Here is a 72089-nt window from a genome sequence, read left to right as displayed (position 1 = left end):
CTCATGCAGGCAGCTAGACCAGGACAGTGGCTAGAGTGTCAGACAAGGACAGCAAAGACCCGGGCTCAAATCCCCACTCAGCCACAAAGCTCACTGGGTGACTTTGAGTCACTCATAATCTCTCTGCCTAACCTACCTTGCAGGGTTGTTGTGATGATAAAATGAGATGGGTGGGACCATTTATGCTGCCTTGAGTTCTTTGGAGGAAAGGAGGGATGATGTAATACATAGGATGATAAATAAGAAGTAGATTTTAAGGTCATATTATGCAGGTTGGTGTAACCTGCACACATGAAAGAAGCATAGATTCGTATTAGCCAATATACTGATGGATATTTTTTCTTTAGAATTGGTAGCCCTCGCGAGCTTTATTCTGGCCTGTTAGGAAAAAAGGAATAATTGTAATGAGGACTTTTCTGCTGGCCAGAGCCATGCAATTTCTCAGCTTCTGTGACATGGGGTGCTTATCACTCTCTCTTGTAGTCTGATTCCAGTTGTATATCTCCCACCTGAACTCAATCAATTCCAAAGCATTTTCCTTCCAACTCTTAAGACAGTCCACATAAGTTCAATGAGATTTGTGGTTGACGGAGGAAGAATGTTTGGTAAACAAGTTCACAAACTGACACTCCCAAAGCAAGGAGTTCTAACATTGTTATAGCTCAAGAGTAACATGCATGATTTGAGCTTTTATGAAATGTTTATTGCAAGCTTGTCTCACTTCCAACCTTTGGAAACCTAAATCAAATACCATTTTTGAGCTGCTGTCTGGTGCATAAAGAAAACCTTCCTTATTTTGACCCAGTATTAAATTTGCAGAGATGAAAGCTTTCATCGTAATTGCCAGCATCACCTCAACCTATTGGCTGCCTACAACAAGAGACAACAAAATAACAAGAAATGTAATGGTGTTCTAACAGTTCAAAGTTTCCCCCAAAAGGGTTATTCTGACATAAAGTTACATCACTTTAATTAACTGCATTAAGTGGACTTTAAGAACATAAGGTCTGACCAAGGCCACATTCACACCATCCATTTATTCTACTATTCCACTTTTAACAGTCATGGCTTTCCCCAAAGAATCCTGGAGTGAGAAGTGTAGGTTGTGAAAGACCTGCTGAGAGTAGTTAGGAGATCCCTATTGTCCTGGCTCCCAACCAGAGAAGCAGACTCAGGACACAAAGGCTAGGTTTTCTAATGACCTTTATTCCAGAAGTCAGTATAGGAATGCAGCACCAGGTACTCTTGGCATGATTCAGGATACATAACAGGACCAGACTAGACATATCTCAGAAGCAGGCATATCTCAGGATACAAACTAGGCAGGTGAAAGCAACAGCACATTACATATCTCAGGATACAAACTTGGTATATGGAGGCAATGGCAGACTGTTGTCACTATGCCCTAATCTTGTTCAGCTATCCTAAATATAAGAGAGGTGGGTGGGCACATATTTGTCCTAGCATTCTTTGGTACTTTCTTGCTTTTGCTTCAAGGTATGGACTTTTCCTTGAAGCAGAGAGCATTTTCTGAAGCTGCCTCTTTCCTAATCTCCTTGACCTTGGCAAAAGTGTCAACTCAGGCTCTGACAGACTGCTTTTGCTTTCCCCTCTCTGGAAAACAGGTTGTTAATTAGGTGTTATCTTTTTGACAGCTAGATCTGGGCAAGATGCCAATGAGGGAACATTGTCACATGTCAGAAATGGGGGGGGAGGCAATGGGCTACATTAACCTCACTAAACTCAGAGCTGCCAGAGGCATCTGGAAACATTTCATCCATGTTTTCCCCAGTCCGTTCTGTGACATTTGTAACCCACTATTCCAAAGGTTCTCCTTGGGGTCCATGATACCTATTTTCCTCACAGAGCGACAGTTTCCAAAGTGGTTTAACAATCAATCCCTCTGCCCAGGGAACTCTGGGAATTGCAGGTCTGTGAGGGGAACAGTGGTCTCCTAACAACTCTCAGCACCCTTCACAAACTAGACTTCCTAGGATTTTTTGGGGGAAGCCATGACTGTTGAAAGTGGAATAATAGTAGAATACTAGTGTGAATGTGGTCCAAGTGTTCCTCTAGACTAGAGACAGAGGACAGTGGTGTCTTCCAATGAGTGCCAGCCAGTATGGTCAATGGTCAGGGATGATGGGAGGTATAGTCCAACAGCAGCTGGAGGACCAGAGGTTCCCCATCTCTGCTTTCATTTAGCATTATATTTCCAGCAGTGGTCTGTGACATGCCTCATGAATGCTCACAAGCAAGGTTTAAAGGCAAAAGCCCTTCCCAGTTGTTTGTTCCCCATATCTGGTATTCAGATATATTTTGACTCGGGAAGTTCTATTTAGGTATCATGCCTCACAGGCATTGATAGACCTGTTGTCTGTGGATGTGACAAACCCCCACTTAGCCATGAAGCTCACTGGGTGACCTTGGGCCAGTCACTGCCTCTCAGCCTCATGAAAACCCTATTCATAGGGTTGTCATAAGTCGGAATCGACTTGAAGGCAGTACATTTCCACATTGCCACATCTATGCTTTGTCCTTCAGAGTTTAACTGTCTTGTCCCATGCTGGAATTGGTGCCAATGCAAAGCAGGAATTGATATTGTATCAAATTCCATAGTTGTTTTTTTTTTTTTAAATGTATATATTTTATTTATTTCAGGATTGTAATGTTACCTTTCAGAGCTCTCTCAAGGTGGCTCATAACTGATATCATAAAACCAATATAAAAGTATAAAACATGTAAGACTTTAAAACTAAAAGAGGAGCTTTAAACGCACCCCAATCCAGTCGAACTGTCCAAATAAAAGCTTCAAGCATGACTTCCAGCACAGTCCCGTAAATGTCTGCTCAAAAGTCAAGTTGTACCTGATAAATGGGTATAGTACTGAAAATGTAAAAACAGACAACAGCAACAATTAAATATCCAGACCAGTATCTTTAAAGGCAGATTGAAATAAAATATATTTACAATATGTATTTTAAATTATTATGCTGCACTTTATTGCTCTAAGAGGCTTTCAAAGCAGGCCACAAAAGATCTGCAGAACAAAATCACACTCACAATTCCCAAAGCAACCTTTTTACTCTTGTAGATGAGCAGTTTTACCCATGTGTTGTCAGCTTTTGCTTCAATCATTTATATTAAGAACATAAGAAGAGCCTGCTGGATCAGGCCAGTGGCCCATCTAGTCCAGCATCCTGTTCTCACAGTGGCCAACCAGGTGCCTGGGGGAAGCCCGCAAGCAGGACCCGAGTGCAAGAACACTCTCCCCTCCTGAGGCTTCCGGCAACTGGTTTTCAGAAGCATGCTGCCTCTGACTAGGGTGGCAGAGCACAGCCATCACGGCTAGTAGCCATTGATAGCCCTGTCCTCCATGAATTTGTCTAATCTTCTTTTAAAGCCATCCAAGCTGGTGGCCATTACTGCATCTTGTGGGAGCAAATTCCATAGTTTAACTATGCGCTGAGTAAAGAAGGACTTCCTTTTGTCTGTCCTGAATATTCAATTATTTCAATTGAGAACAACGTACATAGCAATTAAATAAAAACACCTTGATACCAGAGGGGGGGAAAAAAGCAAAAACACCAACATTCAGGATTCTTGCAATCCCATCACACATAGCAAGGCTTATTTATGCTCCCTTGTTGAAAAAAACATATTCTGTGCAAGAGAGGAAAAACGTAGTAGCCAAGCTTCTGAAGAAAATAATATATTCATTTGCCTTGAAGGGGAATCTTGCTTTTTCTTTTACACTTCCCTTCCTCTTGAGGTGTATAGGACATCCCTTGCAGACAGTCCAGCTAGGCATATATATTGTTTCAAGCCTTTAAGGTATGAGGGGCACTGGAACAGGAGGGAAAGAGGAGCCTCTCTGTTTTGTGTTAATTTAAATTCATTGCATGTTTACCAAGGTGAAAGGATTAGTGCCCTGGAGATCATATGCGTTCATAAGCTTTAAACTAGAGCTGAAGAAGTTTCACATCTTGATTCTTTTCCAACAGCTCTCTCTTCCCCTCTCAGCAAGGCACAGAGAAGCAAACTGAGACATATTGATTGCCAGCAGCATCTTCCAACAAAAATTGCACTGTCTGATATGGTTAAACTAGAAGGGAAGAGATAACTTCTGCCAGTTTTTGCCCATCTCTTCCAACCATGCGGTGGGGCAGTAGAGCATTCCTATTTGATAATCAACATGAGGTTTCTAATATTAAGTAGTGCCTAGGCCTAAGACCATATGCAGTGATAATTCACAAGGCTCCTTAACTTTATGCATTTTGCATAAAACCTTCTGGGGAAATATTGATTCCCTGATGCGTTGTACTGAAAGAAAAACGGAAATACAAAAAACAAACAAACCAGTAACAGAAGGCTGTTACGGTTAGCACTATCTTATTTGAATATAAAAGCAATGGAAAGTCATGAAAAAATTCTCACAGAACTAAAATTTAGAGCTGGTGGGACAGCTTTTCTTTTTATTGATTCCCTGCTGCTTCATACTGAAAAACAGAAATGTCAAAACAAAATAAAAAATAGGAGTTGGGTGGGTTAACATCATCTTGATTCAAATATAAAACCAGCTGAAAGCCATTACATTAAAACACTTGCAGACCTGAAATGTTCATCTGGTTAAAAGGGCTTTTCTATTTGGGTGGCATCATTTTTTTAAAAAAGGTAAGAATGTAAAGAGCCAGTGTTGGGGGAGAATATTAGACAAAATCGAACCTTGTACCAGATCCCGACTGAATTCACTAATTCATGATGCCTTCAGAGCAGCACTGATCTCTTTTGGTGGGCTGTAGCTGTAATCAGCACAGATTTTGTGGCCGCGACTGCAATCCGCAAGATTTTTAAAAAATAATCCTCTCCCTATTTTATATATTTTTTTCATAATTAAGATGTGTCAACCACAAGATTTCCATTTGCTCATTATATATTATGAAAAAATAGTTATCACAATATAATGCAAAAAAAGGCTATATATGCCTTCAATATTGTCAAATCATCCTGCAATGTCATGTTTTTCAAACAAGATATCTCAGAACATTCTGAATCTCTTGTATGGGAAACATGATGATGATGAGACTGACCCACACTACCCACCTCGCCCCGCCCCTGCCCCTCTTTCATTGATGCTGTCCTGAGCTAACCACTGCCAAAAACCACATGGAACACTGTGATCATTCATTCATGTCAGCGACCTAAAAATTATTCCATTTTTCCCCTCTGCCAAAACACCACGTGGAACACTGTGATCATTCATGTAAGAGACCTAAAAATTACGCAATGTTTTTCTCCATCACCAAAAAACTATGTGGAATGCTGTCATTTACATAAGTATCTATGAAAACAATTACGCAATTTTTGCAACCTGAAAAAAACCATCTGTGGATCGAATCACCCAAAACACACACAGCAGATCGAATCGGCAAGCTCCAGAGAAGGCGGAAACAAAAAAAGGACGGACCGGTAAAGAAACGATGGACTATCAAAATGTATGCGGATCAGCACCTTTCAGCGAACCCCATCCCTAAGAAGTGTCAGGTAACTGGTGTGATGGAAACGATAGAGTTGCCATTCAGATAGTCCTTGATAAAGTTATGATGTTCAGAAGTGTCACTGGCATGTTCTGTGGCATGTCATTCTTGTTTCAGAAGCAAAACAGTGGGTGTTTTCAAACACAGCTGCATGCTTAACCTGTACACTCACATTTCAAAGTTGCTAAACTGACAGGTTACACTGCATACATAGTAGCTCAGGAGGGCATGTTTTCCAGCAAAAAAGAGTCTCAGGTAACCCTTCCTCTTCTGTCACTTTTCTCCTGTAACCTCATCCCTGGATGTTTTTCTCCTGCAGTATTCGAGACATGTTGCTGGATAAACAAGGACTTTGAAACCAGGCAGGAAGAAAAGCAGGAGTAAATTTTCCATGGAAGTTCCTGAGATCAAGGAGTAGTTTTTTTGTCTATGTTTGGATGCAGTTGGACACCATTTTGAATCAAGATGGTAGACTTCCAAAATTGCACTTTCATCACTGATTTTAAAACTGCACTGATTTTTTGTTTGTTTCTTAGAATTTTCAAGCAATGCCAGGTACAAGGCTGATAGTTGAGATTTTCTAAGCAGTATAAAATGCCTTTAATAAATGAATCAATCAAGAAACAATCAAATAAACAGATTATCAATATAATTATATGCTTAATCTTTAACTTCTTAATCCCATGTATGGGCCATGACAGAGGTAGCTAGTTTCCTTTGTCCCTAAGCTCTTATTGCAAATATTTTCTTTTTCTGTAATCAGAAATGATTGATGGTGGAGGAAAATATGGAAACAGTGACCACAACTATGTAAAAGAGGATGTCTGGCAGTACACCTTCCATCTCAAATGGGAAGATATTTAAAATAGGAGCCAATTTCTTGGAACAGCTTCTATTTTTCATTTCCAGTGCCTCCTGATAAAGACCCAAGCCATTTAATTTCAGCTAGAATTTCATGGCATCATTACTGGCCTGTTAGGAGAGAGATGCATGCAGGGACAAGATTATTAACTGTAAACAAAAATATATGAGAGCACCAGCAAGCACAGAAATCCACTGAGCTGTTTTCTCTGTAGAAAAAGCTAGCTACTGCTTTTACTTATTTTGCTCAGCAAAGATGCTAAATGGGAATTTCACACTGACAATTATTTGCATCAGAATGCTACAAAACTGCCTTAGATTGATTTGTATTTTCCCTTCCCCAGAGCAGTTCCACTGAAATGCATGGGGCAATGAGCCAGCCAGCTTGTTGTTTGCAAAACTGTGTTGTTAGTGTAATTACCTATACTTTTAAGGGAATATTGAATCTCCAGATGTTGAATACCGGTTATTTTATTTGTTTGTTTGTTTATATGAGTTTTTTCACCTTAAGGTCCCAGGTCAGGTTACAGCTACAGAACATACAATAATAAAAACAGAAAAATATTAACAATGACAAAATACATAACACTTTTCCAAATGGAACAGAACAAGTAAGTATTGGGGGTTGTTGAATATTCAAGTTCCCCATAGTTAAGCCTCTGCATTTTTCTTCAGTTAAAAAGAGAAGAAGCTTTTCCCTGTAAATTATTAAGCTGGAGCTTTGTGTCTTGTCCTTCTTAAGCAGCCTGAAACAAAAGGCACATGGTTTTCCCCATTCATCTTAATGGAGTGTTAATGGCTTCAAAGGCTAACCACGACCATTTAAATGGGGGTTCTATTAATCAACCAGCTAAAATACACACACTCAGCTTGAGGTCCTGGAATTTAATTGCATGGGGCAGTTGGGTCCAATTTGGGGTTGTGAGTGTTGGATTATTAAAAAAAAAAAGCAGTTGGAAAAGAAAGGAAGGAAAAACCTCATCAGCTAGGAAGCAGAACAACTTGAGCTGAATAAGGGGCTAGGAGTAGAAAAAACCTATATATTAAAGGAGGCTTCCAAATTGTGTTCTTTCACAGTTGCAAATAAGTCAATTTGCATGAAATGTCTAACACAATGGTGTTGTTTTTATTACCACTGTAGTAACTTGCAAAATTGATATTTCTTTCAGAACTGGTCTCGTGCTCATTGAATGCAAAGCTCTTTGAATCTATTCCTGTCCCTTTCAGAATTAACAGGAAGATTTTAACAGTTGTTCTCTCCAAGGGCTCGTTCTGACATCACCTGAATGGCACAGGAGCCAATGCAGTGCGGCTCCTTCGTAAGTCACATCAGAAGTCATTTGGGAAGTATGAAGAGGAGGCTACACAGAGGATGCATAAAGAACAAGAACAAACAATACAAAACAACATGATACAATACAACAAGAACAAACAATACAAAAGGTTTATGGAGGGGGAAAAACATGCAGCAGACTGTGGCTTCCAATACAGAATGGAAACTGAAGGCACAGTGACTGAGAGCTGACTCAGGTATTCATTTATTTATTATTTGATTTCTATTCCTTTCCTCCCAGCAGGAGCCCAGGGCAGTACTTCCTAGTGCTGCAAGCCAGGAAGGCCAAAGCATGTACTTTGCATGCAGAAGGTCCCAGGTTCAATCCCTGGCATCTCCAGGTATGGCTGGGAATGCCCCCTACCTGAAATCCTGGAGATCCACTGCCAGTCAGTGTAGACAGTACTGAGCTAGGTGGACCAATGGTCTGACTCTGTATAAGGCAGCTTCCTATGTTTCCAGGAAGAGGCACTTCTTATTTCCCAAGCAGTAATTCTCATGAAATTGGGGCAAAGTTTGCATCCAAAATGTGTTGTAAGAATGTAAGAAAAGCCTGCTGGCTCAGGCCAGTGGCTCATTTTATTCAGGATCCAGTTCTCAGAGTGGCCAACCAGATGCCCATGGGAAGGTCACAAGCAGGACCTGAGTGCAAGAGCACTCACCCTCCTGTGTTTTCCAGCAACTGGTATTTGGATGCATATGGCAGAGCATAGCTGTTATGGCAGGAAGCCTTTGATAGTCTTATCCTCCATGAATTTGTCTAGCTCTCTTTTAAAGCCATCCAAGTTGGTGGCCAGCACTGCCTCCTCTGGGAGGGAGTTCCATAGCTTAACTATACGCTGTGTGAAGAAGTACTTTCTTTTATCTGTCCTGAATCTTCCAGCATTCAACTTCATTAGATATCCATGACTTCTAGTGAAATGAGAAAAAACTTTTCTCTCCACTTTCTCTATGCCATGCATAATTTTATACATGTCTATCATGTCACCTCTGACTTGCCTTTTCTCTAAACTGAAAAGCCACAAATGCAGCAACCTTTTCTCATAGGGGAGTCGCTCCATCACCCTTGATCATCTTGGTTGCCTTTTTAAAAAATATTGATTTTTATATACTCTACACATAACATCTATCCCCACCTCACTCCCCATACATTGCTCCAAATATCTGCTTGTCCATAACCTTTTTTTTGCATTCTATAGTTCATTACTGTTCTCAGTCATTTCATAATTCCTACAGAAATTAATCATGATCTCTATAGTCTCATAAAACCCCAAATACTGCAACCTTTCCTCATAGGGGAGTTGCTCCATCCCCTTGATCATTTTTGTTGCCCCTTTCCCAACTTTACAATATCCTTTTTGAGGTGAGGTGACCAGAACTGTACACAGTATTCCCAATGCATTCGCACCATAGATTTGTATAACAGCTTTATGGTATCAGCAGCTTTATTTTCAGTATCTTCCCTAATGATTCCTAGCATGGAATTTGCCTTTTCCATAGCTGCTTTTCACACTGGGTTGACATCTTCATTGAGCTATCCACTACAACCCCAAGGTTTCATTCCTGGTCAGTTAGCACCAGTTCAGACCACATGAGCGTACAGTATATGTGAAATTAAGATTTTTTGCTGCAACATGTATCATTTTACACTGGCTCACATTCAATTGCATATGGCATTTTACCACCCATTCATTCAGTTTGGAGAGGTCCTTTCAGAGCTCTTCACAATCTCTTTTTGATTTAATACCGATCCTTGAGTGATTCCACTTTCTACATTGCTTGATTGGGAGAACTGCTCATTTATTCCTACACTCTGCTTTATTTTATTTAACAAAATTTATATACCACTTGAATGTAAAGACCGCTAAGCAGTTTACAAAAAAACATAATAAACAGTTAAAAACAAGTAATAAAAACATATTTGAAACAATTAGAACAGCTAGTAACTAAAAAAATTAAAACAGATCAACATCTATGTGTCTGGAAAGGTTTGCCCAAACAGAAAAGTTTTAAACAGGCACCGAAAGGAATACAGTGAAGGTGCCTGCCTGATGTCAAAAGGCATGGAGTTCTAAACAGAAAGTGTTGCCACACTGAAACAATTTCTTACAAGTACCAAACAAGTATTATGTAACAGTGCCTGTTCTGTAGAACAAAGTCCTTTGAGTGGGCACTGTGATGTCCCTGTATATAGATATTACTGTAAATATAAGTGCGGGTTTATTAGAGTAAATGAGGTGAGAGGGGGAGTACATGGGCTAGAATGCTGGAGAATGCTGTATGATGATTGGCTGAGCGTTTGAGTGGCTGAAGGTATAAATGAGAGGATGACAGTGGAGTTTGGGAGTTCTGTTGGGGGTCGGTTGTTGTATGTTGGAGTTGGTTGTGGGTTGGATTGTATTAGGCTGGTATTGAGGCAGATTATATATGACTAGAAACATAAAGAGTAATGCAATATATGAAACCATACGCTTGTTAAATATACCTTAAGTAATCTTGTTATTTCCTGGTGTTTATAAATAAATATTTTTCTTGGTTTACCAAAAGCCTGATCCTTGGCTGGGGCTTTCACAGACCAGAGAGGTGGGCAGGGTATTTACCAAGGTGGAGAAACAGTATCAAATGGTGGCAGCTGTGAAGAGATAGTGTTACATCAAGTATCCAGAGCAACCCAGGGCTGTATGCTTTATAGACACAAAGATAGGGGGGGGGTTGTGGCCTGCAAATGCACCCAGACACAAAGTAACAATAAGCCAGAAGGAGGCTAAGGCAAAGTCCCAAGGCAATATTGTGAAATAGGGAGTGGCTGGTGGTGCTGCCTAGCAGTGGGATCTTGCGAGATCTGTGCTAGAGCCGGTGAGAGAACACCTGACAGGTGGTGGCAGCAGCAGGGATCCTGACAGGCACATATGGGTAAGGCGGTCTTGCAAGTAAACCGGTCCCAAGTTCTTAAAAGCTTTATATACCACTAGTAATACCTTGAAGTTAGCCTGGTAACAGATTGCCAACCAGTGCAGATCTCTGAGCAGAGGTGTTATATGCTGACATGGTCTCACCCCTGTCACCAATCTAGCTGTAGCATCCTGCACTAATTGCAGTTTCCCAAACACAAGGGAAATCCCACATAGAGTGCATTGTAGTAATCCAGGCTTGAAGTCACCAATGCTTCTGCTGCTTAACAGAACCTCTTCTCTTATTCCATGTCTGCTAAGCTTACTCAGAGTCTTTGGTGTGGTACCTTGTCGAAAGGTTTTTGAAAGTTGAAGGGCATGACGTCAACCAGATCATCTCTATCTATGTGCTTGTTGACAGTCTCAGAGAACTCCAGTAGGTTGATGAGACAAGACTGGTCCTTGCAGAAGACATGGTGGCTCTGCTTCAGCATGGTTTGTCCTTCTATATGCATGGTTATTTTATCTTTAACAATACTTTCTACCAATTTTCATAGGATAGTCATTAAGATAACCAGCCTGTAATTTCTGGAATCCCCCCAGATCCCTTTTTAAAGATTGGTGTTATATTGGCCACTTTCCAGTCCTTGGGGATGGAGGCGGATCTGATGGACAAGTTACACATTTTTGTTAGAAGATCAGCTATTTCACTGAGATGTGTGTGTACATTCCCCATACACATTTCTACTGTCTACAGTGATAATTCCAGGTTGAATCTCAGATATCTTTTTAACAATTCTGTTGCCAGGGGGGAAAAGCCAAAATAAAGAAGCCTGAAGTCCTGATTTCTCCTGCTCTGGTCTCCCTCTGTTCCCTTCAGTCACCCTTCCCTTCTGCCTGCTGTAAGAATAAAAAAAAAAGAGAGTCCTGCTTGCTCCAGCAGTGGGAGATGCAGGCCTAGCATTCATATCCTGTGCTCCCTGGCTGCTGCTAGGGTCCCAGCTCCTGGGCAGGGCCTGCTGGCAGACTAGGACTTCCATGCTGGGCAACTGCAAGCTCCCATTTTATATTTTGCACAATGCCCTGGACTACCCAATATAGTATCACTCTAAGGATTTGTGGAAAGTTTAAATAGTGTCTCTACCAATGACACCAGGTAAGCCCATTACTGCAAGTGCACCAGATTGGGAAGCACCCCAGAAAGGGCACTTTGCCAAGGACCTCTCAAACCAGGAACCAGCCCTGGGGGAGGACATGGTTGAAGTGGTCCATCTCAGGAGGGTCACAAGAGGATGGAAAAGTTGCAGATCTATTGAAAAGACAATGAGGATATTAACTATAGCGAGGTAACTCTTGTTTCCTAGTTTTCCTTATCAATCAGAGTTTAGAGAGGAAATCATCCCTTTTCACCATACACTTCCTCTTCTTGCCCTAGAACTTTGGACCAAATTATGTAATTGGTACAACTGGGAATTTAAAATATGGTGCAACTCCAGGCTATTAGGGGAGGTGGGGACAGCTGCAAACTTCTCCTAGGGCCAGCCCAAGACATTTTGCTGCCTGAGGCAAATGATAAAATGACACCTCTTCTCATTCCACATACAGAAGCCAACTGGATGGGCAGTTGAATCTTAATTCAACATTGATGATGGGGTAGGATGCATTGATGCCTCTGAGGCAGCAGGCTAGTTTTTTGGGGGTGGGAGAGGACATGTCAAGTAGCAAACCTAGCACTGTCTTCCAACAGAGAGAATGGCCAGGGGACTTAGGAAGAACAGCAAAGGGGCATCTGCTTCCTGAGGTGGTCGCCTCACTTTGCCTAATGGCAGAGCTGGTCCTGACTCCTGCATTAACATAGAAAAATGGCACATCAAAAACGTCTATGTGTTCTTAATTAGAATAATTAGAATATGAATGTCCAAATGTACAAACACATATGTTGTTGTTTTGCATGAGATGTGGGCTTCTTCAGGAATGAGAGCTTTCAACAAGTTTACAACTGGAAATTCACATAACTGGGAAGAGTCCTTATAGTCCAGTGCAGCAGAACAATGTGTTGTGTTTCTTAGCTCTTTTTCTATTTAGATGCAAAAAGCTACATTGCTACAATATCTGTTGAAGCAGACTCTAGTCCATGAGTGTCATAATAAATCTAGCCTTTAAGATGCTGCAAGACACTTTGCTACTGCTAAACAGAGTGCCCGAAACATTGGGTCTTCTTGGTTGTCTTATGTTTCTACATATGTATATTTTATGTGCAATATATATATTTGGTGCAACACTTTAGCAGTAAAAATGCATATTCTGTTAAGAATTGCTGGTGGTTTTTACATTAACCAGCAAAGGCTTTTTGACTTCATGCATCTGTAGTTATTTGTCAAGATCTGTATATAACGTAAAAGGCAAAAACCCCAAGTCCTTCATGAAGGAAAGAGATTAAAAGACTGACTATATATCTTCCATGTGGTTTTTAAAAGGGCCCCAAATGGGACATTTTGCAAATTCACATTTTAAATTATTCTCCCATATTTTTCAAGCACTTTGGAACTTGCCTCCTTCAGTTAACTATACTTCTGCTTGCCAATATTCTTCTCCTTTTAGTGTGTGATTCCACAGTCTCCTTATGTGCAAACATTGATTTTTCTATAAATCCCAACCTTAGGTTGCATCTTATCAAATAAATCCTTTAATCTTCCCATTTTCTAATAAATGTTTCTCCATTTTCACTGTTGATTTACATAACCCTGTGTCAGATTCCCAGAGACAGTCCCAGGACCCAGGGTGCCTCTCGTTCAGCCAGCTTGCAGATTTAAATTCTCCTACATCCTTCTTTCCAAATTCAAAACTTTCAAAATGGCTTGGCTGGCTGGAAGGTGTTACCTTCCCCAATTCTGATAGGTATTACATTCCAAGACTGGAGGATCCATGCATCAGGACAGCATATCCTGTCATTAGATCCCCATTAAAGCAAAGTCAACCGATCATGTTGAACTAGTAGCCAACTATCTGTTTAACAAACTAGCATTTTCTCATGCTTTCTCAAGAGTATTTCATCAGAAAAAAACTGAAGGGAAATACCACAGTAAATCCCATTCGAATAAAGATGACATGATAGATCCATTCCAAGGAGCAGAGGATATTGGTCCATGTGATTATTGGGAGGTGGCCTAGAACATCCAAACCAGTTTTCACATTCACACCATTTTATATTTTCTTACACATGTGGACTCCTGCTGGGAGGAAGGGCGGGATATTAATCAAATATTGAATGAATGAATGAATGTCATTTGATAGATCAATTCCAAAACTGGTATATGACAACTTGCATGACTTTGTCAATATTCCATGAAGTTGGGTTTTATTTCGTGTCACTGTCTTGTGTAACAGTCTCTATGAGGTTTAAAAACAATTTATTTAAAAATAAATTCCGAAGTCTGTCTGTCGTGCCAGCTTGCCAGCCTCATCCTGGCCTGTAGTTAAAATGGCTGAACACCAAAGCCTTGTGGGGATTTTTTCCCCTTGACATCTTTTTTGTTAACCTGCTAGCAAGCAGTTAAACATTTGGTTCCCCCTTCATCACTGTGACTTGGTGATTTTACAACACAGCTGTATCAGCTTACTGTTAGCTTTGCACCTTCTTATCAGCAGAAGGGGCCTGGTTCCATCAAGGCCGTAAAACTCCTTGAATTGTTATGGGAAACCAAGAGAAGGTGCCAGGTGCTGTGGGAACATAGTTTTTTCCAGAGCTTGGAAAAGTTACTTTTTTGAACTACAACTCCCATCAGCTCCAGCCAGCATGGCCACTGGATTGGGCTGATGGGAGTTGTAGTTCAAAAAAGTAACTTTTCCAAGCTCTGGTTTTTTCATCCCTTTGATGAAAATGTTAATTGGTTAATTGTCTCTGGCTGGGCGGAAGATTTCTTCCGTAAGAAGGAGCTCAGAACTTTGGGTTTTTGTGTCCCACTTCGGAGCACCACCTTGCCTCTTTGGTGATGTTCTGTTGTGGCTCTATTTCCATCCTGACTCGCAATTCCCTGAGGGGAGAAGGCTATCCAGCTAGAGATCCTATGGTCTATAAGTATAGCTTAGGCCAGAAAGCTTTGTTGTTTTGATTTGTGCCAAAAACTTAATTTACTGTTTTTCTTACCAAACCTTGCCCTGTTTAGGGGTGTATGGTAACAGGATTCAATTTGCTGCTAAAACTTACTTTTGTACACCTTTGTTCTTTGTAATATTTTTATGCCTTTCTGATTTTTCTTTTTAATAAACTTTAATTACTTTAACCAACATGTGTTCATTCCAGAGAGAGGGGTCAGTTCCTAAATTCAGTCCTTGCCATTCGACTACAACTACCGTGTAACAAAGGAACATTTTCCCTGAGACTTTAGAAGGGGCAAGGAGTATATTTAGACTCTTGCCCTGAGAAGCTCTGGTATTTAACTGGGCTCTGGAGTTCCCTTCGCCCCAGAGTAGCTAACTAGTCTGAAGGGTGGTGGCAGTTACTACCTTGCAGGGTTGGTGTGAGCGTGCACAACATTGGCAAACCAGGATTTGCTGGGATCAATTGCCCAAAGCTGGGGATTGACTCCCGGGACAGTGAGAGCAGACGGGGAAGGGTTCCCCGCTTTCACTACACTGTCGTTCCAAGCAAGAAGAAAAACCTGAGTTGAAAAATCTAGATAGAACCATTAGTAGCATGATTTTAAACAAGATCCCAATATAGAAATGATGCCATATAAACCATGGATGCATAACTGGATAATTATATTTCTATTAAGATCAAGTCTAAAAAAAATTTCCCCCCCCAAAACCACACAGACAGTGCTATTTTTATATTTTGCCCCAGTACTCAAATATTAAATACAAGCATTCTGCATCAGCTTGTTTTATGAATTTTGGCTTTTCCCTTAAAACAAAAACAAAAAACCCTCACTGCCTATGTATACAGTAGGGCCCCGCTTTACAGCGCTTTGCTTTACAGCGTTCCGCTAATACAGCAGTTGTCAATTGCAGAAAGGCCCCGCTCCTACGGCACTTGTTCCGCTTTTACGATGGTTTTTTGCTCGTCGCGCACCATTTTTGTGTCATTTTTGTGCAACGCACACCATTATCTTCAATGCGTTCCGCTTTACAGCAGTTTTTGCTTTACATTGGGGGTCCAGAACGTAACCCGCTGTATGAATGGGGCCCTACTGTAGTTCGAAGTGAAAAGTCATCAGTTATACAGGCATGCACCCTTTGTAACTAACACAGTATGTGCATGTCTTGTTTTACTTGAGTATCACTAGCAAGTATAAAAGGCATAGTAGAATACAGCTTTTCACTCTTCTAGGAATGTCTAGCAATGCTTGAACATCAGAAAGGAAAATCTTTCTTTGTATTAATCCAAGCCAGTAGTTACATAGGAGCTTAGGAAACTGCCTTACACTGAGTAAGTCCATTGGTCCATTGAGCACAGTATTGTCTACTCTGACTAACAGCGAGTTGCCAGGGTTTCAGGTAGGGGCATCTCCCAGACCTACCAGAAAGTTCTGGGAATTGAGCCTGGGACCTTCTGAATGCAGCGCAGGTGCTCTAAAACTAAGCTACAGCCCTTCCCCTAAATTTTACTTTTGGTAAATCCCAAGCAACTTCCCCTTTTAAGACATGCTTGGGCCATATATATGAGCCAAGGAAAGCCGGAGTTTGTAAGCAAATCAAATGATGCAAAGCAAAGGAATTTGAGATAATAGAGTTTAATTTGTTGCACAGTTAAGCACATGGGATCCAGCAATTTCTTTGGACTCCAAATATCCACTTTATTAGACACTTTTAGTCTTGCAGTTTCCTAGTAGCAGTTTTTACTGCCCCAAACTGTGCTCATTAGCCTTCAGTTTATCTTTACTACAGTGGAACATATATATTAATAATACAGTCATGATTGGATTATATGAGTTACAACTGGGGGAAAGAAGATAAACAAATTTGAACAAGATTGGCAAAGGTTTAAGGAACTATGCAATAGTAAACAAGGGGCAATTGACTACAGCCCTTTTACAATTTTATGAGAAAGTATGGTTTCTGTCAAAATGGCCCTCCTGATTGGTATTGGTAATTATAAGAAGCTCAACTGATAACTAAATTATTATTTTTTGTTAATTATTATTATTATAAAGGTGATTGTTATTAACTGTCAAGAATGTAATTTGTTATTTTTGTTACAGGCTGTATTTTTAAAAAATGAAAAGTGAAATGTTTTCATTATGTACTGGTTTAACAAGGTACAAGAAATGTACATTCATGCACAATGTTAGGAGTGCAGTGAAATATTTGCAGAGGTGATCTGCAATATATTTTATCTGGTTGTGTATAAGCGTCCGTCCGTCAGTCCGTCCATCCATCCCTCCATCCATCCCTCCATCCATCCCTCCATCCATCCACTTAATGAACTCTTGTTTTTTTCTGAGACTGTTGCCATGCTGTTTATAGTTATGCAAATAAACTTTTAAATAATTTAATAACTAATAATGCAGTCATGAGTTCAGTATAGGTGATGCATGCCATAATACTCATTCTGTCCAACCCACATGATGAAATAAATATGGAAACTGATTTGAAGAACACTGTGCAATGTATATATCTATGAAAAAGAACAGAACTCCTCTATCTCGAAATAAAAATAAAGATATGATAGAACATGTTTTCAAACTTCTCCATTATTTGTGGTTGACATATTAATTCTCAAAGGCTGCACACCAATGCACATTTACTTAGAAGTAAGCTCTATTGAATCCAGTGGGATTTATTTCTGTGTAAACAAGAATAAGATTGTGCTGAAAGTAAAAGATATGGAAAGGTCTGCCAACAAGCTGACATAAAGTGCAAAATATTCCCTTTCTGATTGATAATAAGCTTTGTTAGAATAATTCATCATTTTTTCTTTCTTGTCAAAAGAAAAGTCCCATTAGAGTTATAACATTCCAAATGAGCCAATGTCTTCAAATCCTTGTCCACCATGTTACTAAATGTTGGATATGGCAGATGTCTGCCTCATTTTGCAGAAGACAAGAAACTGGTTTTAGATTATGTGAAGATTAACCTTAAATATCTATGTGATTGTCCAGAATTCAGCATTCATAGCAGATGTTGGCTGTTTTTTTCCAAGTAAAAGGAAATTTCTTTCAGCTGGAGAGTTCAAAATGATTGAACTATCCATCAAGAAAAAATATGTATATTGTAGACACAAAGGATCTATTTCTTTTAGCCTCTCTGTGAAAAGTCCTGTTTTTGTGGCCTTGTGATATCATTCAGCTTCCCAGTTTCTGACCCATGAACCTGTGAATAACTCCTCAGAAATATCTCTTGAACTGCTGCCATCTCTATTTTGAATGAAATATGGCAACAGCATATGCCTAGCAGAAGTCACACACATTATCAAATTGAGCTAAATCTTTATATGACAACCAGTTTCAGTTTCTGAGAATTTCTCGTAATGGTGTACCACTGTTACGAGTCTTTACTTGTTAAGAATAATAGACCAGACTCTTTCTCTCTTCAGGTGTCTTCCCAGTGAAGCTAAGAATGGTATGTTGCTTTTGTAAAGAGAGAAGAGGGAGGTAAGGAGAGCCATTTTAAAATCAGATGTACATTCTAGTCAATGTTGCTTTACTGATGTGGGAAATGCAGAAACCACTCTAAGTGTCACTTGTAAGAGTGGCCTTTGTCTCTAACAGTCATGTTCTTTGGGAGCTACATTGAACCTGTCACGTTAAAAGGTTGTTAAAAGGGGGGGGGAATGACTCTTTCTTTGCAACACGGTGATGCTGTTACTAACAAACACCGTCAGTGACCTGATAGTGGGGTAGGAATCAGGGAAAATGGAGGCTTCATCTCACATGTCCTGTATCACCAACTGTACCATTGGGAAGGGGACAGGGAGGAGTTGTGCAAATCTTTAAAACCATTTTCATAAACAATAACATTTAAAGCCCTAAGAAATAAGTGTGATACAGCTAAATACTAAACTTATTACCTTCACAACATTTTACTTTTTCCACAGCTACTGTTACTGCTGAAGAAAATGGAGAAGGATGCCTCTTTCCCTCCCTCTCCCAAAGCTATGGACATAAAATGAAAGAAAGAAATGCTACAACAATGATTTTTACGGGGAGTGGGGGACATATTTGAGGAAACAGACTAAGGTATCCTGCTTGTATGAGGTAAGTAGAGAGAAAATGCAAGGCCTGTTCACTCATAGTTGCTGTATTCCTCCATACAAGCTTCTATATAGTCACATACCCTGTGGAGAAGATGTAGGGTATGATCAAGGCTTCACATGTGTGAAGAACCAGCAGGCATCTAACCATGTGTACAACACAGTTCACATTAACCTTTCACACATAGAAGAATTTAGCCGTGTGAACTGACTTGTAGTCTGCTAGCTTATTGTAAGTATGTTGTTATGGAATTCACCATCTCCCATATGTATACAGTATTTTACAATAAAGGACCTAGGCTACAATCGAAACCTTTCTCTTTCCTGCTCCCTGGGGGCTTTACGAAGGCCAAGGTGGAAGATGGTGGGGCAGCAAGATTGTTTTGACATCCTGGAGCTGGTGCAGCAATTGGGCCTGATGGTGTTGCATGATGGCAGTGAGACCAGGTCATGATCCAATGGATCCAGGGCTGGCTCAGCCCCTCTTCACCTCTGGAATGACCCATTTTGGGGACTTCTGCTGCCACCAGCAACATGTTCAAAGGGCAGAAGGGACAGTAGTGCACCAATGAATGATGCTTATATCACTCTGTTGGTGGCAGCTGGTAGGAGGCTGGCTTAGCCTTGAGAACTGAGAAGAGGGACACTTCTGCCCAAGCCACATGTACAAATACCCCAGTGCGGTGCAAGAATTCTTTTGATTGTTTGTAACCATTGTCTCATGAATAACAGTAATTTCAACAGAGCTTTTCCATATGTTGCTCTCCTGATGTCCAGATCTTCGACTCAGTGCAGCCAGTCCTTAAGAAAAGTCAGATCACAGGATGAAGAAGCACAATGATCCGTGTCCTAAAATAATACATTCTTTATTTTTGTACTGCTTTTTCTTACAGTCTTATACGACTGTATAATCTGCAATGTTAAATCTTTGTGTCCTCATTAATCCACCGTTGTCTATATGACATTGCAAGGTAGTACAGATTTTCGTGTTCACAAATCCGCATTAGAAATACCACTGAAAAACTGATATGCTTTCCTAAACCGATAATCAATCACATTAACGTCTGTACACTCAGAAGCAATGCTGTGGATTTTCCTGCAATAGGCGGTCCATGGGCATTGGTCCATCATATGCAAAGCCCCTTGTCTCCTTCCCACCCAATAGCACATCCGCAAACCTGTGCATGCGTTGGAATTAAAAACAAAGATATGCTTTTTGGTGCTCTTCTGAAAAAGCACATGAAAAGCAAATGACCGTTATGGACCAATCACTGAAAAAGGGTGGACTTAGGGAGTGGCTAAAGCAATTTAGACAAAAAAAGCACCCATACCTATGGATGCTTGATAATTGGGTTTTCACAATAATCCGACCACACACAGGACATGTATGGATCTGGAGGTCACCAACTGAATATGGAAAACATGGATTTTGTGGTGAGATGTGGATGCGCCCTAAGTGTTCAAAGTTGTTCATATATCTTATCCTAGGCCGCAGTTTCAACTCAATGGTGATGTGTGAGGTATAGTGGCATTAAGGTCAGGGGAGCTTCGGGTTGGTGGTGACCTGTGCACACAATTGCATTGCCATCACTGTCAACCTGGAGCTTCCCAATGGGACCATCTCCTCACCCTCCTCCATCTCCATCCTAGCAAGTGGCAGCACTATTACTTCAACTACTTTGCTCTTCCCTGCCCCTACACCTCACCCGTGCAAGTCTGATGGGTCCAATCATTTGAAACTCTTGGGGGCAAAGTAAATACTCCAAACATACATACAGGCATACATAAGTAGTATGAGATAACAGGTCTGCTATTCCTGATAGATTTGGTGACTGAGCAATGGAGAGGCATGGGTAGATCTGGGCTCTGAGAAAGTCATTGTTTATTGGTGTATAAATCCGCTGTTCAATTATGGGTGGGCCTGGCATCCAGATTATGTCTTTCCACACTCAGTTTAAAATGTCAGTCTTTTCCCTGGCTCCCTTCACCTTTAAGCCCTTAATTCATTGCACTTCTGCTACAATTAACCTCACAGTTCCCCCTGTCCCACTGCATTTCTCTCAAAAAACAATAGTTTTTTTTTAAAAGGTTGTCATTCCACCCAGATTGAACTTGAGATCTGCTTAGAGCTAGTAGTCGTTGCTGCCCTGGGCTCCTTGGGAGGATACAAATATAATAAATAAGTGAATAAATTAATCCCATGCTATAATCCCAGATAGAAACTACAAACAAATGACAGAACTCTCATGTTCTACAGAAGGACCATAGCGGGCACTCTATGTAGCTCAACCCAGGATGGACCCGATTGTACTTGTACATATCTTTTAATACAGTGGTTCTTAACCTGGGGTGCACGCCCCCCCGGGGGGTGCGAGACACTTTCTAGGAGTGCGAGGCCCAACCAAAGATTTTGGGAACCTGTCATTTATCTTAGCTAAGTTAGGCTAAAACACACATTAAAATAAAAAAATAAATTAAAAAAATAAATGAACGGTATTTTTTCAGGGGGTGCGAGAGCATAGTTTGGAAATCCAAGGGGTGCTGGCAGTGCAAAAGGTTAAAAACCACTGCTTTAAAATGTTATATTTGAATATCCTTGAATATGCAGAGGGCTGCAACAAAAAAGTCAAAATCATTTGGCAAATGCCTAAATGGATAACTGCTTTTGCCAAGAATCTGGCCTTTGATGTCAAAACGTGAAGCCTTTGGCAAAATGGTGCAAGTTTAGTTAAATTTTATTGTAAGAGACAGGTAGAAGAAACTCTGAAACCAGACTGTTCTTGCCATATCATTATTTTATTTAGCATTGCTAACTGTGTGGAATTTGGTGTTGTAAAAAAAGAAATTAAAAAAGAAAAGAAAAACATAAAGTACTGGCTACAAAGCTTACGCACTCTTCAATAGCTTATATCCAGCATAGCAAGACAACAATTTTATCTCTAATACACTGCCATAACTGCTATAATGGACAAAGCACATACTCTTGCTGCATATTCAGATGGCAGAATGCAAGAGATGATCTTTTTTTAAAATACATTTTATTTTAGTAACTTTTCATTACATTTTTGACTGAACACTGTCCTGTTAATTTGGGAATAAGAACATAAATTAACCCAAAAATGTAACAGAAAGAAATCAGGTATCATAAAGATTTGCTTGGATACATGTATACAAATATATATCTCTTGCAATCAGTAAAGTACCATTGAAGTGAACTGAACCAGCCTTTTCTATTTCCATTTAGCCAAGTCTTGGGGGTTGTGGAATTCCTTTCCTCTGGAAAATCATCCCAAACCCCAAAGCAGAGTGCCTGCTGCAAACACTTTAAATTTTCCAAGGTCTGGTTTTCAGAGGCTGGAGGAGGTATTTTAATCTATTTTATTTACTTATTTGCAATGTTTATATCCCATCTCTCAGTCATAATTTCTGAGGTAGCTATTAGTTGTCTGCATCTGCTTTATGGAGCTTTTAAGAGATTGTTTTTATGTGTGTGAAAAATGCCTCAAATTCAAGAAATGGATTCACTAAGCTGCATATTAAATAAGTACATTAATATCCCTTAAAAAAAAGTAGAATTGCACACTCCATTTGGGGGAATTGGTGTGTATCACTGAACTGAATCATTCCTAAAGAAAAAATATTTACGAACATGAACTAGTGCTGTAGGAGGAGGGTATAGCCTTGCATATGTTCACCATTGTTTACAGGAGCTATGTACTATATGAACATTCTTGCAGTTCAGTAGCTTTGGGAGCTCCTGTGCCAAAACCCAAATGGGACATCCATACATTTTCCTCAGATAGATGCTTGGATAGAGCAAACGGCTTACTACCTAGACACACCATTATTTGGACTAACAGAATTATAGAATATAGCCATCTGATCCAGCCCCCTGTTCAGTGCAGGATCTACAGTGCGGGATGCAACTAAAGCATCCCTGACAGATGACCATTCAGCTTCTTCCAGACTTTCATTGTTGAACACTTCTTATTGTTAGGAATTTCCTCTAGCTGAAATCACCTTCCCTGCAATTTCTACCAACTGATTCTAGCCCTGCCTTTTTGCATCCAGGCAATAGGCCTCAGCTCCAAGTTAGAAGCTCCACATTAGAGTTACCAGACCTCAGACTTCCAGCCGGAGACTCCAGCTTCTAGGGGTGCTCTCTTGACCTCCTGTCAGATCACCCCCAAGTCCCTAGATCTCCAGTTTTTCTGTACTCCAGCCCAGCCGCACATGTATGTTCTACCTTCTCAGACACGCATACGCCATCTCCCCTGGCTTCCACCTTCATGGCTGCTTTGGCACCTCCTTCCTTTATCTCAGTGAGGACAGGCAGGGGCAGGGGCGCCAACCACCCCCAAAGGTCTCCCTCTCTGTTTTGCAGCTGTGCCGCTTCAATACGTGCATCACATTGCGCTACCTACCCTGGGGTGCAGAGAGGGCCTCACAGTGAGACAACCCACCAAGCAGAGGATGGGATGGGAGGGGCCGGGGAAGGGCTGTTGCCAGCTCTCTGGATTTTGAGGGATTCACCCCAAACTCTGCGTAAGCAAGGGATTGTGAGAGGTCACGTGCAAACCTGTGCGACCCCTAACCTGCATGGAGCAACAGCAGCAGCAGTGAGCAAGCAAGCCCAGGCCTCCCTAAAGGTTGAGCAGGAGGGAGGCATGAGTACCCAATGCAGGCACTGATGAAAGAAAGTGATAAGTGGGGTGGGGGTAGGAAGGAAAGTGCCTGGGGGAGTGAGTGGGGTGGGTGGGAGGGGGAGTGAGTGGGATAAGTGAGTGAGTGGGGAAGTGAGTAAGGAGGGCTTTTAAGGGGGAGAGAGATGTAAACTTGGTGGTAACAACTGATGAAGGCTTGGGCACAGTAATGGGAACAGAGAGATCAGCTCTAATAGGGCCCAGTAACAGTCCGCAGAAAAAAGTAGTAAGGAAGCCAAGCCATAAATTACATGGTCTTCAATGTCTGTATACTAATGCACACAGCATGGGAAACAAGCAGGACGAACTTGAACTCTTAATACAGGAGGGCAATTATGATTTGATAGGTATAACTGAAACTTGGTGGGATGACTCCCATGACTGGAATATAGCAATTGAAGGATATAACATGTTCCAAAAGAACAGAAGGAATAAAAAGGGAGGTGGAGTCGCACTATATGTTAAAAATATATATCCCTGCACAGAAATACAGGAAGATGAGCTTGGTAGCTCCACCGAGAGTATCTGGATTAAAATTAATGGGGCAAGTAATAAAAGGAATGTAGTGCTTGGAGTCTACTACCAACCACCCAATCAAGGAGAAGACGAGAATGTAACTTTTGAAAAGCAAATTGCTGATGTTGTAGTAATGGGGGACTTCAATTATCCCAATATCTGTTGAGAGACAAATTCTGCCAAACACGGCCCCTCCAAGAAATTTCTGACTTGTGTTGGAGATAACTTTCTCCTACAGAAAGTGGAGGAAGCAACCAGAGGATCAGCTATCCTGGATTTGGTTTTAACCAATAGAGATGATTGGGTGGATGAAGTGGCAGTTACGGGAACTCTGGGGGAAAGTGCCACACCATACTTGAATTCTTGATTTTAACTGAAGCAAAAGCTGAGAGTAGCCATACGCACACCCTGGACTTCAGGAAAGCTGATTTTAATAAACTCAGAACAATTGTAAGTACAGCTCCATGGCAAGCAACCCTAATGAGAAAAGGAGTCCAAGATGGGTGGGAGTTTCTAAAAAAGGAAATTCTAAGAGCGCAATGGCAAGCAATTCCAACAAAGAAAAGAGGGGGGAAACAGCAGAAGAAGCCAATGTGGCTTCACAAAAAGCTTAGAGGTGGCCTGAAAACAAAAAAAGGACACATACAGGAAGTGGAAAGAAGGCCAGGCCACAAAGGAAGAGTACAGGCAGGTATCACAGAATTGCAGGGATGGTGTCAGGAAGGCTAAAGCTGAGAATGAGCTGAGGTTAGCAAGAGATGCCAAAAGCAACAAAAAAGCTTTTTTCAGGTATGTCCATAGTAAAAGACAGAGAAAAGAAATGGTTGCGCAGCTACTCAATGAGGATGGCAAAATGATAACAGATGACAAAGAAAAGGCAGAAGTGCTCAATTCCTACTTTGGCCCAGTCTTCTCCCAAAAAAGGGTCTATGACCCTCCCAGGAAACATGAAGTAGAAGGGGCAGAATTGGAGCTTGAGCTTGATGGACGAGCGGTGAAGGAATACCTAATCACTTTGAATGAGTTCAAATCAGCAGGGCCCAATAAACTGCATCCTAGAGTATTGAAGGAACTGGCTGAAGAACTCTCAGAACCGCTGTCTATTATCTTTGTGAAATCTTGGAGGACTGGTGAAGTGCTGGATGACTGGAGAAGAGCTAACGTCCCTATCTGCAAAAAGGAGGAACCAGGGAACTACAGACCAGTCAGCCTAACATCAATCCCTGGAAAAACTCTGGAGCAGATTATAAAGCAGTCAATCTGCAAGCACCTTGAAAACAATGCAGTGATTACTGGGAGCCAACATGGATTTATGAAGAACAAATCCTGCCAATTTAATCTTATCTCACTTTTTGATCGGGTAACCTCCCTTGTAGACTGTGGGAATGCTGTAGATATAATATATCTCAACTCCAGCAAAGCTTTTGACAAAGTGCCCCATGACATTCTGATTAGCAAGCTACCTAAATGTGGGCTGATTGGAACAACTATCCGGTGGATTCACAGTTGACTACAGAATCGTACCCAAAGAGTGCTTATCAATGGTTCCTTCTCAAAGTGGGTGGAAGTAATGAGTAGGGTACCACAGGGCTCGGTCCTGGGCCCAGTGCTCTTCAACATTTTTATTAACAACTTGGATGAGGAGATACAGAGCATGCTTATCAAATTTGCAGATGATACAAAAGGGGGGGCATAGCTAATACCATGGAAGACAGAAATAAAATTCAAAGGGATCTTGATAGGCTGGAGCATTGGGCTGAAAACAACAGAATGAAATTCAACAAGGATAAATGCAAAGTTCTACACTTAGGAAAAAGAAACCAAATGCACAGTTATAAGATGGGGGATACTTGGCTCAGCAATACAACATGTGAGAAGGATCTTGGAATTGTCATTGATCACAAGCTAAATATGAGTCAACAGTGTGATGTGGCTGCAAAAAAGGTAAATGCTATATTAGGCTGCATTAACAGAAGTATAGTTTCCAAATCGCATGAAGTATTAGTTCCCCTCTGTTCAGCACTGGTTTCTTGAATACTGCATCCAGTTCTGGTCTCCGCACTTCAAGAAGGATGCAGACAAACTGGAACAGGTTCAGAGGAGGGAAACAAGGATGATCTGGGGACTGGAAACCAAGCCCTATGAGGAGAGACTGAAAGAACTGGGGATGTTTAGCCTGGAGAAGAGAAGACTAAGGGGAGATATGATAGCACTCTTCAAGTACATGAAAGTTTGTCACACAGAGGACGGCCGGGATGTATTCTCTGTCGTCCCAGAGCGCAGGACACGGAATAATGGGCTAAAGTTGCAGGAAGCCAGATTTCAACCGGACATCAGGAAAAACTTCTTGTTAGAGCCATACGACAATGGAAGCAATTACCTAGAGAGGCAGTGGGTTCTCCGACACTGGAGGCATTCAAGAGGCAGCTGGACAGCCATCTGTCGGGAATGCTTTGATTTGGATTCCTGCATTAAGAAGGGGGTTGGACTCTATGGTCTTACAGGCCCCTTCTAACTCTACTATTCTATGATTCTATGATAAGTGGGATGAGTGACTGGGATGGGTAGGTGAGTGAGGGGGAGGGGAATGAGTAGGAGGGTAGGAAGGCACAAGAGAAAATGATTGGGCTGGGGTAGGAAGGAAAGTGCCTGGGGGAGTGAGTGGGGTGGGTGGGAGGGGGGAGTGAGTGGGTGGGGAAATGAGTAAGTGGGATGAGTGAGTGGGATGGTTAGGTGAGTGAGGGTTGGGGGAGTGAGTGGAAGGGTAGGAAGGCACAAGAGAAAATGAGTGGGGTGAGGTAGGAAGGAAAGTGCCTGGGGGACTGAGTGGGGTAAGTGAGTGGGTGGGGAAGTGAGTAAGTGGGATGAGTGAGTGGAATGCGTAGGTGAGTGAGGGGCAGAGGAAGTGAGTGGGGTGGGTGGGGGGCAATGAGTGGGGTGGTTAGAGAGGGGGAGTGAGTGGGATGGTTGGAAGGCAAAAGAGAAAATGAGTGGGGTGGGGGTAAGTAGGAAAGTGCCTGGGGGAGTGAGTAGGGTGGGTGTGGAGCAGGGGTGGGTGGATAGGAAGGTACCACTGGGAATGAGTGGGGGGGTAGGTAGGATGGTGCCAGGGAGAATGAGCTGGTGGCTGGGGTAAGAATGTGACAGGGGGACTGCCATCACTAGGATCCCACTCTGTGACATCTCACTGGGGCCTCACCCCATGATGTCACTAGGGCCCACCCCTGAAATCTTAGGGTTTGGGATGCTTGGGACCTGGCAACTCTACTCTACATATATAAATGTGATCTATTCCACTCACTGATCTCATGTCAGGATAGCGGCGGGATGCTGGATTGGTGGTTGCAGAGCTTGAGGAGGCCTGGGTGCCTGAGAGTTCCCATACCTAGTAGAGTGTAAGTCTAAGTCTTGGGTACCATTCAACTATGGCTAGGCCAAGGATCTGCCCCACTTCTTCAGATGTTGTCGATGACCATACTTCAAAAGATATTATTGTTGTTGTTGTTGCTGACTTTTTTTTAGTTTTGGACCAGCATGGAGAAACAAAAAAATGCCCGAGCTCCATGGTAAGTCTGTGAATGAGCTGCTCACAGTTTCCAAGTGGTGATGGTGATTTCTAAATCTATCTCCCCATAATTTGCAAGCTGCTTCATTAAGCAAGGAGAATAAATCTCACTTGATTACCTTGCCCATCCTCAGCTGATGAAGAACCATACAGGTGAGAGGATGCTGTAAGTGTGGTACCCAGGAGATGACCACAGCACCAAGCAGTGTGTACAGTTCCCATTGCTCACCTGGGAATTGCACTTGCAGCCCAAACCAAGTAATCTGTCAAGATTTGGCAGTGCTTATCACCAGTATGGGCAATAGGAAACTGAATGCAATTGTTACCTTCCTCCAGTGTGATTGGACCTTTTAGAACTGACAGTGTTGATGAGTTGTTTGGCTGGTGGGTGCAGAAAGATACACACTTGCACGGCCAATATTTGCCGTAACAGGGTAGAGAGTGTTTTTCTAAAAGGACAAGTTTGTTCCCACATGCACTTACATGCACACAATTCTCACTGCAATAAATGGGACTGAGAGTGTGTAATTGTATTGAGGATCCCAGCTGCTGCAGCAGCAGTGCCTAGGAGCCACCTCATGCTGTGATTTAAATTCTTTTGGCCAAAGATACAACTTAGATGCTAATAACATAATCTAAATTAGCAACAACTTTTGAAGTAAGCAGAAACTTGATGTCAGCTGTAAATCTGAACCTAATGTTTTATCTTATTCATCTCAAGATCATGATCTTTAAATCAGAATGGGTTGCTTCCATCAAGTCATTACAAATATGTTTCTTACCTTAATAAGAGCAAGTAAATAAATTCCCTCTTCATTATTGAGGCATTCTCTCACAGTAATTCCCTTCAGGAGCAATATCAATGCTAATAGAGCATTAATAAAGATAAAAACATAAAACAATGTTGCAATAATTTTTTCTTCCTAGACACCAAGGTACTATTTTCACTGAAAATTATCTCAAGACAGTTTAATGCTTTCTATTGCTATGGTTGCAGAATTAGGGCACATTGCTAAGAAGACCTCTATTACACCCATTAATGAGATTTATAAGAACATTAATTGGTAAATCCAAACCCCTGCTCTATCAACAATAATGAAAATTAATGCAACTCCAACTCCTTGCAATGCAGAACTATAAATATTCATAATTGTTCTCTCTTTGCTGAGACATATGGATATTTTTGAACAGACGTGGCTGCTGTAAGTCTAGTATTGCCTATAGCTGTAAACATATGCTTATACAAAGATCAAATGAAGGGCACTATATTGTTATAGGATTGTGGGGTTGGTCTAGATGATATCATTGGTCCCCTTTCCAGCCTCTGAGTTTGAATCTGTATAGATGGATTTAACACAGAAACCTGCTGAACTAGTCAAACCAGTCACCTTCATAAGCTAATGGGTCCAGCCAGGTCTGTCAAGTGTGCCATTAACATGTGTAAGGATTTGGCCAAGAAAAGATCTGTTGCCATAGGAACAAGTGTACCCCCCCCATCTGGCTGGAACAGGGAGTAAACTGTGTATTAGTCTGAGGTGAAGCTGGAAGCTGGGAAAGACACAGAGAGTTACCTCATTCTGTGTGCTGAACCCCAAGCCATGGCTGTGGGAACTCCCCTGGAAACCTAATGGGGAAACAAGATCTGTTAGTCTGTTAATGCTGAGAACCCCTCCATCTTGCTCAGGTTGTATATATGTGTAAATAAACCATATATCAAAATGACATCACAGTCTTTGCTGACCTTCCTTCCAAGGAAAGCAAACCTAGGTAAACGCAAGAGCCCCTGGAACTCTCACACCACTCAGAGATTGGAGTGTGTGCAACAATATGCACGCCCTCCACCACTATTCCATCTACTTAGCATAGGGACTAAGAATGGCATGTGATTTCCCAATGTGGACATCCCAGGGCAATTTGCCACCTGAGACAGGGGGCAGGATTGCGGCTTCCATTCCAATCCCCCCAAGATGACTGAACTAGCAGTTGAATCTTGTTTCTGCACTGATAATGGGTATAGCTTCCTGTCCTCCACACCATCTGAAGGTCACAGGCTAATTTAAAGGGTGCATGACAGTCCATCTGGTCCACACAGCTCTGTCTTCTAACTCAGGAGAATGACCAGGGGGCTCAGGAGGAATGACTGGAAGGCTGCCCCTGCCTCCTCACAGCACCTGTTGCCTGTGGCCATTGCCTCACTCTGCTTAATGATAGTACCAATCTTGGTCCCTAGTTCACAGCTCACATCACCTATGAACTCACTGGGAAGTGTTGTGCAAGCCATTAACTTAGCATCTCTCTCTATATCCATACATGGATAATAATATTGGCCCAACTTCTGTTATGTTGTAAATGTTACTGAGGTAGGGCATGTTAACAGCTCTGAAGACTTGAAGTGCACTCTTGAAATGTTCTGCTATTACTTTTTTATTATGCTACATGTAAAACTGTGGTATTTTAATCAACTGTGGGATCATAGCCAACCCCAGTCATTTTATTCAAGTGGTATGCTAGCACTGAAGGCTGGTTTTTTCCCCATAGCACGTGGCATGCTTTCCACAAGGGTTTTCATTAACTGGATGGATTCATGGGGATTCCTTATCACAGGTTTAGGGTGGATATAAAAATACTGGCTGTAAATCTCAGCTTTAGAATCTTCTTAGCTTCGATCTGATTTACACAAAGAGGTAGGAGGGCTGCTTGACAGGAGAATCAACTGAAGGCTGATCCATACAACAAACTGACCAAACAACCTGAGTATCATTTCAAAGTAACCTCATTGCCAGCTTTTCTGCTTCTTCTGAACTGTGTATTAATGAATAAGCCCCATTACTTCCATTACTGATGAAGTAGAGAATGAACCTTAAGAACTTAAGAACGTCTGTGAGATTGTGACTGATTTTGACCACTCATTTAGACTTTGGTGTTTTCAAAGTTTATTCACTTACCTTGTAAATTCTGCTTCTGCTAAATGGAAACTCAAATATCACTTAAATTAGAATATATTTACTGACTCTGTGCACACCTGTAATTCCTTGGCCATTCTAACACGCAAATACCTAACAATTTTATATTGTATATCTAATATTTTCCCTTTGTGTAGCATCATCACATCATTTTCAGTACCATTTCTCCAATTTATCAAGATAATTCTGAGCTGTCTCCTAGTTGTGTGCCGTCTGCAAATGTGATAAGTATGCTTGCCACTTTTTCATCCAAGTCATTAATAAAATGGCATACCTAATGTCTTGCTCCTCCACTCAAATTAAAAGTAATTGAGTTTGTGAAAAATCAATAACATTAATATGCAGCCCATTAAATTATGTGGCATTTTTAGTGTTGTGAAAAAAATGTACTGGTGCTGGGTTAAGATGTGTTCATTGTGTGTGAATTTGACTATGATGCCCATTCTATCTCAAACTCTGTTGGTTGGGATGATTCCTGCGGAAGGGCTGTTTTGTAAGTTACAATAAACACAGGTTGACATGTTTGCCTATGCTATATGCAATCTAATACCAGAGCTTGGAAAAGTTACTTTTTTGAACTACAACTCCCATCAGCCCAATCCAGTAGCCATGCTGGCTGGGGCTGATGGGAGCTGTAGTTCAAAAAAGTAACTTTTCCAAGCTCTGTCTAATACCAATTGGATTATTGTGCATGCTCCCCCTCCTCCACCACCACTGTTTCAGTCACCTTTCAACTTGCAGAAGGTGATTGCCTGTATTAGGGAGCCTTTTGAATCCATGGAGGTTCCCCATGTGGTTTAGAACCTTGATTTTCCCAGAGCTTGGAAAAGTTACTTTTTTGAACTACAACTCCCATCAGCCCAATCCAGTGGCCATGCTGGCTGGGGTTGATGGGAGCTGTAGTTCAAAAAAGTAACTTTTCCAAGCTCTGGATTTTCCAGAGTTCCAAAACACATGGCAAGCCTTTACAGATACACTAAAGGCACAGTCTAACTGCTGCTTACACTGGGCTGAGGGGCAGCTTGATGCGGCGGAGCAGCAGTGGAAGAGGAAATAGTCCCCCTCCTGGCACCACTGTGGCACAGCCTTGGAACTCTGCTGCCATCCGGGCGCAGCTGACTCATGCAAATGGAGCCAGTGGAAGGCCCCCAAAAGGGGTGTTTGGGGGGATGTCAGGGCAGAACTGAGAGGAAGGGGGACTTACACAGCATCCTGAGCCCATTTGGCTCTGTCCTGTGACCCTTTATCATGGCAGCAGATATGCTGGGGAAAGGGGTGGAGGATGGAAACATGCGTCTTGCTGCCACAGCCAGCGTCCTCCCCTCCCAGTGGCTTCTGGACAGCACTTGGATGTGGTGGCCCCTTCCACTGCCTCTGCTTCCACCAGCCTCCCCTGAGTTGGATTGCTGTGTATGCTCCCCCTTCCAACTCATGGATGGCAACAAAATAGTGGCAGAACAGGGGCAGAGCTCGCACTCTTGACACCCTGCTGCCCCTTCCTCGTGACTACTGATCTGGGTTGTAACGCCTCCTTAGGACATTTTTTCCTGCAGTTATTGAAGGCTATTCCATTTACATGTCTCAAATACCACAGTAAATATGCACCTGAGAGCAAGTGTTTGCAGACACATTTTAAATTATTTATTAATTTATAAATTGCTTAATGCCAAATAGGCTTCTAGGACGTTAACAAAGTATGAAAAGCTGTCACACAGACATTAAAATATAAAGATTCATAATTAAAATAAACAATAAAACAATCCAGAGAACATCCTTTGAACACTGAACAATACAGAAAAAACATGGCTGAATTGTGATATGCTGCAGTATATGAAGTGTCCTGTGTGTTTTGAGAAAAGTTGTTGCTGTATATTTATTTTCTGTTCAATGTTCAGTACTAATCTCAAAATATTTTTATTTATTTATTATTTGATTTATATCCCACCCTTCCTCCCAGCAGGAGGCACAAAAAACTTTAAAACATCATAAAAACAAACTTTAAAACATATTAAAACAAAACGTCTTTAAAAATGTTTCTGAAAAAAAGCTTTCAAAACATCGCCTAAGATTAAAAACATTTCTTTAAAAAGAAGGTTTAAGAACATATTAAAAAGCAATTCCAACACAGACGCAGACTGGGATAGGTCTCAACATAAAAGGCTTGTTGAAAGAGGAAGGTCTTCAATAGGTGCCAAAAAGATAACAGAGATGGCGCCTGTCTAATATTTAAGGGGAGGGAATTCCACAGGGTAGGTGCCACCACACTAACGGTCAGTTTCCTACGTTGTGCAGAACATATCTCCTGATAAGAAGGTATCTGCAGGAGGCCCTGACCTGCAGAGGGCAAAGAATGACTGGGTAGCTATCGCTGCCACATTTTGCACCAGCTGCAACTTCCAGACCAACCTCAATAATTTTAAAGTTATTACCTCTTTTTATTTAATATGGTTTGCTACATGTAAGCACCTATTTGTGCCACTTGCTTCTAATGGTATGGCTGCAACTAGGAATGGAAGGATTTGTCAATTTTGGTTCTCTCTGTTACTTATTTTACCAATCTTAAATTAAGTTCAACATTTCTGCAGCAATTTGCAGTTTTTTTAAAAAAGCATCCTCATGAAAATTCATCAGCGTTTAGTGAGAATTTCTCCTCATAAACGCATTTTGTATATAGCTTCGACTAATATACACATTTTACACCATTATAAAATGCATTCTGATATGCATTTTTGTTTGTTATTTTCACTAATATATTCATTTTTATGTGTACTTCACCTAAAACATGCATTTTTGTAAACACTGTTTGGAGAAATGCATCACAAAATTCAGATAGGTGCAGATTTTGAATATGGCTGTGTTTCAGTTCTCAGATTGTTTCAGAAAGTGCAAATTTGATAGATTTGTCTTTAGATGGAAACTGAATCGAATCTTTATCCCATTCCAAACTGCAATAATGCTTTTCATGCCTTCTGCAGTAGTGTTGTTTAATAATTGGTTTCTTCTGTTCTCTTTGTATAGACATTACAGGCCTTCTGAGCTAATCACTCTGACTGCAGAGGCTACCACAACATTGCCAAATGGTTATGTTGTCTTTGCTGGGAATAGGAGATCAAAATAGCTGTTAATGGGAACCATGGATTTAGGCATGGTTCCTCTGAGCCAAACAGTTCAGAACTTGATCATTGTCATTATTTTGCCACATCGCTTTGCTAAAGTTCTCAAAATTCATCTGGCAATAGCTTTATTTATGCAAGTGGGGATGGTTTGGAGGTCCATCTCACAAAATGACTAATCACAGCATTTGCTTGTGCAGTGAATTAACTATGTTGTTTGTATGAAAACCAATGCCAGTTCTGTTGTTTGCAAAACTGTTTAAAAGCAACAAGGCTCCACTCATAAATTGAACTGATTTATTAAAAGAATTGGACACAGGTCCCTGGCTCAGTCACACTGTATGAAGAAGACTGTTACAACTTGCCTGAGCCAGAGGGTGGAGGTGGATGGAGTGGAGTCTTAGTTCAGGGGGCAGTGCTCAGTTAAATCACTGTGCACATTAATGCAACATACCAACTCTGATGTGTTTTACTGTTCTTTGGTAGAAACAGAAACCTTTCTCAAAGAGAATACAAGTTAAATCCCTGATAGGACTTCGGCCCTTAAGCAAAGAGAAAACACCAGCTAGATAAAGAGAATTTGGGACAGGGATCTTCCCACTACACGAGATTTCTCGATTGCTGTTCTTTTTAAAATGTGGAAAAACAAGTATCACAGTGAAGGCCACCAAAACAAGGTGAAACAAACCAGAAATGTCATATGAGGTAGGAGGAACAAAAACAAGACAGAGTTCAAAAACAGCTATACACAGTAGGTCTATTAAACTAAAGGGGCATATAAGGAACAGGCCTATTGAGGGCTGGCACCATGCTTGGGGAGACCTTGGCATGGTGCAGGTGATAAGTCAGCACTCATCAACCAGAGCAGGGCCCAAACCTGCTTGTAGTAGCTGCCACATGCTTTCTTTGCGACTGGCACCACCATTTTGGCAGTGTCGCACGCTGTCCTCCACCAAGGCCCTGGACACGCTTCAGTAGTGGATGGGTGGTCATGCTTTTGAATGGGAGCTAAATTCTGCTCCCATACATGGTAGTAACCTGCCAACTTAAATTACCCAAAATCTTAAACCTTAGGTGAAGGGAGAGAGCAGCCAGTTGTCAGAGAGAGGGGAAGCCAGCCAGGAAGAAAGCTTGAGATGATCTAACTTCGAGACTGACTGAACAAAAGGAGGGAATAAGGTGAAGACAGAAGAAATGGTGGGTAATTGAACGTATGCTAAGGAGAGAAAGAGGAAGGTTGCAGTGAAGTAACTATAGCTGATAAATGAGTGTTAAGGGGACAGTTTGGTATGCTCTGACAAGAGCACTAAATAAGAGAAGCCGTAGGGAGAGAATGTAGTCAGGTCTGCAGGTTGCACCTTCTCCCAGTGGTGAGTCAAAGGAACAGCAAAAAAAACAGCATAAGGGTTCAAATCCCCACACAGCCATGAAGTTCACTGGGTGTCCTTGGGCCGGTCACTGCCTCTCAGTCTCAGAGGAAGGCAATGGTAAACCACCTGTAATACTGCTTACCATGAAAACCCAATTCATAGGGTCGCCATAAGTCGGGATTGACTTGAAGGCAGTCCATTCCATTTTATGTTGACTATATACTGGAGCACACAGTGAAAGTAAACAGTCTGATAATAAAATGTGTCTGATGATAAGAGAGTTCTGTGATTGAGAATATGGCAGACTCACTAGTGGTCTCTGGAAGTAAGAAAAACTGGTACTCAGAAGACATTTTGGTAATAAGTTTTTGAAGGGAAGGGTAAATTAAAGTTAAAAGCCCTACAACAATGATAAAGCTTTCGCACCTTAATAAAGGTAGCTTACAAACAAACAAACCAAAAAGAAATGTCCTGGGCCATAGATCTAGATCATCCTACCTGAATGGTAGACCTAGAAAATCTATACCTTTAATAGAAATATGAAATTTATGCATTTCATAGATCTATGGACTGGGTCATTACATTTTGGGTAACTTAAAATGGTGGGCAGCCACCATGGATGGAAGCTGATCTTGGTTCCCATTCAAAAGCAGTAAACAACAAACACTTAAAACATCTATAAAATGTATTAAAAACAAAACAAGAGAATGTGTTTTCCATCTATGGAATATGCTCCCCACTGAAGTTCGCCTGGCACCTTCCTTGACATCTTTTTGATGCCAGGCGAAGACTTACCTTTTTTCCCAGGCACGTGATAGATTGAGATGATGATGTCTGTTATTAGTATGCTGCCAAAGCTTCCTGTGGCTATATGGGAGTGTTGTTATTGCATTGTTTCGTTGTATTGCTGTTTTGTTTTTAATAGTTTGATATATTTGTTTTTGCTTTTAACAGTGTTGTAAGTTGCTTAAAATGTTAAAACATGTTAAAAACATAACATCTTAACAATAAAACAACTTGGAAAATCTTTTTTAAAAATGTAAAATGTTTTAAAGATGTTTTAAATATAATTCCTACAAAGATGCAGAGACTTGGATAAGGTCTCCACTTAAAAGGCTTGTTGAAAGAGGAAGGTCTTCAGAAGGCTCTCAAAAGACAAGAAAGCCAGCACCAGTCTAATATTTAAGGGAAGGGAATTCCAAAGGGTAGATGCCACAACACTAAAGGTCCACTTCCTGTGTTGTGTGGAAAGGACCTCCTGATGAGATGGTATCTGCAGGAGGCCCTCACCAGCAGACTGCAGTGATTGACTGGGTATATAAAGGGTAAGACAATATTTCAGGTATCTTGGTCCCAAGCTGTATAGGGCTTATACACCAAAACTAACACCTTCAACTTAGCCTGGTAGCTAATAGGCAGTCAGTGCAATTCTGTCGGCAGCAGGGCAACATGTTGGTGATGTCTTGCCCGAATGAGCAGTTGCACTGCTGTATGCAACTTCCAGACCAACCTCAAGGTTAGTCCCACATAGAGTGCATTACAGTAATCCAGCCTGGAGGTTACCAGTACATGGACAACATGGTCAGCAGGATGCTGGACTAGATGGGCCTTTGACCTGTTCCAGTAGGACTTACATGCTTATATACACAGAGAAACAAAGAAATAAACAACATAAAATAAAATTTAAAAATCACATGAAATACCAGAACCTAAGTTGTCAAATGTCTAATGTTTAAACCTGGTTTGGCTAATTCAACTCCTTCAAAGTGCTTGCCTACCACTAGTGTTGCACCATTCCCTTCTGTGCCTGATGCTGACCCTTCACACACATTCCCAGGTCACTTACCAAGCTAGTTCCCAACCTCAGGCCATGCAATTCTTTCCTTGTTCAAGCCTAGAGCCCCCTGACAATTTCACTGTAATAGCTCAGCTTTCCAACTCCTCCTGCAGAACTTGACAGGAAATGAATGACATTCTCAATAGTTAGGGTTACATCCCCCTTCATCAGAAAGAGCACATATTTATTGCTATGCTCTATTATCTTGAATGAGCCTCTTGATAATAGGCATCTATTGATAATTTCACTGAATGCACTTTCATTTTATCCCTTTTTTCTCCCCTACAATAATTCAGTTTTCATTTGCCATTTACTCCTCTGTGCACTGCACTCCAAGCTGTTCTGCTCTTAGCAAGGTCAACACTCTAAACATCTTCTCTCTGAACTTCTAGTTCCCTTGTAAGTTGTAAAGGATGGTAATTTGATCCTTAGGATCAGCAGCACTGCTCTGAGAACATTTAGAAAGATAATAGAAACACACACACGACCCTTTGTCTGCATATTTTAATTCTAAGGAAGAATATGCAGAAAAAACCCACACACAAACACATACACACTCCTTTGTGTATGAGTCCCTAATTAAATATATATATCTATTTAAATATATATGTTTTACATTTTCTAAATATATTTCCTAAGGTCTCATCTACGTGGCTCTCATTTCAGCATGGGGAGCATTGTTTCTGCACCCTCTGTCCAGATGTCCAAGGTGCTTCAGCTGGCCCATGCACTTCAGGTGCAGAGAATCTTTGGCCTTCCAGATGTTGCTAAACTATAACTCCCATCAGCCCCGGCAAGCATGGCCAATGGCCAGGAATGATGGGAGTTGAAGTTCAGCAGCATCTGGCGGGCCAAAGCTTCCCCTCACTTGAGGTACTTGCCAGAGGCAAATGCAGGACTAGCACCTGCGGTGGGGACTTGTATACCTGGTTAATGCACTTGCTACAAGAGTGTTGGGAACATCACTAACTCCTCCAAATCAGCGTCACGGTGCAAGCTGTTATTTCTTTAAGCCATCTCACTAATAGCGCTGTCACTCTAAAAATGACAACCTTTGGCCCTCCAGTTGTTGATGAACTGCAACTCCTCTCATCCCTGGCAATTGGCCATGCTTGCTGGGGCTAATGGGAGTTGTAGCTCAGCAACATCTGGAGGCCAGAGTTCCCCGTTCATGGTTTAAACTCACCTTTAAAACCAATATATAATGTGGCACCACATATATATATTGCATCTCTCTACACAGCAGAAGTGGGGACCCTGTGGTCCTCCAGATGTTGTTGGACTGCAAATCAACAGCATCTCTGACCATTTGCCTTGTAGGCTGAGGCTGATGGGAGTAAGAGTCCAACACCCGGGGGGGGTATAGGTTGCCCATCCCTGCTCTGTGGGAGAGAGGAGGCCATACCTCAGTGATGCTTTGCATGCAGAATGTCCAGGTTTCAATCCCTGGCATGTTCAGTGGAATAGATTAGATAGCAGGTGATATAATATACCTCTGCTTAGAATGCTTCTGCCAGTGTAGAGAATATTGTAATAGATAGACAAATAGTCTGATCTGGAATCAGCCTGCTTCCTCTTTTGCTTTTTCCTTCTGTCTGCCTCTCTGTCTCCTTTTCTTGCTCTCCACTCAATGGTTCTGGTTCTGGCCCTCCACTGGTCAATTCATGACCCAGTTGTTGATAACCCATCAGCTGAAAACCAATGCCCTCACCAACCTGATGCCCTCCATCTGTTTGGGGCTACAGCTCTCATCAGCCCCATCTAGTACAGGAGTTTAGTCCAAAACAGTTGGAGGGCACCAGGATGGTGAAGGCTTTGCTGGTGGTGAGAGACCCTGCATCATTAAATAGTTGATGAGGAGCAAGAGAGGCACTTTCCCTATCCTAGTGAAGACAAGTTGCATGTACTACACAGATTCTTTTGGGACAGGAATAAAAGGCACAGGAGCTTTGTCCAGTGTTGAATCTGGATGACCTGCCTGCCTTTCCCCAGAACACATCCTACATTCCTAGATATGCAGTACAACACCAGACCATAGGGAGATCTTTTCCTGACCCACTGCCAACAGCTGGAATCAAAAGATACAACCATCTCAGCACAAGCTACAGAAGTATCAATACCCAGTACATTCATCCGTAGTCTGGATAAAGTGCTGGGATAAAGTGCATAAACTGTGCATGAGTATTCTCGGAAATTGTTTTAATAATTCTCCTTGAAGATCCATAAAATGTGTTCAAGCTCTTGTAAGCAGCACACATCTCACCAACACCAAATTCAGAAATGTAATGAGATACAGCAAGAAAAGCTCACAATCAGCACCAGCTGTTGCCCAATTAAACTCAACAGTTCACAGGTGTTCTCATGAGAATACACAGTTTTGCTGAAGCCAGTCTATGCTCTTAAGGAACCCTTCAAGGGGGGGGAATGAAATGTGTTTGATAGGGTGCTCCACACACTTTCAAAAGTTTTTTTAATAAGAAAACATTTTCGTATGTTCGTGTCAAGAATTTGATACACAGCAACCCAGTTCAATTAATTACAATTTAGTCAAAAATGAAAAGTCAGTCTTAATAGCTGAAGCATATTCCTTGTCATTCTCTTCTTGGTGCCTTGATTTTTCCTTAATAGGCTTTAGTGTCTGTCTCAGGTGCCATCTCTTTATGCAGAGCTAATATATTCATTGATTCACATTTGGGCTCTGTTTACATTCTAAAGGCAAACAGTGGTAGACTATTCTACAGAGTTGTATTGAAGGTCGGATGTTCACTTCCATATGGTGCTCAAACTTATGTATTGGAGCTAGGGTTTTCACTTCTATATAGTGACCAAACTTCTTTCATATATCATAATGCCCTTTTCCCCTTTATTTCACCTCCCCTCCCCTCTCATCCAGGAGAAATATGCTATTCATCCAAGCCCTACAGCAGACTTCCTCAATCTGGCTGCTGCTGGCTGGCTGGATCTGATGGGAGTTGTAGTCCAAAACATCTGGAGAGAACTGGGTTGAGGAAGGCTGCCCTATAAGAACATCCTGGGGTTCTTGGCTTGCTTTGCTTTTTAAAGATAGAGAAGACTGGGGTAGGGCAGGGCATAATTTATGCCAGGGGGTCTGTTTTCAAACCTGGTGGACATAAGAGCATAAGAAGAGCCCTTCTGGATCAGGGCAAAGGTCTATCTAGCCCAGCATCCTTTTTCTCAGAATGGCCAACTAGATGCCTATGTGGAAGCCTGCAAGCAGGACCTGAATGTAGCAGTGCTCTCCTCACTTGTGATTCCTAGCAACTGGTATCCAGAAGCACACTGTTTCTGACAGTGAAGGAAGAACATAATCATCATAGCCTGTAGTCATTGATAGCCTTAACCTCCATGAATTTGTCTAATCCTCTTTTAAAACCATCCTAGTTGGTGGCCACCACTACATGCTGAGGGAACAAATTTCATAGTTTAACTATGCTCTGTGTGAAGAAATATTCAAGCCCAAGACAACTACACTAGCAAGACGAAAAGTCACCAGAGGCAGAAACAGTACTTTTAGGCCTACCAGTGAAATACTTTGCCATGCAGCAGCCTCCAAATCTATTGTAATGCTGCAAAGGATTCTGGGGCAGATGTCCTGGATTATGTCTAGTTGATGGAGCAGAACACCTTGATTGTATAATTATAGTTTAGGAGGATTTTAAGGTTGTAAATTAGCAAAATATTGACGGACTGTGTGCATGTGGGCCTCTCTGTCTGTATACACATACAAATCCACAGAGTTTTATTTATGTATACACATAATTAATGTGAAAACACTAAGGAACATGGTGTAATATTAAATAGAAGCTCATGGTATTTATCCTTAAACCTGAGATGAAAGCACTTGGCCTCACCCCACAATGAGACACTTTTACTATGTGTTCTGCTTCCAGTTCTTTTAATAAAACTTTAATAATATTAATAATATTAATAATAATAATAATAATAATAATAATAATAATAATAATAATAATAATAATGCACTGCTGTTCCCTTGATCCTTGGATCCCAAAGGTACTTTATGATCGTATAGTTTCACCATACCCTAATGATGTAGAGAATCATAGATATAAACACATGAGATCAACACTTACTTCTGTGAAAACAATTGGGATTTATGCCACCAACTTCAGCAGAGCCAGGACATTGCACCTTAAATGGGGAACAAGTTTAATGGTGTAGATATTATTTTATATTCTGAGTGTTTCAACTGTGAATTTGGTCATGTTCAAAAAATAAAAATAAAAATAGTACAAAAAAAAGTCTTTGGAAATATTACTGCAGCCCTTTGTTTGTGTGTCCAGAAACTGCACATGTGCAAGTTGATGTATGAATGGTTGTTGGGGTGGAGAAACTGTATTGCCTGTTGATGTGCGTAGGAGTATCTTGCTCACCGTCCCATTGCCAGAGGCCCATCAGGCAATGTGCCCTCACCTCCAGGTAGCATAAGAGTAGGAGAATTAAGACTGATTCCTGAAATGACCACCTACCACAGTGGTCATAGTAAAATGCTTCACATACAATTTTAATGACTCTTAAAAAGCAACCATGTAATATTGATAGCATTATCTACATATAAGAATAACGAATGGAAAGCCAAGTTGTTCATAATTTCAAGGAAAGTCTTGAGGGTGAAGTCATGTAAAATGAAAGTGTTTTAAGCTGGAAAAAAATGGGGGTGGGCAAGGAACCAATGCATACATGGTGTACATAATAGACCTCACAGCAGCTGGTATGGTAAGGCTCCTTCTCCCTCATAAATTCCACTTGTGGAGAATTTCCATTTCCCACTTACCCAGTGTAATCACTGCTACAGCAAAGCCAGCAATTCAAAGTACAACTTCAAACTGTGTGGCATTCATTTCCCAATCCTTTGGGGAGGGAGGGAGAGCAAACTCTTTATGCTAACTGCTATGCAATTTAGCTCTTTGACTGTGCAGTCAACTTCTTCTCCTTCCATGAGGTAACAGGAAGGCATTGATTAGGGAGTGTTCAGGCAGTTCAGCTTAGTAGCGCTTTGAACATTGTCCCTCAGCCTAGGAATGGCATGGAGGAACATAGGAAGTTTCATCAAGAGAGATGGTTGTTCTATCCTGGGGTCTTCTGACATCAACTGCAGGAAATGGAGTCTTAGACCCTTCAGAGGCCCACTGTGAATTGTTTGCAAGGCAATTTGAGGGTAAAGTTGCTCGCCTTCATAGCAGTCTTGATGCTCCATCCACATCTACTGTAGTCCCCAATGAGGCATCCGGTGCAACGTCTGCTGTAACTTCTTGGGAACGATTTCAGTTGATGTGGCCTGATGATGTAGACAAGGTGCTTGCGATGATGCAGCCAGCAACGTGTCCTCTCGACCCTTGCCCTTCTTGGCTTATTAAAGCTTGCCAAGAGGGTTTGACCGAGTGGATCCAAGGTGAGCTCAATGCATTGCTGCAGGAGACTAGTTGGTCTGTGACAATTACCGACCAGTTGCAAATACCCCCTTTTTGGGGAAGGTAATTGAGAGGGTTGTGGCATAGCAATTGCAAGTACTCTTGGAAGAAACAGATTACCTTGACCAGTTCCAGTCTGGGTTCAGGCCTGGTTATGGGACTGAATCGGCCTTGGTCGCCCCGATGGATGACATTTATCGGGAGAAGGAGAGAGGGAGTGCAACCCTGTTACTCTTACTTGATCTCTCAGTGACATTTGATACCATTAACCATAGTAACCTTCTGGGCCCATGTGGTGAGATGGGTAGTGGAGGCACTGTTTTACAGTGGTTCCTATTCCATCTCCAAGGTCATTTTCAGAAAATAGCATTGTGTGATTATCTCTTGGCCCCCTGGCAGTTGTGCTGCAGGGTACCATCTTGTCCCCCATGCGGTTTAACATCTATATGAAGCCCTTGGGAGTGGTCATCAGGAGATTTGGGGCGAGGTGTCAGCAGTACACTGATGATACCCAGCTCTATTTGTCCATAACATCTGAATCAGGAGAGGCCATGCAAGCCCTGGACTGCTGCCTGGACTCTGTGGTGGGTTGGATGAGGGCCAATAAACTGAGTCTAAATCCTAGTAAGACGAAGGTGCTGTGGGTTGGTGGTTCCCGAGTTCAGATAATTGGTCAGTTGTCTGCTTTGGATGGGGTCATACTCCCTCTGAAAGAACAGGTCTGTAGTCTGGGGGTGCTCCTGGATCCATCTTTGTCACTAGAGGCCCAGGTGACCTCAGTGTCTAGGAGTGCCTTTTGGCTGGGAAGACAGCTTTGGCCGTTTCTGAACTGGGAGAGCCTGACCACTGTTGTCCACACACTGGTAACCTCCAGGCTGGATTACTGTAGTGCACTCTATGTGGGGCTGCCCTTGAGGCTGGTCCAGAAGCTGCAGCTGGTGCAAAATGTGGCAGCGAGGCTGCTCACTGGGGCAGGGTATCGCCAACACGTCACCCCACTGCTGAAAGAATTGCACTGACTGCCCATTTGCTACAGGGCCAAGTTCATGGTTCTAGTTTTGGTGTACAAAGCCCTATACAGCTTGGGACCAGGACACCTGAAAGACCGTCTTATTCCTTTTATACCTAGTCGATCACTGCGCTCTGCAGGTGAGGGCCTCCTGTAGATACCATCTTATCAGAAGGTCCATTCTGTACAATATATCAATCAATCAATATTTATTTCGGTCACCGACCAGCCAGAGTAGTACAAGTACAAAATACAAAGTAAATGAGAGTAGTACCAGGGAAATTTAAAACAAGGAACTGAATCATATAAAAGGTTAAAATACAATTAAAATATTAACTCTGTGTGTAGTAACTTTTTCCTGCAAATAATTGCTGTACAAAATTTTGCTACACTAATAGTGACCATAGGATCATGATCCGCCAACAAATAATTCAAATAACCAGCTACAGATTCCGCTGGAAGGGCTTGTAGAATGGGGGTAATAAAAACTTGCCGCAGGTCACGGTAAAGGGAGCAGTGGAGAAGTATGTGGCTTACTGATTCCACCTCCCCAGACCCGCAAGGGCAAGCCTACTCAGAGTATGGAATCCTATGGTATCTACCTTCCAGTAAGGCAGAGGGAAGTACATTGTGCCTAGCTAAGGAAAACGCTTTTCTATATTTGGGAACGGTTAAATTTCGCAGGTAGTTCGCTGGAGAAGGTACTCTTCCATACAGACCCGGGTTGGAATATGCCACGATCAGACTTAAATTAGCTTGTAGATCAATATCCTTGATCCGAAGCAAAATAGCCATTTTAGCTTTGTGATATCTGAGACTGAAGAGTGCCTCGGGCGAGAAACCAAGGGCATAGATTTTATTATACAAAAACCGCTTCCACTTGCACTGAAAAGAGTCTTCGAGCATCAAGGGAGCCAACCCAGAAGGGGTAAATATCATCTTAAGCCAATAATTGATTCTGTAAGTCCAAACATGGGTCTCTATAAGGGGAAGACCCACCTCGAGACATATGACCACATTAGGCACACAGGGAGGTAGACCAAGAATCGAGCTAAGGAATTTGGATTGAATAACTTCAAAAGGCTCAAAAACGTCATAGGCACAAAATTGTGCCCTATACAACAATTGCGCTATCACCTTGGCAATAAAGACCTGTATCACAGAGGGTACGTATTGCCCCCCTTTAACGCCCCTCTGGGCATTCGCAATGGCATAAGTAGTTTGCAGTTTCCAGGAACCATTAGATTGAAAAATTATTCCCAGGTATTTGTACACCGTAACTTGTTGGATCAGATGCTCATTTATTTGCCATCGATGGTTCACCTTTTTCTTAGCAAAGACTAGTACCTTAGTTTTATCATAGTTTATTGTCATCATTTCCTCCTTACAATAGGAGGCAAGTGCCCTCAGCAGGTGACGTAGGCCCACTCTGGTTTGAGACAGGAGGACAGCGTCTTCCTCGTAAAGTAATATGGGCAACGGTCTATTTGCCTATTTGGGGGGATGGGAATTTATTACGCTAAATAATTAACTATCGAGTTAATATAAAAATTAAAAAGGGTAGGAGCTAAAATACAGCCCTGCTTAACCCCGTTAAAAGTGGGAACATGTGCTGACAAATGACCGGCACGATCAGTTCTTACCCTTAGGCTTGTATCCTTGTGTAGGCTATGTATTAAACATAGCAGCCTTCTGTCAATATTAGTGCTCTCCAATTTAACCCAAAGTCTATCCCTGGGGATGGAGTCAAATGCCGATCTAAAATCAATATAAGCGGCAAATAACATCCCTCGGCATCGCAGAGTATTTTTCGACTAGGTGCTGGAGAACAAGGCCAAGGTCCACTGTTGATCTCCCTGACCTGAACCCCACCTGTTCATTAACTAAGATATCCTCCTCTTCCAGCCAACCGAATAATTTTTCAAGGAGGTGTTTGGCATATAACTTGCTAATAACACTCAATAGGCTAATGGGCCTGTAATTTGCTGGATTAGATCGATTTCCTTTTTTGAAAATGGGTATAACAATTGCAAATCTGCAATCGGGAGGAATTTGTGCTGATCGATCAATAGCAGTAAATAAAACTTCTAGGACTGAGGCCCACCAATCTATATTCTACTTTAATAGCTCAGACACAATATGGTCACTTCCAGGAGCTTTTCTGGTTTTAAGTGTGTTAATAAGGGAGATGATTTCAGAAATGGTTACCAGAGGCCATTCCGGAATGGAAAGTAAGTCCTCCCTCAGCGACAATATAGGTACAATATAGGAAATGGACCTTTAGCGTGGTGGCACCTACCCTTTTGAATTCCCTACCCTACCCTTACATACTAGACAGGCGCCATATCTGCTATCTTTTTGGTGCCTATTGAAGACCTTCCTTTTTCAACAAGCCTTGAAAGTTGAGACCTTATCCCAGTCTGCATCTGTGTTGGAATTACTTTTTAATATGTTTTTAAACCTTTTTTTTAGCAATATGTTTTTAAACTTTTTTTAAAAGATATCTTGAAAGCTTTTAAAAAATGTTTTAAAGATGTTTTGTTTTAATGCATTTTAAAGTTTGTTTTTATGATGTTTAAAACTGTTTTTAGCGCTTTTGTTTGCCTCCCTGGGCTCCTGCTGGAAGAAGGGTGGGATATAAATAAAATACTAAATAAATAAATACATACATACATACATACATACCCAGCTCTGTGTGCCTGTATTGACTGACGCTGACACTCCAGGATTTCAGAAAGAAGTATTTCCCAGTCCTACCTGGAGATACCAAAGATTTTTCATACAGAGCATGTGCTGTACAGCTGAGCCATGGTAGAAGGTGGAAACATCAGAGAACTCCCCACTCTTGTGTATCCCACTTATCAAACAATGTATTTGGGATACTGTCTAGTCATTGGTTCTGTCTGTCTGAAGATTTAAGGCAGTGCAGAGCCTCAACACTTCCTAAAATATCTTGCTGTATCAGAAGGAATCAATACTACTTTTGAAAAGCCATTGCAGAAGGGATTTTCATGTGACATCCTGAAACACGATCCTTCTTGCTATGAATAATATTTCTGCATACACTCTAGCTCTCTTCACAAGTTACTCGCATGAAGAGAATAAGCATGGTGACAGCCAGGGACTCCGTGTTTATCCATTCCCCAAAGTCATGCAGCTAGCCAGACCCAGTGCCTGCAGGAGGAAGAGACCATCGCCACCAAGGGAAGGAGAGGCTGCTGCGGCTGCTGCTGTGCTGCTGTGGGACCACCACCTCCACTGCCCTTCTCTGTAGGACTTCTGCCTGGCAGGACCAGGCCCCAGGTACCCAGCCAGCTAGGACTGATTTTTACCACCTGTCCCTCTTTGGAGGGGTACATAAGCCAGCTGGCTGAGGTGGCCTGGGAGACCCAGTGCCTGCAGGAGGAAGAGACCATCGCCACCAAGGGAAGGAGAGGCTGCTGCCGCCGCTGCTGTGCTGCTTTCTATGCATGTTGTATGGTTTTGAACTGGATGTGTGGGTGTCTGTATGAATGTACGTTGTGAGTGAGTGTGTATTTTATGTATTTGAGTCTTTTGTATTTTTCTTTCTGTATTTATAGTTTACAATGTGCCTGGGGAAGAGATCTTTCCACCTAGCGGGGAGACATGAGGGGGCCCAAATCGCCGTAGTGACGGGCAGAGGGAGGTATGGTGTTATGAGAAGGACGTGCCAGGTAAGGGGAACGCGGCCCAGACATATTGTGGCTGTGCCTTGTTCCGGTCCTTCTCATACCCGCAGGGTTGTTGGTTGTCCTCTCAGCCAACTCTCAGATCTCCAGCTGCTGCTTTTTAATGCCAGATCGGTACAGAATAAAATCCCCCTCGTCCATGATTTGATTGTGGATGAGGCAGCCGATCTGGCATGCATAACCGAGACCTGGGTGGGCGAACAGGGAGGAGTTAGTCTCTCCCAGATCTGCCCACCGGGGTATTCGGTTCAGCATCATGGTAGATCTGAGGGTCGGGGAGGTGGGGTTGCTGTGGTCTATAAGAGCTCCATCTCACTCACCAAGCACCATGTCCATACAACTACTGGTCTGGAGTGTTTGCACCTTGTGTTGGGCCAGAGGGACAGAATGGGAATCCTTTTGGTGTACCGCCCACCTTGCTGCCCAATGGCTTCCCTAACTGAGTTGACGGAAGTGGTCTCAGAGGTATTGTTGAGATCCCCTAGACTATTAGTACTGGGAGATGTCAACATTCATGCCGAGGCTACTTTGTCTGGGGCGGCTCAGGATTTCATGGACTCCATGACAACCATGGGGCTGTCCCAATATGTTAGTGGCCCAACACATATATCAGGGCATACTCTCGACCTTGTTTTTGTTACTGGACATGGGGATAGTGATCTGGACGTGGGGAGTTTTACATCTCTCCCTTTGTCATGGACAGATCACTGCTTGGTGAAGTTTAGACTTTCAGTGACCTTTTCCTTCTGCAAGGGTGGGGGACCTATTAAATTGGTCCGCCCCCGGAGACTAATGAATCCTGAAGGTTTTCAAAGGGCTCTGGGGGTTTTTCTGGCTGACAAGACCGGTGCTCCTGTTGAAGCCCTGGCTAATCTGTGGAATGCAGAGATGGCCCGGGCTGTCGACATGATCGCTCCTGCGTGCCCTCTCCTTTGCAGAGCTCATTCAGCTCCTTGGTATACTCCAGAGTTGAGAGCTATGAAGCAAGATAGGAGGCGGCTTGAGCGGAGATGGAGACGAACTCCCGACGAATGCAATTATACGCTGGTCTGTGCTTCCACCAAGCAGTATGTAGGAGCGGTGAGGGCGGTGAAAAAACAACACTTCGCCGCCACTATTAAGGCATCTCTCTCCCGCCCAGCGGAGCTTTTTAGAGTCGTCTGAGGGCTACTCCATCTAGGCCTTCAGGACACTGTAGATACATCGGTGGCCCACTGCAATGAGTTTGCTGAGCACTTCCAGCATAAGATCTTACGCATCCGTCGGGACCTAGACTCTCATTTTATAGCAGTTAACCCTAGTGAGGTGTCTGCAGCACAGTCTTATCATGTTTTGTTGGATGAGTTTCAGTCGGTTCAGTTCGAGGACGTGGACAAGGTGCTTGGACAGGTATGTGCAACCACTTCGGTACTAGATCCTTGCCCCTCCTGGCTAATAAAAACTAGCAAGGAGGGAACAGTTGGCTGGGCCAAGGAAGTGATAAATGCCTCCTTGCGAGAGGGAGTGGTCCCCGGTTGTCTGAAAGAGGCAGCAGTGAGACCACTCCTGAAAAAGCCTTCCCTGGACCCAGAGGATTTCAGCAGCTACAGACCAGTGGCGAACGTTCCATTCCTGGGCAAGATCTTGGAACGAGTGGTTGCTGACCAGCTCCAGGCACTATTGGATGAAACCGATTATCTAGATCCATTTCAATCAGGTTTCAGGCCCGGTTTTGGCACTGAGACGGCCTTGGTCGCCCTGTTTGATGACCTATGCCGGGAAAGAGACAGAGGGAGTGTAACTCTGTTGATTCTCCTTGATCTCTCAGCGGCTTTTGATACCATCGACCATGGTATCCTTCTGGAGAGGCTTGCGGAGTTGGGAGTTGGAGGCACTGCGTGGCAGTGGTTCCACTCCTACTTGGTGGGCCATCTCCAGAAGATAGTGCTTGGGGAACATTGCTCGACACCATGGGCACTCCAATGTGGGGTCCCGCAGGGTTTGGTTTTGTCTCCCATGCTTTTTAACATCTATATGAAGCCGTTGGGTGCGGTCATCAGGAGTTTTGGAGTGTGCTGTCACCATTACGCTGATGACACGCAGCTCTACTTCTCCTTTTCATCCTCTTCAGGTGAGGCGGTCAATGTGCTGAACCGTTGCCTGGACACGACAATGGACTGGATGAGAACTAACAAACTGAGACTCAATCCTGATAAGACTGAGATGCTGTTGGTGGATGGTTTCTCCAATCAGATGGTGGATACATATCCTGTCCTGGATGGGGTTACACTCCCCCTAAAGGAACAGGTTCATAGTCTGGGAGTCCTTCTAGACTCTTCCCTCTCACTTGAGGCTCAAGTAGCCTCGGTGGCACGGAATGCGTTCTACCAACTTCGGTTGGTAGCCCAGCTACGTCCCTACCTGACTAAGGAGGATCTTACATCAGTAGTACATGCTCTGGTAACCTCACGTTTGGATTACTGTAATGCGCTCTACGTAGGGCTACCTCTGAAGACGGTTCGGAAGCTACAGCTGGTGCAAAATGCGGCGGCCAGACTGCTAACAAGAACGAAGCGATCGGACCATATAACACCTGTTCTGGCCCGCTTGCACTGGCTTCCAATACGCTTCCGGGCCAGATTCAAAGTGTTGGTATTAACCTACAAAGCCTTATACGGCGCGGGACCACAATATCTGTCGGAACGCCTCTCCCGTTATGAACCGGCTCGTACACTACGGTCTGCTATGAAGGGCCTCCTCCGGGTCCCGACCCATAGGGAGGCCCGGAGGGTGGTGACAAGATCAAGGGCCTTCTCAGTGGTGGCCCCTGAACTATGGAATAGTCTCCCTGAGGAGGTGCGCTTGGCGCCGACCCTATCATCCATTCGGCGCCAAGTTACCTTTCTCTTCTCCGAGGCATTTTAATTTTTTGTTTAATGATGGTAATGTTTGTAATTTGATCATTAGTTATGCAGTTTTTAGATTGTGAAATTTGATTTTAGATTGTGATCCTGTATTTTATTGTATTTATGTTCACCGCCCAGAGAGCTATTGCTAGTCGGGCGGTATATAAGTTTTAAAAATAAATAAATAAATAGCCCACCCCTGCTGCCATCATGTTCATCATAACATCTACAGTGGGGAGCCCACTCTATGCATGGAGGCTCTCTGTTCAGTGTAGAACAAAGTAGGTGATCAAGGTTTTAAATTGTGGGGGTAGCCTCCATGTGCAGAGCAGGCTCCCTGCTGCAAAAGTTATTTCATTGTATTATTTCTTTAAAACCTTTTCAAATTAAAGTTGATTGTGCAACAAACCCACCTAACATAATTTATTATTATTTATTGCACTTGTATACCACCCCATAGCCGAAGCTCTCTGGGCGGTTTACAACAACCAAACACATCAAAACAAATATACAATTTAAAACACATATTTTAAAAACAATTTAAAACAATTTAAAAATTTTAAACAATGTAAGAAGGTATCTTATACTGAGTCAGACTCTTGGTCTATCTAGCTCAGTATTGTCTACACCAGGGGTAGCCAATGTTGCTGAACTCCAGCTACAATCAACCCTCACCTTTGACCATGCTGGTTGGGGCTGATGGGAGCTGGGAGTCCAGCAACATCTGGAGAGCACCACATTGGCTATCCCTGGTCTACACTGACTGGCAGTGGTTCTTCAGGGTTTCAGGTACGGGAAGTTCCCAGCCCTACTTGGAGATGCCAGGGATTGAACCTCAGATCTTCTCCTTGCAAAGCAGTTGCTCTACCACTGAGCTATGGTCCTTAGTTTTGTGGTAAGGAAAGTGATGAGAAAATGTACCGGAAAGTGGGGGATAATTCTTGAAGCAACATCATTTAATCTCCGCACCAACAAATTAAAACAAATGCTCAATAAATAGCTGAGATTGTCCAACTTCTCTTCAAACAAATCAAGATGAGTGCTCAATAAACATGTCAACTGGAAGTGACCTTAAATTATGATGGCCACTGTGAGAATAAGATGTTAGACAAGGTGTGCTTTTGGCCTGATCCACAGAGCTGTTCTTATGTTCTTCTTAACATGGTAAAGATGGGAGGAGCCACACAACTTTTTGCATGGGGCAAAGCTTAAGGGTCTCACCTCATGCTTATCATCTTCAAGCAATCAAGGACTGAAGGACAAACCAAAGAGTACAGTAGCATTAAAAAAGACCTTGTTGCTCAAGCAAGGAAGATCCAATAGCCAGTGTAGGTGTGTGGTCCATGGTCTGAGGGTAGTAAACTGCCAAGACAGATGCTGCAACATGCAATTCAGTGGCTGAGCACATGGGCCACTAATATGCAAATCTGAAGGTTTTGTTCAGTTGTACACTGGAAAATACAGGTCAAAACACTGAGACAGGTGCAATACAAAACAACACTTACCTTAGCTTGTCTCATGAATTCTAGAAATAATGATGCAACACTACTAAATCTGAAAGAAATTAATTTCATTCACTACTGTTTACTTCCTCCCCCCCCCCAGTTTGGGAGTCTTTCTTTCTTTCTTTCTTTCTTTCTTTCTTTCTTTCTTTCTTTCTTTCTTTCTTTCTTTCTTTCTTTCTTTCTTTCTTTCTTTCTTTCTTTCTTTCTTTCTTGACATCCTATTACATATAGCACCATCACCCACACAAACATCGTGTCACTTGACAGACATATGGTAGAAAGTAAATTACCATAACTAATGCACATGCCCTTTGTTAATGCAATTTTCAATGTGAAAATTGTTTGATTGCAACAGTAAATGTGAAAAATGTGTGTGATTTATTCACCAAATCGGTTTTCCCTCCTTTCAAGGAACATATGGTAGTCTGCTTGATCTCCCACACTGTCAGTCAATCATAGGGGGACCTATCATTCCCCTGCTGTGAAGCCAGGAGGCATTCACCCTTCTACAGATGTCAACCTCCCAGTTCTATGCCTATCAGGTTTCTGTAGTCAGAAGCATAGAATCAAGTATTTCAACAGCAAAAAATGGACAGGTAAATTATCTCTAAATTCTCTCTCTCCCTCTGAATATTTATCAATATGTATCTATGGATGCTACAGACAGCAGGGTTGGTGTCTGCAAACATTGGGGTCACCCACTCTGTTTCAGCAATGAATACAACTGGATTTCCATATTAGTTCCATATTGTAGAGATTCTACAGAGAGAATATTTGTATAGAAAATAGAGATACAATCCAATACATGCTTACCTGGGGGAAGCCCCACTGAACACAATGGGACTTAAATTTTGTGTAAACATGTATACACTCACATTACATATGTTATATAGTGTCGGGGCAGCCAATGTGGTGCCTTCCAGATGTTGTGGACTCCAACTCATATCAGTGCCAGCCAACATGGCCAAAGGTCAGGGATGGTGAGAGTTGTAGTCTACAACATCTGGAAGACACCATGTTGGCTACCACTGCTATAGTGTAAAGAACTGAAGTGGATGCATTGCATGTTCGCCAACTGGGCAACCAATGCTCCCGTTGATCAGAACTGTGACAACTTCTTTGCTTCCTCCTTCCTATGGAGACTTATCCACAGGTTCATGGTTTTGATGCCACTGAAAGCTGGTGTGGTTAGGTATGCACATACAGCATTTGTAGACCCAGATCAAACTCTGGCTCAGGAATAGATTCAAAAGATGGTATTGGTACATCCCCATTTCTCAATATTAGTTCCCAATCTAACACATGAGAATGTATAATCTACTGTACAAGGTTGATGTTTTCTGTGACAAGAAAAAGATAAACTATGAGTGATATCCACCATTGCACAAGCAAAAGACGGCTCACTTAACCAATGTTTTCCTTTCTCCCTGGTGTACCATGCAGAAAAAAGCATCTCCAGAGGCTGACTTACCAAACATTGTGAGCTGTGTCTTCTAGGGCAGCAGTGAGAAGAAGGGAATGGCCCAAAATCAGAAACTTTGTGCAAGTGGTGGATGCTTCCATCCTCCCAACTGCAGCCTCATAAGACACAGCCCACAATGTAGGAGGGGCTTTTGGGAGGGGACATGGGGCAGCTGGGAGAGAGGGGACAGGAAAAATTGCTTCTGCTCATGCAGTGGCTTTTTTCACTGTTTGCTATTGTCGTTGTTTCTTCCTGTAGTGTACTGATCTGGCAGGATATTATAGGCAAGGATATTTGGTGGCCATACAATTTAGGAGGGTATTTTCACAAATGTCTGCAGAAAAATATTCTCCTATTTCCCATGCTTCATATTCCACCCTTGCACATAATATTCTTGATTGTCATTAAAATAAGTTATTCTTAGCCTCCGTCATCTTGTTTCCTGCCAAGATAAATCTATCATTCATTTATATGGGGATTTTCTTTGCATGTAGACTGTAAATTTGAGCCCTTAACTGTGAAAGATTTGCACTTTCTTGTGGCAGACTATTTCATTCAGTTGTATTGATTTTTCAGCACTATATTTCCATTTCTGTACGCCTTAGCAACAAAAATCTAAAATCCTGAAGAACCACATTAAAGGTGTCATAGAAGATATAGGGTTGCACTTGGTTATTTTTCCTGAAAAAAAGTGTAATAAAGCTGAATAAATCTTGTTTCTAGTGCTGCTCAAAAATTTTGAAGTACAAAAAAGTGAAACAATATGCTTTTTATTTTTTATAAAAACCTCATTATAGTGTTCTTTTTGTATTTTCATTTTCAAATTGAAATATTTTTTAAAAGAAAATGAAATTAAAGTGAATTCTCTCTCAAAGCATCATTTTGGTTACTGATATATATATGGCAATAAAATGTGGGACTAAGTTCTTCTGATGGAAAAGATTGATATATGCAGGTTGTTGTTGTTGTTTGGGGGAAAAATAAAATTGGGACATGGTCCAGCTAGTCCCATTAATTTCAACTGGACATATTTAAGATAATTTTTAATGGTGCTGAAATCAATGGTGCTGAAATCAATGGGACTGAAAAGTACTTAACTTTGGGTGGACCACATTTCCAGGAACTCGTTATTCAGGATTCAGTTGTCCCTGTCCAGAGAAATGAGAGAGAGCACTGCACAGCTGTGCAACCATGGCTGTGCCCATATTGAGCAGATTTCAGGGCTGAATGTTTTTCTTCCACTTACCAAACAGATAATCAGTACTATCATCTCTGATGCCACTGATCACCTCTTTGGTGTGGGAAATGATACATAATTTATGTATGAACAGATAATTAACTTACGGAATTTGCTGCTACAAGATGTGGTGATGGCTCTAAAAAATATTAGGAAAAGTCACAGAAGTTAGCTCTATTAATGGCTGTGTCCCTAAACACCAGGTGCTGGGGGCATACAATGGAGGAAATACTATTGTCTCCATGCCTTGCTTGTGGGGTTTCTCAGATATCTGTCTGGCCACTATTTGAAACAAGATACTAGATGACATGGACCCTGGCCAGACTCAGAGCTCTTTTTTGCATTTATGAAGCCATTCCAAGCATCATTTCCTAATAGATAAGTAGCAGTATGTGGAGCTTGACAGCAAAGACTGTCTACTTTGCATATGCAGAGCTACTCCAGCTGCTGGGCATGGAGAATTTCTCCCCTTCACTGTAGTCTTTAGCACAATGGGAACACAGTGGAAGATCATTGTGTGAATCTACCTTTTTAGATAATGTCCAGTGCATATAGTGGAAAGGATAGCAAGCATCTACCTGCCTTACTGGAGAAATTGTGAAGGCATGATGGGAGAAGGTGATAACATAAATCTATATTTTTACTAGATAAAGACCGTAGAAGGCATGCAGAAAAGGTGGCAGCTTAGGTATGTTGGACCCAAGCATAAGAGCTCATTTGGTGTCCACACTGGCACAACAATGTCCAAAATATCTCCTTAGGTGGGTGAAAGAGACTTCAGGTTCACTTATTGTTTTTAATATTCATAATTACTAAAGAGGCCAGGCCAACAAGTTCACTGTAATATCTTGGGTGTTTTTGTATAGCAGTGATGCTCTCCAGATATTGTCGGCCCTCAGCTCCTATCTTTCCTAACCAGAAAGGGTGGGTTAGGTTGATTACTACTGTTGAGATTTTAATGTATTTGTATGTTTTTATTCTGTATGTCGCCCAGAGTGGCTGGACAACCAGCCAGATGGGCGACTAATAAATCAAATATATAAATAAATGCTGACTGGGCCACAGGTTCCCCCTCCCCACTGTAGTATGGTAAGATTTTTGTATTGGATAAGGGTTTGTAGGGTAAACAAAAGATTCTCCCAAGCCAGAGAGCCAGGTTCTTAGCATCTTAAAATGGTATAGAATTGCAGATTGCTATAGAGATAAGTTAATATTGACAGAGATGGAACAGAGCCACTGAATATTTTGATGCGATTTTAACTATTTCTGTGCTTGGCCTTATTCCGATCTAATGTTTTGGTCTGTATCCAGGTCTATTTAAGCATGGAAGTTTTGACTTTGTTGGATTTTTGATTAAAAAGAAAATAAAAAAGACACTTGATACTGATAGTTTTCCGTATCACATACCTTATCTATGGTTTTTATTTCTCTGCATTAGCAGATAGAAAGAACAAAGGTGAACTCCTTAAGCTTTATTTAGACTATACTTACTTCCAGGAAGCATTTACTGACATGTCTCTGATGCAAAGAGAATGATATAGATACTTCTGTGGGAACATTTATTTGTGAGATTTCTTTAAAGGTGCTTGCAAATAGTCCTGCAATCTATTTGGCAGGAACAAGGTTATTTTTATACTAAATATTTAAAATTGACACAACTAACTACTATTTACATGCATTTATTAGAAATGTTTTGGGCAGGCTTAGTCGTGAATGGCACAACTCTACCTCAGAGGATGGCCATACATATGTATAATCTCCTAGTCCTAATATTTTGCCATCTTCTTAAAATGAAGTATTCATCTTGGAACTCTGGTTGATATTCATAATACAAACAAGAGCAATATGTGAAATTTGGTTGATTTGGGATTTTACTACAAGGATAAGCCAGAATGTTTCAAGGATTCATTAAAGTTCATGTACCTCTGTACCATGTCTGGATTTAGTTTCCAGCATTCCAGGCTGATTTATGAGTCCATGTTGAAATTAGAGATAGGCCTGAACTACAAATTGCAGCACTGCAGCTGAAGTTGTTAATGGTTTAGCTGAGTTTTTAGCTTAGCTGACTAGAACGTGGACCAGCTGCAAATTGCAGATCTGTGTATGAATCCTAGATCTTCAAAGATAAAGTTTTTACAGGGAATCTCTCACTTTTTACAGGGAAATGGTAACATTCTATGCTGTGATTCCATGATTATTCATGTTTAAAATGCACTCTCAGGTGGTGAAATCAAGTTATGAAGATTATATATGTATCTGTTCTTCAGTTAGTTCTATAGGCAACTTGATAGCAGAACATTTATGAGGTGAAAAATTGACCATCCCAGAACCTACTGATGTTTGTTTCTAAATGTGTAATTCTCACCTATTCTATATTATCCCCTTTCAACTAAAATATTAGGTTTCCTGACAATCTCCTTTGACGGTGGCACAAACTAAGCTATGCTAGCTACCATTTCCCTTCCCTGAGTTAGGCTTCTGCAAAGTGCCCATTGTTAATTAAGACTTCAAATGAATTCTGGAGATAGTCTTTAATGAATTCATGGACATGATTAAAGGATTTCAGATGAAAAAGGAAATACGTTTTCCTAACTGGAAATCATTGAGTCTTCCCAGATCACAATACAACAGTCTCACTATCTGAAACAAAGAATTCTACTTTTCTCTAAAATGAGTGTTATTGCCACCACACCAAAGAAGACTCGTGACACATATATGGAGAAATGTTATATTTATTAAAATATAACACATAATCAATCAAATTCAAATCAGCCAATTAATTAATATCAAATACTTCGGGTAGGTGAGGCTCAACCTATCTATGAGGGTATAGACCCTCCAAACCAGGAGGCAAGTCAGTCACATCATACTGCAACTCCCCAGTCAAGGATGTGGGAAAACTTATCCCTCCTTGCAATTGGAGTCAGGTATGTGGTTCCAACCTCCACATCCTGGCCCCGCCATACAGGCGTTCACCATGATGCGCAAGCCGGTCCCATGTGGACACTCCCCAGATCCACACCAGACATTACGCCTTGATGTTTTACCAGGGTGTGCCCTTTACCAAAATGCCTCATCCACCTCAATTTTAACCCCAATTACCTCACCTGCCCGAATTTGACGCCACGAGAGGGGATCAGCTGAAGCTTGGTCCCCTCAACCCAAAGAAAACAAAGCCCCCAAACCCAACCTATAATCCTCCAATAATAAATCACACCCACTCTCCGAGAGATGGACACCATCATCCTGAAACAAATGTGGAGAATGAAAACGAATCCTGTCGTGTGGGATATAAGCCCCACCTAATGACAAAACCAAATTCCTAACCTTCCTATTCACCCACTTTCTGGATCTATCGATTCTGTTAGGCTGCTGTGCACCCCTCCAAACTCGTCTCACCAGCATATCGGACCACACTAGAACAAGGTCTGGATATGACTGGATGAGTCCAGTGAAATCCCGTGTGATCTTGAGCAGCAGATCCATACCTGGCCACTGCACCAAGTCATTTTCGCCCAAATGAACCACCAGCACATGGGGCCGATTAGTTGATGACATAATGCGACACACCAAAGGCATTAACGCATCCCAAAGCATGCCCCTCTGAGCCTTCCAGCCAACCGTTGCTCTAGCAGAAAGCTGCAGCTGTGTCCCGGCAAGAGTAGAGAAGGCCCTCCGATGGGCCCAAAATAAAATCAAGTGGCCACACAGGACGACCCTCGCAGGCACTGGAAGGCTCAGCACACCTAAGAAAAGAAAGAACAACACATTAGAATCAATACCTGATATAAGACTTAAAAGCGGAAGAACGCCACCTTCCTATCGCCTGAATATCCTCAACGCTCATGCCCACGAGGGCAGCGGCCATAGCCGCCCCAATCTGAAAGGAATGCAGCCCATAGACTCCAGCATGGCGACCACTGGCCAACAAGGCCCGCTGAACAACGGCCCAAAATTGAAATTGAGTCAGGGCAGAACCATCCGCATGTATAAAGAGGTAACGCTGGCCCGCTGGCCTGATAGACAAAAATAGATGCACTGCAGCAACTGGGCACAATTCAGGAACCTGGCAAACATTCAATGAAATAATACTGCCACAGCCCTTTTGATCAGTCTTAGAGACTCGAAGGGAAAGCCTAACTATGTCAGCACCTAATGTGCAATCACCAAAGCAGAAGGCTTGGTAGGACACATCACGCTTCGAGGAAGCCAATACTTCACTAGGGCGAAAGGCACCATAGAACATCGTCAGTGTTACTGCGGTGAACAGGTGCGACTCATACGGCGATGAGCACATAGACCTAAATAATGGCAGGATCTGAAGGAGAACATCAGGCGTGATTGGCCTCCTTCAGTCAGCAGGCCTGTGGGCGGAACGCGACCAACCCTGAAGGACCTTTCTGACCCTAAAATCTACAGAATGATCCTGCAATCCTCTTGCCTTAGAAATGAAGGCCAGCGCAGAGAGGTGTCCGGCGATGGTAGAAACAGAATTATTTTGCCCTTTAAAATATAACATAAACTGCAGCAAAGGTGATACAGGAATAGGCCATACAGAAGGCAAAGCACTACTGGCACAAAAAGCCTGGAATGTTCCAAGAGCACACTGATACGCTCTCTGAGTGTTGGGAGCAAGGGCAGAGGCTATGGCGGCCCCAACTTCTAATTCCCAAGGCTCCACAGGAAGAAAGGGACCAGGACCGAATCCTGAGCTGCTCCTGGTGCCAGTTCCTGGAAATGTGCCATCTGTAAGCGGGAGAGAGCATCAGCAACACAATTCTGTAATCCCAGAACATGGCGAGCTACAAATAATATATTAAAATGCAAGCATTGCAATACAAAGGCCTGCACCAGGTGCATCACCTGAGGCGATTTTGAAGTCTGGGTATTGACCACACACACTGTGGACAAATTATCACACCAGAAATGCACAGTGCGATTTTGGAATGCCAAAGGACAAATATAGACTGCCGCCACAATTGGGAAGAATTCCAAAAAGGTCATGTTTGAAGTAAGCCCAGAAGCTAGCCACTCCGAAGGCCATCTCTCAGCACACCACTGAGATCTAAAAATTACACCAAAACCAATGCCACCTGCAGCATCAGAATGTACTTGCAGCTCAGCTTCCAGTAATAAGTCCTCACGCCAGAAGGAGAGGCCATTGTAATTATCCAAGAAAGTAAGCCACATTTTGAAATCCTCTCATTCCCAACGTGACCCTAATAAGATGAAAACGAGAACGAACTCCCTTCATAGCGTCACAGAGACAATGAAGGAATGCCCTACCTGGCGAAATGACTTTAGAAGCAAAAACTAAATGACCCAGAAGCTCTTGCAACTGAGCAAGTGTGACCTTTTCCAAAGTCAAAACTGAGCGCAATCTCTGCCTCAATGTGAGCAACTTATCCTGAGGCAGACTGGAAGACTGGGACTGCGTATCCAAAAGAATCCCCAAATATGAAAGGGAAGTAGAAGGACCCTCAGACTTTTCGGGAGCTAAAGGGACACCCAATTCCATAGTTAACTCCTCAAATGTTCGCATCAAATGCAGACAATGAGAAGTGCCTGCAGGGCCAATGAACAAAAAATTGTCCAAATAATGAGCAGACAAGGAAGAACCAGCCCTTGTCCGTAAGGCCCACTCGAGCAATGTGCTAAAGGTCTCAAAAGCAGCACAGGACACGGAGCATCCCATAGGCATTGCCCTATCTACATAATACTGGCCTTGAAAACGAAAACCTAATAAATCAACATCGCCAGGGTGCACTGGGAGCAATCGAAATGCAGACTTTATGCCACACTTTGCCATCAAAGCGCCCTTTCCAGCCTTCCTGACTACCTTAACAGCCTCATCAAAGGAAGTATATCAAACTGACGTATATAATGATGAAATACCATCATTAACAGAGGCACCTTTTGGGAAAGACAAATTATGAATAAGGCGATATTCACCTGGCTGTTTCTTGGAAACTATACCGATAGGAGAAATCCTCAAATTTGACAAGGGAGGGTAAGTAAAAGGGCCAGAAATCCTATCAGCAGCTATTTATTTATTTATTTTTTTGAGAACCACAGGAGCCATAGCCAAAACAGAAGGCTGGTTGGCAGGGGAAGTGGGAACCCTCGGGCCTTCAAAAGGAATATGAAAACCCTCTGAAAAACCATACCAAAGGCATCTAGCCGCAGATCTATTGGGATAGCTATTCAATAATCTCCTGGCTGACTTTCTCTTCTCCTAAAGATACAGGATCAGGATCAGGGATTGAACCTGGCAACCCTAGTCTCAGGCCATGAACCTGGCAACCCTACTCACAGGTCATGCAAAGGGGCAAGTTTGTCTTGCACATTGGTAGATTGCTATTGAAGCCAATAATCATATCTGAGGAGTTTATTGATTGTTTTGGAAGAGGCCAGTGATATTGTGCCCAAGAATTTTTGTTGCCAACTCTCAACAACATGATTTGCAAAGATCTTTCCATGAACAGATAAAAGTGGTTACTCAAAAGTTCTTAATGAAGAGCTGCTATTAAGTCTGAACACCTGATAAAGTGTGGGGGGGAGATTGCTTGTAAATATTTGCAGCTGCTGTTGAAGTCTTAATGACTCCAAAGGCTGGGTTAAGTAAGATGTGGGTTAAGCAGATGTGCAGACTGGTACTGCTGGAACGGTGGAATCATCTTTGGGCGCTGCCGCTTCAAGGACACCAATTCTGGCAACCAAATCAGAAAGAATGCCTGATTTAGTTGCCTTAGCAGCCAAGCGGGCTGACTTCTTACCTGAAGGGGTGGTGCTAGGCCCTGCCCCTGGCTCTGAAGGACGCCTGCGCTCTCCCTCAAGGGCCTCCACCCTAGCAACCAAAGCACGAATTGTCCCCATATCATCTTCGTCATCCGAGGACAGGCACTCTTGCCGCGAGGGGGGGCGCTTAGTCGCCTGCTTCACCACTCGAACCCCTCTCTTTTGTTGAACCTTCTTTGGTGGCATGATGAATTCCAGCTAAACTTAACAATATTAACAACAACAAGAAGAACAACAACAATTATTAGCAATATGCAATGCCGACCAAACGCCTTTATGAAAATAACCCAGTAACTAAACTGACAACAACCTTAAATGTAAAGAAATAAATCACAGGCACCACCCAATTGGCCAAATCAATTAATGCACAAGGAAATTAAAATGAGGGGGGTAAATTTCGAGGGTGAATCAATTCAAAATATATATATTATTAGTTGTATATATCACTAATTTAAATTTATTTATTCATATACAGACACAATGTTACTTAATTATACTTAATTATCTATATGCCTTAACTAATTAAATTAAATAACAGAGAAGAGAACTATGGAGTATATTTAAACTTAAATTAATTTTCTTTTCTTATTTTCTCTCCCCCTCTCTTTTTTATATATATATATATATATATATAGTAATATCAAATGGGGTAGATGGGGCTAACTTATTAATTAATTGAAACAACAGGGAGCAATTCAATCCCAGCCTCACCCAAACTCGCCAACTACCCGGCTGACTCTGGAATGCAGGACAATGCTACAGAGAGGCAGGAAATTTAAACAACGCTGAGGCCCTTAGCAGCTGCAGACAAGCTCAGAAAAGCCTCCCACGCCGCCTCACAGCTGATCTGCCTCACAGCTGATCTGCGGGAAAAGGAGGGAAAATAAATTGACTCAGCGGCAATCAGGGCGCCCGGCAGGGCCCTAGAGGCACCGAAGACAACGCACACTGGGGCCGCAGATCAACGCAACACCGGGAGGGCAGGCCACGTGCCTTGACTATAGCGGCAGCAGACAAATCGGAAAAGCCACCCTGCACGGGCTGCCCAGCCGAGAAACCAAATTAACACAGGCTGCCTCAATCAAGCGCAGCACTGGCCTGCAATGTCGCTTAAGGGAGCCGAAAGGACGGCTTCCCCTCGCTTCACAGCTGACCCGCGGTAAAAATGTGCCGTAAATATTTTAACGCTGGCAGGGAGAACACCACCCGGCCCCTGATCCCCAGCTAATGCGGGGACTGACTATGAAGAAGGGGGGAAAGGGGGTTAAGGGGGGGAAGGCGGTAAAGGAACCCCCACACCCACTGTGGCCCGCCTAAACAATTTCAGGGAACTAAGGACAGAAAAACAAGAAAACCAGATAGATTATAGCATCACCAGCGACGACTCAGATTAACACAAGGAAGATCTAGGTAACAGAGATTGTTCACAGCGTGCCGCAAGGCAAAAAAGGTGCATTTTTAGGGAGGAGCAGGCTATATATAGCTGCTCAATCCCTTTCCCAATTGGACAGGTTGCCCCACCTGACCAATTACAAATTTTTCTCGAACCTTCCCAAGTCTTCCCAGGAATAGGGTGGCGGCAAACCCGCCCCTGCAAAAATGCAGAAACGTTATTGTTGATACTTGTAAAGTCTCTGACTCTGGATTATGGGTTTGTATCCAAGTCGTGTTCTTCTGCTGACAGAACAGTCATTGATCCAATGAAGACTTCCATCAGCAGATTGGGCTATCTGCTCCAGAAGGTTGGGATCTTTCAGAACAGCATGGGAGGTGGCACACTGGTCAGTAGAAGCAAGGGGAGATAAGTGAAGATTGCCATGACCCCTGTTCCACTGACAGTAGGTTCTGCTGGATCAAAGAGACTCCCACCAGTGAAGGACACCAGCTGGATACAACCTACCATGTGGATGTGGGTATCTGTATGCAAGACATTAGCTAAAACGCTATGTCCTTTTTTTCCTCTTTATTTTTTAGTCTTTTGTCCCTGGATCATTGATAATTCTTTCTAACCACAAATTCCTAAATTTGAATCCCATTGTGCTTCTTATAATGTAGAGTAAGAAATAATGATAGTTTGTAGAACCACCTGAAAAAATATACTGTATGTAGATCAACATAACACAAACACCTGATTGTTTATGGATTCTTACATATGGTGGGATTATAACAATGTTCCATGTATTAGGATGTATGTGAAATTTACCTTGCCTAGTCTAATCTGTGAGCATTACAAAATCTACTCAGTGATTCAGAGAAGTGAATAAGAATAAGGTGTTATACCTTCAGCAGTCTATGGACTGGGAAATGTCATGTTCTTTTGTATTGTACAATCTTACACCTACAAGTTCTGTGACACAAATAGCAACCCATGAAAAAAATAGAGAGAATGCTGGAGTGGGGTGCATGTAAAAAATAGTAATATAAATCATGGGTTTTTGCAATCTGGATAAAATTGCTAGAGTCTGCCCAGTCATACTTGATTATTGGGTATGTACAGTGCTAGCTTCTGGTTTTGGAGGGCCCTTGGATAAGACACTACCTATGGTTCTCTCCTAAGACTAAGATGCATCCAAACTCAGAGGAAGGCAATGGTAAACCACCTCTGAATACCTCTTACCATGAAAACCTTATGAACAGAGTATCCAAAATACAACATGAGATAGTGCTGGAAGATGAGCCCCCCCCCCCGATCAGAAGGCACTCAATGAGCTACTGGGGAAGAAGACTAATGATGCAGCTGCGTCAAAGCCAAAAGGAAGCCCAGAGGTTGATGTGCACAGATGCAAAAGGAGAGTTTGGAGTTGTATGACGTACACAATAGGAACATGGAACGTGAGAAGCATGAACCAGGGAAAGTTAAAAATTGTCAAGCAAGATATGGAAAGCATCAACATTACAATACTCGGTGTGAGTGAATTAAAATGGATGGGAATGGGACATTTTCAATCAGGCAACTACAAAATATTTTATGCAAGAAATGAGAATTAAGAAGAAGCGGGGTTGCTTTAATAATGAGAAGTGATGTAGCAAAAACAATTAAGAGCTATAATGCAAGGTATGAGTGAGTGATATCAATGAGATTTAACGGGAAACCTATTAACATAACCATCATCCAAGTCTACTCTTCAGCGGCAAATGCAGAAGAAGAGGAATTGGAGAGATTTTACACAGAAGTACAGGAAGAAATTGATCACACACCAAAACAAGATGTGCTGATAATCATGGGGGACCGGAATGCAAAAGTAGGGAACAGAGAAGAACTAGGAATTGTGGGGAAATGGGGCTTAGGAGATAGAAATGAAGCAGGAGAAAGACTTATTGAATTCTGTGAAGCCAATGATTTGTTTCTCGCAAACACATTTTTTGAGCAACCAAAAAGATGGCTGTATACATGGACCTTACCAAATGGTCAATATAGGAATCAAATTGATTATATAATTGGTAGCAGAAGATGGAGAAGTTCCATACTTTCTGCAAAAACAAGACCAGGAGCAGACTGGGGTACAGATCATGAACTGGTCGTATCGAAAATCAGAGTAAAGCTAAAGAAGAACAAAGCAATCATAATGCCAAAATACAATTTAAATAACATCCCAGAAGAATAGAAAGATCAAATAAGGAACAGATCTGAGGCTTTAAACTTAGTTGACAGAGAACCAGAAGAACTATGCAGTGAAGTCAGACACATTAACCGGGAAGAATGCAAAAAGACAATACCTCTAGTTAAAAAGAAACACCTTAATGGATGACTGAATAAATTCTTAAAATGGTTAAAGAGAGAAGGAAAGCAAAAGCTTCTCATCTTCATCATTGCAACCACTTGCTTGTTTACCAGGCAGAGAGTCAATAAGCAAGCAGGCAGTGGCATCTACTGGTCCTCCTTTGTATACTGCTCCACCATTTTCTAGGGCCGAGCAAGAGGCAGGTGAACAAGCAGACTGCAATGGTGAAGAGGATGAGTAGGTGAAGGGCTGTAGGGTGGTGGTAGAGCATCTGCTTTGCATACAGAAGGTGCCAGGTTCAGTCCCCAGCATCTCCAGGTAGGGTTGGCACAGAGACAACCCTGCTTGAAACCCTGGCAACCTAGTGCTAGTTAGTTGACAATACTGAGCTAAGTGGACAAATGGTCTGACTCAATATAAGACAGTTTCCCTATATTCCTATGTTCCAGGTCAAGGGGGTGTTGTCAATGCCTCCCTGGGGTGTGGGTTCTCAGCACATGTCTGTCCATGCTGACCCTTGAAGCAGCCCCTGAATGTGTATTTGTGTGTAAATCCCACAGAGATCTGTAAAGTTGATCAATAAACATAGGACTACATATCTTCCTATATTCATAAGACTTTCCTCTTCACCAATCTCAAGCTGTCCAAGGTACTGAGCACACTTTACAGTGAATAGGAGATTATGACAATCGGCTGACTGAGAGGATACACTACCACCTTTTAAAGGTCCTGGAGTGCTCCTCAGCAGGTGTGCTGTTGGCTCCTGTCAGTCTCATCTTTTGCTTTCCAGCTGTGCCAATGTCCTTCTTGTGTTGCCTCTCAGGACAATCAACTCTGTTCTGGGTAATAAACTAAGTAGAATGCTTTTCCTACTGACAATTGCTTTGAGGCACCCCAGGGAGCCTTCTTATCTATTTCCTGGATTCTAGATATGAGCTACCTTCAATCTTCCATTTGAAAATTAAGTGTAGATGTGAATTTGTGTGTGTGTGTGAGTGAGAGAGAGAGAGAGGGAGAGAGAGAGACTTATTATTCAGTGTGAATGTGCAATACAGTTGAAGTATATTCTTAAATAATCCCAACAAATGAGTGAATCAATGTTCTTTGCAGTTAAATAAGAACAAAGCACCAAGTGCTTTAGATATATGCAAAATGAAAATCTGTGGCCTACACATAGGAACCCAATTAATACCACTAATTTGCTATATTGAAAATGTGTTTGTAGTGCTCAGTATTACTGAACCACCATATGCTATCTTGGATAACTGTAACTAGTTAACACTTAAATATATCTGAATTGAACTGATTTCTTTTTTTCTCCTGGAAAAATGTAAATGTCAACAAATGAACAAACTCCTGTCATTCATGGATGGAACTTAGGTTGGTCCTCTGCCTCCTTATGACATAACTGAGGCAAATATTGAAAGGGTTAAGGAGAGTTCATACTTCTCTTTTCAATCCTTTCTAAAGATGCCTGCCTTTGGAGTGATAGACACACATCTCTAACATTTTCTCTCTCTCAAGATCTAGATTTGGAGTAGAGAGCATGAATGAATAGGGTACACCAGAGATCAGGAATAGTAATGTAAATGTTAATATCTACTGGCAAATGTCTTATTTGAAAGCATTGCATGTATGATTATTTCAGTAACATCTGTGTTCAACATTAGATTGTGTTTAACATTAGACATCAAAATGTCATCAATTAAAGAGTAGAATAACGTAGTCATGGGTAAAAAAAAACAACAACTCCAAAACCCAAACAAAGAGCACATATGGATTTCCCTTTACCAATTACATGAACTTTCTGCATTTCCTCTTAGCCTACAAATAGATTTCTGGACTGGAACAATCAGCATGTTTGCATGGTTTGTTGATAAAGCAAAGCAGATGTACGACTCGGCTTTCAATAAAATACAATCTAATTTACAAAGCACCTAGTGCAAATATCCTCAGGCGGATCCATTTCTCCATTGGTCAATGAAGAGGAGCTTGCCAGCAGGATGAAGCTCTGTGAAAACAAAACTGTTGAAAGAAAGAAAGAAAGAAAGAAAGAAAGAAAGAAAGAAAGAAAGAAAGAAAGAAAGAAAGAAAGAAAGAAGGGCACCAACACAGTTTTTGTTGAGCTGATACACTAAAAAGACCTTAAGAGCTTATTTTGTGCTGTAGTATGAAATCTGTGAGCATAAATCCAAAGTTGGATTCCAGCACAGACGAGTTTAGACTAGCTGTGAGTTTATTAAATGATTAGGTGGTGGGACATAACAGAGACCAATGACAGATACTTGGTTTATTTAAATGGCATTGGATTAGCACTTAAACTCCTTTCCATATGTATATTTAAACAATATACAGTGATCCACAAAAACCTGCTTTTATAAACTCCATCATTTAACAGGGATTAAAGGAGCAGTGTTTTGACAATACAGCTGATTTACATGCAACCTCTCATTAATCCAAGTTGATTAGTGACCAAGTTTCCAATGGCTGTGATATTGTTTGAGTAGATGTGTGTATTGGTGTTCAGGGCTGCATTGGCTGATTGTTCATGCAACCTAACCTTCCTATTTCTTGACAAAGTTAGAGAGGTATGACTTCTCACTTTAATTACTGATCCATGCATGCTGCCTTCAGGAATCCGCTTTCTGTGATGCTAGTTCCTTTCATCTCACTTTGGCTCTGGAGTGCATGCACACATACAAACACAGAAGTCTGAATATAGAATTATTCAGCATTATCTGGTTGTCTGTTTTCCTAGGTCAGAAAGGGTGGAGCTGGCATGAAACTGTTAATTCAGCAGTGAAATAAGACAGACTAGGAGTTTATATAGGAGCTGGAGGCTCCACCCTATCCTGATTCTCAGTCAGGCCCTAATCTGAGTAGGTATTTCCATGTGTTTTGGAAAAGGCTCTGCAATTCCTGCCTGGCTTGGTGTCTCCAAGGGGGTCTGAGAGGCAGCCATGAACCCAGGAAGCTGGTGTGGGTTGCTTGTCCTGGAACAGGGGTATCCAGATCCAATGGCTTCTCAGGGTCATCATAGCCAATGTGAAGATCTGCTGTAGGCAGTGGTAGCTGGTTGCTCCATGTAAGTGGGGTGGTGGAATACACTCCCAAAATAGGTTCAACTCCTTGTACAGCTCCTTGAAAGTTTGGACTACAGCCTGGAGTGGATTCAACTGCCTCAGTGACACAGAGCCACCATATAATTTTAATCTGTGGTTTTAGTTCTTTGATGTGAAATCTATGTTTCTTAACTGTATTTTTTTAAAAAAATCTTAACTGTATTTTGCAAGCTGCACAGAGAGGTCATTGACCTGTAAATTGACCTAGAAATCTTGTACATCAATCATTCAATCAATCAGTAGTTTGTAAATATTGTATTGCTACATTAAGTACCAGTCTTGAGTGGCTTCATATCAAATATCCTTTGCAAATGAACTTCCCACAAAAAACGTATATTCTTGTGATTCTTCCCGCAGGCCCATTATTTTAATAATCTGGAAATCACTTTAGCAACTCTTATGCTTTATAATAGGAGAAACACAAAAATATGAAAAACCACGTATCAATTAATTCCACTTAGACTTTGCTGAGTTAAAAAGACTATGAATAATGTCATACTGTCTCAGTGCAGAATTATTAGGCTATGGCCTCAAACGGATGACCTGATTTGAGACATTTTTTAGTTGACATAGTTAGATGTAATAATTTATCTTATATGTAAAATACATTATATTTTGCAGAGTTTATATACATTTTATGTGACTCCTGGTCACAAAGTTGCCTGAATTCTACTGCTTTCTAAAATTACCAATATAATCTAGGAAAGTTTATGTGCCAGGGATCCAATCTTATTATATAGCCACAACAGTGGCTGTATACTATAGTCAGCATGGATTTATTGCATTCCACAATGTTAAATTGAAAATACCCCCATGCCATTCTGAGGCTTTCCATAAGCTCATTTCAAAACAAAACCTTACAAAACATATAGTCCTGAACTCAGAAACGCTTGCTTAACAACTTTCTAAATTTTCATGGAGATACACAAAACACTCAGAGAGAATTGAGAGTTCAAAGTCTAAAAAGAGCCAAAAAAACCCCAGACCCCTTTTGGACTTTTCTCTCTCAGAGTTCTCATAATTTGTTGAAATTAATTAAAAATCAGCCATGCTCACTGAGTACCTGCAATCCTGTTATTGACCTTGCCCCATACTCTTACCATCATCTTCTGCAGTATAAAAGTTTAAAAATGCCTGGCTGATATTTAATTAATAAAGAAATGTAGCATTGAACTCAGTGATAGTGACAGACATGCTTAGTAAGAAGCAACTGTCAGTGTTCTAAAAGCCAGACTCACAGCTGCTTGGCCTAGCTAATCAGGGGGCCACACCCACACCACACCATTATTTCACTTTAGATAGTCATGGTTTCCCCCAAAGAATCCTGGGAAGTGTAGTTTGTTAAGGATGCTGAGAGGAGACCCTGACAGAGCTCCAGTGGCCAGAGTGGTTTACCAACTGCTCTGATTGAAGCGCTGTGAGGGGAACAGAGCATCCCCTAGCAACTCTCAGCACACTTCACTAACCACACTTCCCAGGATTATTTGGGAGAAGCCATGACTGTCTAAAGTGAAATCAAGGCCTGGTAGGAATGTGGCCAGGGACAGCTTTGGTGTAAATTTGGGTGGGAGGCTACATGTGCCTGCTGTAGAATAAAAATGTGGGGGAAACCCTGAAAAAGAATGATACTATTTGCAATGTTTTCCTTTTGGAAATGAAAGGGCCTCCCTGCTGCCCTGTGCTTACCCATCCAATCTCCTCCCCTGCCCCTTCCTCCTATCCCCTCACCTCCCTCCCTCAGGTCAGTTTAACCTATCCTAAGCATGATTGCATAGGAGTAAATCCCTCTGAACTCAAAAAGCATGCAAATAATCAAACCTGCCCCCTCCTCCTCCCTCCTATCCCCTCCCTCTTGCCCCTTCCCTCCACCTTCCTTCACCCCTCCCTTCCTCTCCCCCATCCCCTTCCAATCCCCTCCTTCCCCTCTGCCCTCCCCCCATGGTTAGTTGTACCTATCCTAAGCATGATTTCACAGGGGTAAATCCCACTGAACTCAATAAGCATGAAAATGATCCAACCTGCCCTCCTCTCCTACTATCTCCTCTCTTTTGCCCATTCCTTCCTCCTTTCTTCACCCCTTCCTCTCCCTTTCCAATCCCCTCCTTCCCACTCCTTCTGCTCCACTCTCCCCCCTTCCTCATTCCCTCTACTCTTCCCTCCCCCCCATGGTCAGTTTTACCTATCCTAGCCATGATTGCATGGGATTAAATCTCCCTGAACTCAATAAGCATGCAAATGATCAGACCTGCCTTTCTTCTCCTTCCCCTCTTGTCTCCCTTCCTCCTCCCTTCTTCCTCTCCTCCTCTCTTCCTTTTTCCTCTTCCTCTGTCCACTCCAGGCCTCCCTCCCCATGGTCAGTTTTACCTATCCTAAATGTGATTGCACAGGAGTAAATCCCACTGAACTGAATAAACATGTAAATGATTAAAGCTGCCCTCCCCCCTCCTCTCCCCATCCCATGTAGTCAGTTTCACCTATCCTAAACATGATTTCAGGAGAGTAAATCCCACTGAACTTAATAGGCATACAAATGAACATTCTCAGCAAATTTGCACAACATCCCATTTCTTACCTCCCGGATTAAAAAGCAGAGAAATTCACTAATAAGGAAAAAACCTTGTGGTTTAATAATGTACCTATATGCTTAGAGGCACATGTTACCAATTTCTTCCAAGCTACACAGCAAGTGGATTGGACTGTGAAAGACCAACCCAAATGGTGTTTGCATTTTGACCAATTTGTAGGGCAGTACAATATCTCAGAGAGGAGTTCAGGTCTCCTGCTCCCCTGGTGCATTCACTATAGCTGCTCAATTTCCCTGCTTTTTAAAGTTTGATAGAAATACCTGTGGGCTATAGGTACATTCTTAAACCGCAAGGGTTTTTTTTTGCTTATTAGTGAATTTCCCTGCTTTTTAATCCGGGAGGTAAGAGATGGGATCCTGTGCAAGTTAGCACCAGCAGTAACAGAAAGAGTTCAGCAGTGTATTTTAAATGTTATATTACAATCAATAATGCCTTTACTTTTACAAGAGGGTCATGGCTTAGTGGCAGAGAACATGCTTTGCATGCAAAAGTCCCCACATTGAATACCCAGCACCTCCAATTAGGGCTGGGAGAGATCCTTATCTGAAACCTTGTCAGTCAGTACTGAGCTAGATGGACCAATGGCCCGACTTGGTATAAAGCAGCTTCCTATGTTTCCTATACTCTACAGGGGATACACAAAGAGATATGCTTGAGACCCTTTCTTTAAACATTGTGCATCTTGCAATCTATACTACTTTGCAAAGTATCAGCAGTTACTACCTCTTCTGCTTTAATCTCTGAATGTCAGTCATAGGGCTCACTGTGACAGATTATACACTTAAGAAACAACTGCGTTCTGAGATTCTTAAACCTGAAAAGAGTCACATTATTCACAGTATGGAAAATACTGATTAAAATTAAATCGTAGCAGACAACAGCAGTGTTGCAAAGGAAGGCTATATTACAGCCAAGTCACTTTCCAAGCTAACCTCTGACTTATTTATTATTTAAATTGAGCGAGTGAGCGAGCAGAGATGCAGGAAGAGGGAGAGAGCAGGGTTGGGGGGCAGGGCGATTGAGCGAGTGAGCAAGGACAGGCAGGAAGAGAGCAGGGTGCGGGGGGCAGGGTGATTGAGTGTGTGGAGATGCAGGCGGGGGGAGAGAACAGAGGTGGAGGGTGAACTCTACATTGCAGTGTATGGATGCAGGAGGATTTTTTGTTTAAGTCACAAATAGTAGGGTACTCGTCCAGAGTCTCAGGGGGTCTTAGACCCTTTACTTTTTTGGGAGCAGAGTCCCAGCAGGGTCCCTATGTGTCCAGCATCTTATGAACCAATCAGCATGAAATGGGAGTATGTTAGCTGCTGAGAAGAGTTTTTAACATGCTTTCTTGTCCTTTCCTGCTGATTGGAGCCAATCAGAATGAAAGGAGGTGAGTCAGTCACTGAGAAGACTCTTTTCAGTAGCTAATACTCTCCTCTTTTCTGCTTATCCTATGGACGTCTATTGTTATGGGAGAAGGCATTAAGAAGGATCTTATGCTCAACCCAGCAGCAAAAAAAGAAGGAGGGGCATGGCTGTGACTATCATGAAGAGACCCTGCACTTTTTAATTTGCTACTGCACTACTGGTCACAAACAGAAAAACCACTTGGCCACTTCATTAGTGTAATATGGTATTACACTAACTGCAAATGTTTGATGCCCCCACAAATGTTTGATGAAGACCTTCTGTTCTCTGCAAAAGATGAAGAGGAAAATGCCTCTTCCCTATACAGC

Source organism: Rhineura floridana, chromosome 1 (assembly GCF_030035675.1).
Source record: "Rhineura floridana isolate rRhiFlo1 chromosome 1, rRhiFlo1.hap2, whole genome shotgun sequence".
NCBI lineage: Eukaryota > Metazoa > Chordata > Lepidosauria > Squamata > Rhineuridae > Rhineura > Rhineura floridana.
This window is presented reverse-complemented; position numbering follows the sequence as displayed.